Source organism: Papaver somniferum, chromosome 4 (genome assembly GCF_003573695.1).
Source record: "Papaver somniferum cultivar HN1 chromosome 4, ASM357369v1, whole genome shotgun sequence".
NCBI lineage: Eukaryota > Viridiplantae > Streptophyta > Magnoliopsida > Ranunculales > Papaveraceae > Papaver > Papaver somniferum.
The window spans coordinates 53,350,422-53,422,079 of NC_039361.1; the positions used below are offsets into that span (position 1 = coordinate 53,350,422).

The following is a 71,658-nucleotide window of genomic DNA, read 5'->3' on the forward strand; positions in this document are numbered from 1 at the left end:
CTTATACCCAATGGTCTAGCAGAGGCTACCATCAAAGGTTATAGATGGTGTCTAAGGAATAGGTTATGCGTACCAACCTACCTTTTATTTCTTTGGGGATATGCAATATTACACGCATCTAACTTAATTCGTTTTAGAACCCAATATTAGTCAACCTTTTCTGCGTACCAGTTGGTAACTGGATTTAAGCCTGACATTCGTGTTCTTACGCATTTTTGGTTGCACTGTATATGTGCCATTACGACCCCACATCGTACTATGATTGGTCTTCAAAACTGTTAAGTAGTTATGTTGGAAATGAGTTCCCAACAATTATCCGCATTTTTAAAACCTTTGGCAGGAGATCTCTTACCGCTATATTTGCGGGTTGTCATGTTAATGAGACAGTCTTCCCGTCGTTAGGGGAAGATAAGAAAACGTATTTTCTAAGGGAACTATAGGAATTGTCGTGGTGTGTTCCCACCGTGTCTCATATTGATTCTTTTACTCCACAAATGTAAATGTGAAGTGACAAAGAATAATCGATTTTCAGAATGTACACTAATGTCGCTAAAGTGACAAGATCACACATACCAGCTGCAAATATTCCTGTAAGGTTAGAAATCCTCATTATGAGGTACACTATAGACTAAGGTGTTGCAACTACACTTGGTGGAAGTGTAGTTGATGTCGTGGCTCCATAAAGGAAGATGGAGAGACGACCAGGTTCGATCAATGCTCATCTAGAAAGGAATTAGATGAGTAAGGCACGAACTAATTTGTATCATTAATGAAATCATCTCATTTGATTGTCTCTGACTATGTCCATGAATCAAATTGGAGGACGCTCCGAAGTTTTAAATGATTCTAGAGAACAGTGAAATCCTGACGGATTATGAGAATGCACATGAGTCAATGGAAGAATCATGCGTGCACAGTGATGATATAATCCATAAATAGTTGCTCCAAAAGTAAAGAACAATGAGATCTAACCATGTTTTATTTTGATTAATTTCAAATAAATAGCATCTTTGGCCAACGCAACCCAGGTAGAACTTAGTTCTTTGGCAAATATACGGGTATTTGGTGTGGTAGTGCTAACCAACCAAGTGTAAAGCCTATGGGACATACATAATTATTTGTCATAGAGCACAGTGGGAATAATGAAGTCTCAAAGTATCAAGACTCACCTTGTGGCGCAAGGTTTCTCACAAAGCCCTGGAATTGTCCTCTTGTAATGAACGTTATAGCGTTCCGCTACTTAGTTAGGTTGGTAATTTCAAAAGGACTTGAAATGCAACATATGTATGTGGTTATTACGTATCTCTGAAAGAATCAAGAGATAGAAGATATTTGAAAAAGTGCATGATGGCCTTTTGATTCCCAAGTCGAATGACTCTAAACCACGGAGTGTGTTTGCAGTTACACTTGAACACTCACTTATTGATTTAAACAATCAGACAGATGTGGTATACCCGTCTAAGTGACTATTTGATTGGGAAGGGATAAACAAGTACGGTTTTGTGTCATGCATATTAAATAAGTTCTTGATTCATAATTATAACTATCAATGTCAACGATATGGACATGATAAGTACTCTTAATGGAATAAGAGACCTTAAGAGCTATTTAAAATCCGAATTTGAAATGAAAAATCTAGGGAAAACTCGATCGAAGACCGAGCTTGTGGTATATTTTCCACCAGTTTGTATATGTCCATTGTCAGGCAATTTAAAAAGGACATGCATCCTTCTAGCACTCTCATGATTAGTCGAGTTTCAAATGTACATAAATGACCAATTCGTCTAAAGGAAGATGACGAAGTTGTGTCGGGAGATGAACTTTCCTTATCAAAGTATAATAGACGCATTATTGTACTTAGTGTAATGTACTCGGCCAAATGTTACATCTTCACTGAACTTGTTAGCTAGATATAGCTCAGCGCCAACGCAACGTCATTGGAATGGTATAGTGAATGTAATCATGTACTTAAAAGTAACCATTGACATAAATTTGTTTTACCCCTACAAAGACATAAAAAATGAATGCTAATGAAAGTGCAATCCAAAAGTTGTGGATTATGAAGGAACAATAATCTCTTCCCTAATGAAAGTAATTAGGGGGAGATATGGTAGATTATTTTTAAAATCATTACCAATATTCAGTTTCGAAAAAACATGACTAAAGGAACTGTCTGGAACAACTCTGAAAGTAATCAGGGGGAGATGCCGACATCAGGGGGGATCCAAGGATATGATGTCGACATATTTTACTTCGAAATTGAAGCTGTGTTGTACTCTTTTTCCCTTCGATCGAGAATAGTTTTTCCCAAAGGGTTTTGTTACTCGAAAAGGTTTTTAGCGAGACAACACTAAAGGCATCAAGTATGTTGAACATTCAAGACATAAAGATCGCATTGATATTACTAAAAAATATCTGAATCAAAGAAATGAAACGCGGTAGTCTGTTAAGCAACGTAACTTCCAGAATCAACAACGCGGTCTTATAAACATTCAAGTCACCAAAGTAAAGTGTGATAAACTCCTTCTAACTGCATTAGACTAACGAAAATTGTCTGACATCAGGGGGAGCATCTAATGATGTGTTGAACTCTTTTCCTTCATCGAGGTTACTTTTTTCCACAGGGTTTTGTTACTCCGCAAGGTTTTTAATGAGACAACAACAAACACGGGAAGTAATTTCCCAGCTAAGGATATTGTATTTCCCACGAGGATTTTCTGCCTTAGAAGTTGTGAAGCAACTAGTCAACTTCAACGGAGCAAAGTGATCATCTGCAACAGATCCCCTTTACTTGTATCGGTCACGTTGTACTCTGTTCCCTTCGTCAAGGTTTTATCTCACTGGGTTTTTCTTGCCAAGGTTTTAATGAGGAAACGTATACAAATCTAACTATGCTCTAAGTTCAATTGATATTGTACTATTTTTCTTTACTTCAGGTTTTGTTCCTATGGTGTTTTTCCTGACGAAGTTTTAACGAGGAAATTAACTTAAACTCGTCGGTCTTTAAAGACCTTATTACATGTAATAAATTATATGTAAAATACGAGACAACATGTGAAGAGTTGTACCAAGGTTTTTTCCCACTGGGATTTTCCTTGTAAAAGTTTTAATGAGGCAATTGATTTCGGCACAAGTAATCAAGGAGAGGACGACATTTGGAGAACTATATTCGAAGCACTACATATGAAGCTCAACTGGACCGCACAAGGGGGAGTGTTGTAGCGCTTGTAGCCCATGGATGTGCAGCCCAATATAGTGTCTAAGGTTTACTTCCTAGAAGTATATATAGGACATTGTTTCATAAAACAACTGATGTTGATCAATAGAAACATCTCTTTGCCTCTTTAATTCCTCTATGTTTTCCGCTACAAACAGTTGTCATTTTTCTTCTTATTTTTTTTTTGTTAATTGTGGTATTTCATTAAAAGAGTTACTCAGAATGAGTCTGAATTACATCAATAATAGATCCATATAATATGGAGGCTTAGGGAAGGACATTCCGGCTATTAGATTTATTTACTGAGAGTTTGTGTTGAATACATTGAGGGGGAATATCATCTCAATCCCTGAATGAATTTAAAGTCTTTGCATAATTAGTTAAGGAGTCTGCTATAACATTTCATAATCTAGAAACAAAATGAAGACCTAAAAAGTTTGAACAATTCCTTGCTACTTTGTCAGCTTATTCCAGAAGAGCTTTACTTCGCAAGTAATATCTGAAACCTTTCCATTGAGATAGTTGAATAAGCTTTCGCATTCTCCCTCGACACTGAAATCTCTGAGGTTTTTTTCTTGATCCCATGTTGGTGCTTAAAGAATTCCTACCACCTCTACTTGTTGAGGATCTTGCCTTGTTGAAGGTCCCGCTCTTCCTCCCTCGAAGGTTCCTGCACCATCTCTTAAAATTAGAGCAAAACTGTAGCGCCCCCTAAGCTAGAAGCTGAATCCAAGAGATTAGCTAAACAAAGAGGCACTAAGAATCTAAATCATTTACTTAAACAATCAATTAAGAAATCTGCTATAAAACTCAACCCAAAACTAACCCCACTCAGAAATATATATACAAGAATTTCTCTCAAATGATACATATACAATAGTCATTTGGTTTATAAATAGAATATACAACATAATATAGCAGAAGTTAACTAATTAACGGAGTCAACTCGTAGAAGCTTTCGATGCGCAACTCTGATCTGTCTATGAAACTGAAAGTAGGAAAGGGTGAGCACATCATCCCTAAAAGGGGTGCCCAGCAGGAATAACATATAACTTTCACGTAATCATAAACAAGAGTTGGAAAACAATACATTTTCTTCCGAAACATTAAACAGTGACCAAGTCACTGAAACAAACAAATATGTATATGGACAAACTCCTTCTTCAAACAATGTATATTATGGTTGTGCAATTATGAACTCGCAAATCCACACCTAATCGTATGTATGGATGTCGACGGTTCCGAACTCGCAAACTTCCGACCAATATATCATAAAAGATCTAGGTATAAATGTGAAGGAGTGTATCCTATATAACACAGGTGGAAATTCTTATTTCCCATAAAAATTCTTATTGACAACAAAACATTACAGGTCCTTTCCAGACCATGGAAAGATTAACATAATTAACAGAATTATCGTAATACAAGTTAAACAATGCATAGAACGCACAAACAGAAAAACATGAGTTTGTTAAACATAAACTTTTGTAAAGGAAAACAATAATGGTTACCAAAGAGTCAAATGTATTCCCACCTCTTTTAATGACAAGCCACGCCTACCTCGAGATCCACGATCCACTGGTTCATCCTTTGAATCGATCGTTGTTAATAGACTAACTGTTAATCATACAAGAACTCTAAGAATATAGCCAAAAGGCTCACACAAGACTCATAACATAATTCATACAAGTTCCAGTTATAAGCTAAGTGAACTATCTACTGGTTCTAAGCCCATTATGGTATCTCATTCTCTATCTTTAACATAACTAAGAGTTTACTAATCCAATTAGGTTGTAAATTATAGTCCATTAGCTAAGTCTTAAAAGGGTCTACAACTATGTAGAAGGAATCATAAGCTAAGTCAGACCATAATGGTCCAAACATCAATCTAGGATAACTAGCCCTAAGCCCAAGTCCACTTAAACAAACCCATTACACATGTCCTGACCCAACTGGGTCAATCTACCGGTCACTGAAGGCCAAAGGGTCCAACTAACAGTCTACGTCCAGTCAAGGTCAAGTCCAGGGTAATCAATCGGTCAAGCAGAGTCAACTCAGTCACCTAGACTGAATCATAAGAGTCGACTCAGTCAGACAAACCGAGCCGTACGAGTAAGGCAACTAACTGGTTACATCTTAGCTAAAACATAATCACTCAGCTAAACTGAATGCAATCTTGCCAAGGCCATTGCACAGGCCAAAAACTGAGACACACCATAATGGTGTATCACCAGCACCTTACACTAAGCACAGTTCTCCTCATCTTTCATTTTAACAATTCAATATCAATATATTTATCTTAAACAAACTTCAGAATTAAATTACAAACATAATTACATCTCAAATACCTGCAGTTGCAGCTTTTAGCAACACATCCACTAAACTGAATCACCACCAGTTTTAGGTTAAATGCAACTTCAATTTAACACCATCACTACTTGTAATTCAGTACAATCATCTACAACTGCAATTACACTGCAACTGTGTTACTTCAATCCTACATTAAAGTTATGTAAGCTTCATAACTAACTCACAACCATAAACTCGGCTTACCTGCAATAGCAGTGGCAAGCCCCAAATGAAACATTAGTAAACCCCATCACCCCATTCATTTCATACTCCATTCACAATTCAGCAGTATCAACATAACTACAATCTTATCATCTGCATTTCATTTACTCAAGATATCACTAACACCCAATTGCTTCATCTCAAGTAACCCTATATAACCCAACTGAGTCTCTACCAGTTAATTTAACTTTAACTGCATCTCAATACAGCCACCTGAAATTCCATTACACAGTTAATTCAGTTCCACAACCTCTCTGCTGATACTACCAACACCAGTCACTCTTATACTTCTTAAGTTAACAATCATGTAACTCAAGTTCACCCATATCAAGCTTGTTCCATCTGTAATAACAATTCAGCCCTAACTTTAAACATATTCTCTTCATAGTCACCACCATCATCATCTCTGTAACATCCTAACATTCATCAAATCTAATCACACATAAACCCAATAACTTGTAAACTCAACAATGAAATTTAATCTCTTTACTATGTTTACTGAGAAAAGCAGTTACCTCAATTCATTAGCATGTTTAGCTTCTACCAGTCAAATTCTTCTTCAATCCACGCCTTACAGTCTTCATCAGCTTCAATTTCTTCGTCTAACATATCTCTGAACATTTACACAAAAACCTAATTTGCAGAACCTTCAACAGAACTACCTCACCTCACCAATTCAACAATAACCCATTTATCCTTCATCTATGAACAACTCAATCAACTGAATAATTTCATTCAAACTTCGATTCAATAAAAAACCCTAATTTTCGATTTCGTCTCAGAATCCCTAACTCAAAACTCAATCTTCAAATCAATTGAAAACCCATCTCTAATTTGTCACTTAAACCTTCAATTTCATCTTCCTTGATTCAATTCAACAGATAACTCAATTAAATCCATGAACCCTAATTCTTATTTCTATTGTTTCTTTAATCAACATCATCATGCAAAATTCATTCTCTTGTTCACCGTTATCAACATCAACTCCTTTTTTGTTCCACACAAGCACTCAATCAACTCAAGACCCTAACTTCTCAACTGATTTCTTATTTTTCTATCTCTGAAACTTCTTAATAAAACTCTTGATTCGACTATCTCTCTACAAAACTACGAGTTACCCATAAACTAAGCTCAATCCTTTGAACTGAGTTCGACAGAAAGAAGAAGAAGAAGAAGAAGAACAGAGGAGCGGTAGAAGAAGAAAAAAAAGAAAGAAGAATGAGAGAAAATGATTCTCTCAGCTCGATTTGGTGAAGATAAGGCCAAAGGAATATCTAGGACACCCACTTGCTTGATAAGGGAAGACACAACGTGTCTGCGTTGCATCAACAAGGTTTTCCCGAGTAATGACGATTTTACCCTTCATAGTAATATGTTGATATTTGCTTCGTCCGGTATCCGAATGACACGTTCGAGTAGTCCATTCCGTATAACTTTTAGAGACCTATTCAATCGTACTAGTTTCGTATCCAGATCGTTCTTAGATTAATTCCTATTAATTAACGTTCATCTTAAACTAATCAAGTTATTATCGGTTAATTCAATACTTGACTGGTCTAATAGCGTTGACAAACTTGTGGGTCTTTACAAAAACTTGCTGGAAAGTTATAGGATATCCATCCTGCATTTACATTAATTTTGTATTTATATCTATTCGGAGGTTTCCAAGAAGGTTTAGGCTTCTTTACTGAATTTTGTTTGGCTTTCTTGTTGTTTTTTTACGAGTCCAATAGAGAATATGTCTTTGCACCTCTTGAGCTAGTTGAGGTGGTGATTTAAATTTATCCCGGAAAACTTTGTTACATCTTTCTTCCAAATAAACTACATCTTTGTTAAGATAAGCTCAACTAGTATGTTTTGATTTGGATTTTGAATCGAGTCCTTGTATAACACTAAACTTGAGACAAAAGGATCTAATTCAATACTAATAGGGTTAGAGTATGCTCTCCAGACTTATTTAGCATAAAGACAATGTAATAAAATGTGTTCAGTTTTATCTATTTTTTCACCACAGATAATAAAATGAGGATTTATATCCTTGACTTTCCCGAAAAGTTTGGCTTAGTAGAAAGTGCATTCTGTAAATACTTTCATATAAACACTTTTATTCCCATATCAACACTTTTATTCCCATATCAACACTTTTATTTTTTATGATACAAGATTATCATTCGAAAATAGCCTTGAACAATGATATGTGTCATTAATGTTATTTGAGAATGTTTCTAATTATCTAGAGAGAAATATAGAATTACTGTAAATCTGGATATAGGACAATATGCATACCAGTATCACAAACTAGGAAAACTGTTATAGGTCCAGATTCGTAGTACATGTACACAGTACACGTACCGGCGTAGCTAAAGTTCAGCAGTGACTTAGTTATATGCATACCCAGTATCCATACAACAAAAAGTATGTGAACTTGTGAACCTGTTATAGTACGCATACCTAGTATGCATACCGAAAAAGAACCGTTGGTTCTGAAACCGGTGTGGTATTCATACCCGGTACGCAAACCAAAAAAGTTCTGCATGTTCCGAAACTTATTTTTGTCTTAAGGTTACACATACCCTATACATGAACCATGAAAAATATAGTCACGAACAAGGTTGAAGTACACGCATTTACCCTGTCGAATATTTTCATATGCACATAAAATTATTTATATGAAATAATTAACATATACTAAATATCTAAAAACACTATATAAATATGATTGATCACATTATAACTTATGGTTGTAATTAAAACTTAAAGTCTTAAATGTTCATGAATATGATTAAGCTTATAGTTCAATCGGCTAGTTTGGGCTAACTGTTTATGAACAAAGTCTTTATACACGGTTGGATTACGGTTCATCCTAACCATGGTGCATATCTTGATATCTCAATCACACTTCAAAGATTCATCTAACGGTGGATATTGATTGCTTGGTTCCAAAGCTATCTTAGCTTAAACCTAAAGCAACCTATGCTTCGAAAGCCTATAAAAAGGGAACCTCAAGCAACTAGGAACTTTGAATCCCGACTCTACTTTTTTATGTGTCCTAGTTGTACACTAGATTTGTCCTCTTCCTAAAACCCTTTTAGGATTTAGAGACTACAAAGACTTCATAGGGATTCATGAATCCAGGTCCAACTGTCGTTATGTTGATAGTTAGAGTATCCTGATCTTGATCGATTGTTGTTCTTGCTCCATCAATCAAGATAGATAGAAATCACAAAGTTATCTTCGTCTGAAACTTTGTTGATTCCACAAGTGTAATACTTGTGAGGTGAATAATAATCTAAGATGCTCTTCGGGAAGCATTAGTCCGGATTTTGAGGTTAGATGGACTTTGTCTATTACTATCTATTTCCAATGTCACCTTAATCTATGATCAAAAAGGAAATCACACATATATGCTTATATGTGGGAGGAATATTGGTTTAAAGTCTTCAATTGAGTTGAAGCAACTCTTAGGCTATAAAGAACGTCAACTAAGGGAATCAATTGTGCGGGGCCTTGTTAGGATTCAAGAGGCGTAAAGAGTGTGGCTGTACTGAATCGATGTGAGGGTTTAATTCGGTCTCAGCTACATTCCAGTCTGAAGCTAATTGGTAGTAGGCTAGTGTCTGTAGCGGATTAATACATTTTGGTTTTCATTCCAGACTATGTCCCGGGGTTTTTCTGCATTTGTGGTTTCCTCGTTAACAAAATTTCTGGTATCTGTGTTATTTCTTTTCCGTGTTATATTGTTTATATTCATAATTGAAATATCACAACTTGTACATTAATCAATCAAGTAGATACACCCATCCTTGTTTGTTGGATACGACTTGATTGATACTTGGATATTGATCTTTGGAATCGTCCAAGTACTCTCACACGCAAATCAGGTTCACGTGCTTGTCTCAGTAAACTTTCTGATTGTGAGAGAAAAAGATATAACTCTAAATATTATTCCTTGACTAAGATTCATTAAGTTGAACTCTCGGAATTGTATTTAAGTTTGTCCATACAGGTTGCCTAAGAAAAACTTTGTGGTGTATTTTGGTACCCCCCACTTTTTAAAAGATAAGATAATAGTATCAATTCCTACTTCATTTAGTTTATCATACATAGATTTAACTGTATAATCCCCTTAATTAGTTAGTGTCCATCTAAGTTGATCTTGTTTTTGTTGTTGAGACTTATCTAGAAAGAGATAAATGTTAACAATTTTCTTTGCTATGTTTTCCGAGAAGACAAAAAAAAATAAAGACGAGTTCCACTTATTAATACTAGGATCAATTAAGTCTTCCCCCAAAGAGAGATAATTGTTAGAAGAATTTTTATGGGAAAAAAAATGTTAGAAGAATTTTTATAGGAAAAAAAATTGAAGTAAGCCATGGTATCCAGTTATCCTCCCAAATATTAGGGTTGACAATATTTCATACTTCCCTAATGTTATATTGCTTTATTAGTTCTAAGCCATGACACATACATTTCCATATCCAAGAACTTTTGTCGGGCGGTTTAATTCTTAGAGGAGATTTAAATCTAAAATATTTGGATCCTATTTTTTGGCACATAAAGAGTATGGTTATTTAATCAGTCTCCAGGATATTTATGCTAACATTACTAAATTGAATTTATGAGCATCTTTAAATCCTAAGCCACCTTTGTGCATTGGTGTGCAAAGGCTTGACTAACCTTTTGGGTAATTACCTTTAGCCCGAGTGTCCCACACACACACCAAAAATCTCTTTGTATGGCATTACTATTATTTGTTGACTTCTTTGGATTGAATGAAACATCACATTTAAAAAGTTAGGATAGTGGCTAATACTGCTTCCCTAAAACCATTTTACTAGTTTGAGGAAGGAATTTTCCTTTCCAACCTTTCTGTTAGAGCATTGTTCTGTCGAACTCGCAACCGTTGCTTTCTCAAGCTTGTTTGTCAAGTTTAGTTGTCAAAACTACAATTCTTGATTTCTAATCTACTTATAGTTGAGTTTCGGATTAGGGTAGTAAGTGTAGTTGTGCATTAGACTTCACGGCGTTCATCGATTGAAGACGAAGAACTACTAAGGGAATCTTGTGGAACTTCATCAACAAAAGGTATGTGGAGACTTGAACTCATCTATCACTCAAAAGTCTGTCTACTCTATCTCCTTTTTGAGACAAAACTCGTAGTACTCATAGTTTTTTGGATCCTAAGGCTGCTCAAACCTAAATAAACGTGCATTTCATTTGTGTATGACAAGCTAAGATTCGATCTAACGGTTAAAAGATATTAGCTTGAATCTAATCAGGTTTTCATCTAACGGTGAATATTGAATGCTTTGTTATTAAGCTAACATTGATTGCAAACCTTGATTTGAAAACTATATAAAGGAGAACTCTATCAACTGGGAAACCTAAACCCCACACCTCCTGTGTGATATTAGTTGTGTTTAGTTAGAGTTGATTCTCCTTTAACCTTAGGTTTCTTCTCGAGACCTTGTAGGTTAACGACTTACAGACTTCATTGGGATTGTGAAGCCAGACCCAACTATTTTCTCTGTAGTTGCGTGATCTGATCTTGTTGTTTCTATCGTACGAATACAATGGTAAGATTGGATTTATATTGATATCTCCGATAGGAAAGATAGAAAAGAAGTCACAAACATCTTCGTCTCATCGTTTGTGATTCTACAAAATCTTGTTTCGCTAGTCGATTAAGATTATTCTGAGGTGATTGATAATTCTAGGCTTTTCTTCGGGAATATAAGTCCGGGTTATCTATTGGTTCCTGTTCACCTTGATTTTATCAAAAGACGGAACAAAAATTGTAGGTATTTCTGTGGGAGACAAATTTATCTATTATCGTAGACTTTCCTATGTGAGACAAATTTGTTTATTAAAGTCTTTGACCTTGGGTCGTAACAACTCTTGGTTGTGGGTGAGATCATCTAAGGGAATCAAGTGCGCAGTATCCTGCTGGGATCATAGGTGTAAAGAGCGCAACTGTATCTTGAATCAATGTGAGATTGATTGGGGTTCAACTACAGTCCATACCGAAGTTAGTTTGTAGTAGGCTAGTGTTTGTAGCGGCTTACTGCAGTGTGGTGTTCAAAACTGGACTAGGTCCCGGGGTTTTTCTGCATTTGCAATTTCCTCGTTAACAAAAATTCTGGTGTCTGTGTTATTTCTTTTCGCATATATTTTGTTATATAAAGAAATATCACAGGTTGTGCGTTGTATTGATCAACTGTGAAATCCAACCTTTGGTTGTTGATTGAAATTGATTGATTCTTGAACATTGGTCTTTGGTACCGTTCAAGTTTTCATCTCTTATATTCAATCTGGCTCGTAGATCTCTATTTGCTGATTGAAGATTGAATTGAGAGATAAAGATATTTAATTCCTTGATATATCATTCTCAAGATTGAGTCTAACTGTGTAGTTGATTCTCTTAAAAGTATATCGGAGTTAGTCCATACAGATTGTTAATCGAAATACTGGGTGAGGTTGTTAGACCCTCGCATTTTCAGCCGCTATTGGGGAAATAAAGGTCACCTAGAAAGGAGATGTCCTCTCCGTATAAGGAATGAGAAACTTCATGATGTTCTTGTTTTGGCATCACAAGAAGTTGTAAAACCAATATCATATGTTAAGACTAATCCCCTTAATCTTACAGGTTGTAATTGTCCAACCTTTAGGCAAAGGAATCAGTGCTGTGATAAACCTAGATTTGCCTATAAACGTCATACGAATCCTTTTCACAATCGTAATGGTTATCAAAAGGATAACTTCGTAAAGACGAAGACAAGATCCGATGTTCCCAGTTGGAGAAAGACTAACTTGCAAAAGAATAGTAAATCCAATCCTTTTTAGAGAAATCTTGAAGAGAGTAACGGGAAGAAGGTTCCGGTTGTTTCTAAACGCAGTCATAAGTAGGTTCCAAAGAAATTCAATTACGCTTTGAGTGTGAAAAGGAATGATCTCCCAGAAAAATCCATGACTATGGAGAAGGCAGTACCCGTGATGTTGGAACTTAAAGAGTTATTTAGAAAGATGGATTTGGATGTGAAAGGTTCTAAAAGCGATCTCTTTCATGATAATCCAAAAGTCACTTGTGGTGAGAAATACATTGTTCTCCTCAACACAACTTGAGTGTGTTGTAAGTGCATCCTCACCAAGGAACGCCCTGTTATGTATACGGTGAGGGAAGCACGAGAATTGGGGCGCACAGAGTGTGTTTGGCAAGGCAGTAAAATTCGATTGGATTCATCTAAAAAGGTATGTCTATAAACTTGAGCAATATTTTGCTTTTATTTATTTTCTTAGAGTAAGTATAATGATCCTCGTACCTTTCTTATCGTTCATTTTTACCTAACTTGATCCGTGTTTAAGGTTCTTAAATGTTTAGGTTTGAAAATAGTAGTTCAGGATGTTTGGACTACATGGTACACATACCAGGTATGCATACCATCATTTAAAATCAAAATACAGGGATTTTAGTACGCATACCCATTTACATACTGCTCCAGGACACGAAAATTCGTTTGCAAACCCGTATGCATACTGGCCCGTAGATGTCGTTTTTCGGTAAATTTGTTTTGGACGTAACTTCTTTATCCGAACTCGGAATGACCTCATTATTTTTGCGTCCTCTTCCTATTTGAATAATCTTCAAAATGGTGATGAGAAATACTAAATTTGGATGTGTTGAGGCACACAATAACATATAGAAGTGATTCAGAACCTACTATATTGCTTCTAGTAGGAAAGTATGCGTCGGCCAGAGAACAAAGATACAAGATTAGCGCGTATTTTCAAAACACAACAAAATTTGATATTAGTTTTAGAATTAGGACCTTCAATTTAGTATTGAGAGACAATGTAATTTGGGCAGCAAAAATTCTGTTTTTTGTAACAAATTTTGTAAGTTGGGCTTTAATTTAGCCATGATTTGGTGCGAGACACTATTGCAGACTTTCTAAAGCGTTTGGGTAATTATATGGCTAGCCATGATGCTAATGTTCGGGTCGGAGAATTCCTTTTTCATAGGTTAGGTGTAGTTATTCAAAAAGGTGTTGGAGCAAAGCTTGTTGCTAGGCTTCCGACCAATTTCTTCCGACCAATTTCTTACCGGATGAATAGTCTTTTCGAGTTGTAATTTACTCTTTATTTATTTATTAAAAAAAAAACAAGTGATGGTTTCGTAAAAAAAATAAATTATACAAGGCCCTTCAAGACTCTGGATCGCCTCTAACCTTTATCTCTATTTATCTCACAACCCAACCCAGTTCTAAACTAATCTATTTCACTAACTAGCACTGGATATTCTTATTGTTTCCCATATAAGATTTAATATTGAGCTCTGATACCAACACTGTAGCGCCCCCAAAGCTAACAGCTGTCTAATCCAAGAGATTAGCTAAATAAAGAGGCACTACGAATCTATTTCAAATACTTAAACATTCAATTAAGAAATCTGCTACATAACTTATCCCAAAATTAACCCCGCTCAGAATATATATACATGAACTTCTCTCAAATGATACATATACAATAGTCAATTGGTTTACAGATACCATAAACAACATAATAAACATAGCAGAAATTAACTAATTAACGGAGTCAACACTTGTGGCTTTCGCTGCACAACTCGGATCTGTCTCTGAAAACTGAAAGTGGGAATAATTAACATTTAACTTCTAAGTAGTCATAAACAAGATTAAGAAAAACAATAATGTTTCCCAGACTTAAATAGTGACCAAGTCACTGAGATACACAAACACGAATATGGACAAGCTCTTTCTTCAAATAATGTATAATATGGTTGTGCAATTCCGAACTCGCAAATCCACACGTAATCGTAAATATGGATGTCGACAATTCCGAACTCGCAAACTGTCGACCGATATAAGCATAAAAGCTGAATTCATGTAGATATAAATGTGAAAGAGCATATCCTCATAGAAGTAAACAACCATGTACATGGACAAACTCCTTCTTCAAACAATGTATATCATGGTTGTGCAATTCCGAACTCGTAAATCCACACCTAATCGTAAATATGGATGTCGACAATTCCAAACTCGCAAACTGTCGACCGATATAAGCATAAAAGCTGAATTCATGTAGATATAAATGTGAAGGAGCGTATCCTATATACCACAAGTGGAAATTCGTATTTCCCATAACAATTCATATGACAACAAACATTACAAGTGCTTTCCAAACCATGGAAAGATTAACAAAATCAACAGAAGCATAGTAATGCAATTTAAACAAAACATGGAATGCACACTAGACAATGCATGAGTTTGTTAAGCATAAACTTCTGTAAAAGAAACAACAATGGTTACAAAAGAGTCAAATGTATTCCCACCTCTTTTGATGACAAGCTTCGTCTACCTCGAGATCCACGATCCACTGGTTCATCCTTGAATCGATCGTTGTTAATATAGACTAACTGTTAATCACACAAGAAGTCCAAGAAACTAGCCAAAATGGCTTACACAAGAAGTACACAAATCTATCTAATGGTTATATGTCCATTTATGATTTTACACATTCTTATTCTCTACCTTTAGCGTATCTAAGGATTCACTAATCCAATAAGTTGAGTTTATAGTCCATCGGATAGGTCTAATGAATATTTACAGCTTTGCAGAAGAAACCAAATGCTAATTCAGACCAGAAGAGGTCCAAAATGTCTAATTAGGAGAACTGGCTCTAGCCCAAGTCCAATAAACAAGCCCACTAACCAAAGGCCTGATCCAACTGGTCAAGTAACGGTTTCTAACGGTCAGCTGAGTCAACTAACAGTCAACGTAGGTCAAAGGTCAACTCCTGGTTACAAAAGAATCGGTCAGTGTCAAGGTAGGGAACTCGGTGAGTTAACTCAGTCCACAGGACTGATTCAGGTGAGTCAGTTTCACATGTGACTTGGTCAGATTAACTGAGTCACCTAAGCAAAACTAGTTAGACATCTAACATGAAAAGGAACTCAGGGAGATCAATGAAATCATCCTTTGATACAAAAAGAACTCTAACACTAGTTCAATAAAGAGAATCCCTAGTGTTCAGTTTCACTAACTTAATTCTATCCAATTTGATCATTATATAGATAATTCATTCAAACAGAATTGTACAATTCAATATACAATCATAATCTAAGCTTTACCTGCAATCGCAACTCTAAGCTTCTACAAGAGAGATTCCACTTTGTACACTCGTTTAACCTTCCTTCTAATACTCAGACAACACCACCACTACAGCACCCTTTTGTTCAACTCATCATCACTACCAATTCAACCATGATCAATTGCCACCACCTACTATCCACACTTCAGAGCCTATACAATAAACATCACCTATAATTGTAATCCCAAACAACCTCCATTACCTACTACAGTTTATTACAACCTCTATTGTTGTAACCTCAACAACCTCAGAGTCTTGCACACTCCACCTGCCACACTATAATCGCTATCAACAAGTCATACATCCACATCACTCATATCCCCTGCAACTTCAACTCTATCTATAAACTGCTCTACTAAATAACTCCACAACATCCAAATCTCAACACCCATTTTCATCACACATCATTTCTAACAATAATTCCCACCTAACTATTCCTTCATTATCAATAACAGTTCTAACTGCAGTCACGGCTTCTTTGATTAATCACCTCACCCTCAGTTTCATACACAAGCATACAAACTCAACAATCATTAACAATTCAACTTCAAACATCAAAACTAAGCAGTAGAGAGACTTACCCAAACATTGGCCTCCTCTGAATTGTTAATACACAAAACCAATTCTTAATTTCAAGACTTCTCTAGTCCCAACCAAGAACAGCAACCCACTTCTTCATATCAACCAAACCCCCTTCTAAACAATCCTCTGAATCCTCAGTTACATCTTCTTTATCTTCTTTAATCAACAACTAATCGAACTCCAATTGATTTCACAAAAACCCTAGTTCACTATTTACTCAAAACCTCAATCATCTTTTCAAATTCTTCCTTAAACAGCTTCAATCTAACAAACCCATCCATCGATTCCATCTAATCCTTCCTACACCACCATTCAAGTCAAATCTTAATTCAATTTCCGGAAAACCTAACTTCAGAAACTCTACCTTCATTAATTCATCGATACACCGGCTTCAAAACATTGACTAAACATCAACACTTCCTTTCTGTTCACCCCAGCTAAAACTCAGCTTCAATCATCATCTTCTCCGCCTTGAATCAAAACCAGCAATATCTCCACCACCTTCTTATAACACAATCGAGCCATATCCTTTATCTCACAATCTTCATCTCAATTACTCATTCTCATAAGAACCCCGAAATAATTCCCAAACCAGAACTTCTCTAATTCGAACACAAACAACATCCTAAATCTTTACATCAACAAAACCCATGTATAATCGTCCTCCCAGCTCATCAATTTCATCTTTCAATTGTTCTCTGAACTTTGAACAAAACCCTAACTCACTGATGTAATTCTCAAACAACCCACAGCTTCTATCAAACATCAATAAAGAAAAAACCCATCTCAATTCATGTTCCTAAAACACCAATTTCATTTCTTAATTCTTCGTTGAGCTTTTATATAAACCATAACTTCTGATTCAATTCCTCCTTCGAGTATGAATCAACAACATACAACAGCACCTCCACTATCAGTAACTCCATGATCTTCTAAACCTCTTACTGATGACAAAGCTCTCGATTAATCTCTGAAACTTGCAGAAGAAGAAGAAGAACAGGAGAAGAATGAAAGAGAAGAAGAAAGAAGAATGAAAGAGAAGAAGAAAATAGAACGAGAGTTATCCTCTCGATTTGGGTTGATAGGGAAGGCAAAAGATAAATACTACCCACCCAAAAGATATGGGGAGCCAGGCCGATTATGGAAAGACTATTTTTCCCTTCAAACTCATATGCTTACATCTTCTTCGTCCGGTGTCCGACTGACACGTTCGAGTAGTCCATTTTGCGTAACTTTTCAATATCTAACCAACGGTACTAATTTATTATCTAGATAGGTGTTAGATTAATTTCTATTAATTAACATTCATGTTAAATCGAGTTATTATCAGCTAATACGTCTCTTGACTAGTCTAATTAGAGCTGGCAATCCGAGCCAAAACCCGCGGGTTGGACCGTCCCGTCCCGTGAAAACCCGCACCCGTCCCGGATCGTAACTAAACAAGACGGGCGCGGGTTGTATAATTAGTGGCTTGTGAAGAAACGGGTTGGCCCGTCCCGTCCCGTGAAACCCGCGGGTAACCCGGCTCAGTTCAGTAGGCCGCGTGTCACACAAACACAATGACACGAAAACCACTAAAAACGAAAACCCTCTTCACCAAAAAAAGAAAAGAAAAACTCTCTAACCCTGCAACTCAGAAGCAATCTCTCGATCTCTAAATCTCTCAAAAGATAACCCATAATCAGAAAACCCTAACTCAGAAGCAATATCTCGATCTCTAAATCTCTCAAAAGATAACCCATAATCAGAAAACCCTAACTCAGAAGCAATCTCTCAATCTATTCAGCAGAAACTCAAAGGATTAATCTCTCGAACTCAATCAGATCTCACCAAGGGGTAAGAATCTCTCATACTCTCAAATCTTAAGAATAATTTCTGTTCCAGTTTTCTGTTTTAGGGATTGTATAATTTTGGGTTTTTTTTTCCTCTCAGAAATGTTTAGAACTTTAGATCTTAACATGCAACTTAAGTTTTGTTGTTTATATGATGAAATTTAAATTGGGTCCTGTTTAATTTTGGGGATTTTTGATTTTAGATCTTTAATTTTGGTCTTTAATTTTGGTCTTTGATTTTCATGATGATTTTCATCATAATTTTGGTCTTTTTGATGATTTTGTCTCTGTAGCTCATTTATGCAAATCAACTCATTTGTTAACATGCTTTGATTGATGATAAGTACGCACAGATCAACTGAATTTTATTTCTTTGGTTGATGATAAGTATTTGAAATGATTTCTATTCATCTCATTTGTCTATATCCGGAATCCATGTTTAAATTGCATATGCATACACACAAAGAGATGTCAGTATTTCTTATGTGGATTTGAATTTTTAAAAATCTTGCAGATAATTTGAAATGCACATGAACTGTTTGATACTATTTCTGGTGGAAATAATGTTCCTGGACTAGTTTAGAGGAGTCCCGTCTCATTTCTAATTCCGTCCAGTTTTCTGTTTTGTGGCATAAATTAAGCCTTGTATGGTTTTACCCTCTCATAGTGTATGCATGACATATCTCCTATTTACATGATTGTTGTTATGTAGATTTATGATTGATTTTGACTTTCATAGTCAGAATTAGATAAACTACTTCTGCATATTGTGTATAAGTTGGATACTGTAAACCAGTAAGAGTGTCAATCGACGTACAGAGAACTGAAACCATGAAATATGTCTTGTCATTAATTATAATGTCTGCAAAAGAGAGCTAGACCCAAAGAGTAGTGACTGAGATGCTATATGGGTTTGAAGATTTCCTTTTTATTATTCACATGCTTTATTTAGTATTTGAAATAATAATAATATGCACAAGAGTTCATGTTCTGGATATGAAATGATGGTTTTGTGTTAGATTTTGAGCCACATTGATAATTGAATTCTGTTTTTGCAAGGCATAACTGCAATAATGAAGACTAGCAAGGAAGCAGTAAAGAAGAAGCCGGTCAAGCAGTTGGAAATAAAGGTTAAGACTTGTCATCTCAATTGCAGTGTAAACAAATTTCCGTATAGCTTCTCATTTTAACTAAGCTATGGTTGTTGCAGATGAAAAACAAAGAGAAGACTGATGAAGCATCCCTGATAAATAACAAGTCCAAAACTGATAATGCTGAACCATCTTCTAATATAATTGCAAAGTAGTTTAGTTTTGCAATTTTGAGTTTTTGAATCGAAATCAAATGAATTAGATGAAATGATGAATGTTAAATTAAGTACTTAGGTTGGGAATGAGCTTTAGATGGCCTGAATGTGGCCGGAAATAGCCCAGAAATCGATTTCTGGCGAGTTGACTCAACAAAAACCAGCTAACCCGTGAGCTCCCGTGAACCCGCAAGCTTTACCCGGGACGGGCACGGGTTGGAGAAATGACCACCCGTGAAGAATTTTAACCCGAAAGCTTAGGCTTGTATTAACCCGTAACCCGCGGGTTGGTCACAAGCCAGCCCCGGCCCGCCCGTTTGCCAGCTCTAAGTCTAATAGCGTTGACGGACTTGAGTCCTTCCAGTTCTGCCTCATACAGTTCTTCTAATTATGAGTTCGAGTGTTGGTAGCGGGTATATTGGTAGCGGGGTTCTTTTAAGTAGTCCATAGGGAATTTTGATAAAGTACCCCCGTTTTTTTATACCCATAAATTAATGCCCCCGTTTTTTTCAAACTTTCTAAAGTGCCATTCTGTTTGGTTTTCCGTCTTGGACCCACATTGATTGGTCAAGACCAGTTCACCCAGTCAAAATTGTATGCAGAAATTACACTAAAGCCCATACCCAAACATAAATGTCCCAAATCCTTTCATTCCCCAAAATCTTCATCGACCCCCTGGTTTTCTTCTCCTTCTTCCCTGGAAGCGTAATGAAAAAGTGAAAATCAAGTTTCATCTTTTACTTTAACTTCTTCAAATCATTCAATTAATTTCAAGTTCATCTTTTCATGTAATTTCTTCTATTAAGGCTTGTTTAGTTTGAGAAAAAATGGAAAATTAAGGCTTGATGGATCTGATTTTTTGCAGAAAGAATTTATGATGTTGCGAATATTATATCGGGAGAACATGATTTGGGTTCGCTAACAAAAGAAGATTCCCATATTGCACAGATAACTTTAAGCTTTCGGATTTGGGGATTTTTAAGAAACAAAAATAATTTTAGGGATTCTATTGAATCTGACGGTGAAGAGAAGAAAACTAGGGTTTGAGATTCACAGAGAAGAACATAGTAAGCTTGAATCAGTGTTAATTTGGTTTGGATTTGAGTTATGTTGCTCGAGTCTAAGGGAAAAGGTTTTGCTGGTGGAAAATGAAGTATGGGTTCGATTGAGATGGAATTGGTATTGGTTACAGTCTTGATTTGGTGGTGAATATAATGGGTATTTGTTTGATTTCTTTTTGAGAAGAATTTGGATCCGTAGTGGTGTTGGTGGTAAAGCAGTGGTGGTATTTAACTCTAGCCGGAGTTGAGATGGAGCTGATGTTAGAAAGATTCAGAAGCTGGTTATGAATTAAAGAGTGGGTTTGGGTTGAATTAGTTGCTGGTTGTGGCCATGAATGTTATGTTGCTGCAAATGGAGGTTGAGTTGTTGGTCCTGTAGTTGAATTGTTGATGGTTGCAGGGAACTGAAACTGGGGATGATTCAAGCTACATAATGATCTTAGATGTATGTTAGGACCATAGTCAGATAAGAAATGAGTTGTGCTGAATCTGTGTACTACTGGAAGAGAACGGGAAGGGATTGTGTTATAGGCTTAGAAGATGATGGTTGCAATGGAACTATGGGATTTGTATTTGGTGGAACAAGGTTGCATCTGCTGTACAGATGAAGGCTAGGACAACAGTCATGAAAGACGCAATGATGATGAGATGGTGGTGTTTGAACTATGAACTGGATTTGGTTTATGCGGTTTGCAGCTGGTGTTGTATGGCAGGTGTATGCATTGCATGGATGTATCTGAAGTCGAAGTACAGAGATCTCAAGAACTGGAGCTGCATTAGGAGACAAGAAATGGCAGGAGTATATAAACTGCAATGAACTGAGACAGTGGTGAGTGTTTCAGGGTTTATTATGAAGTTGGTTGTGTATAGAATTGCTGCAAGTAGATGAAGCTGCTAATGGTGCTATGCGCATTGGTGGTTACAGAATGGATGCAGTTGTGCTGGTGGTGGTGGTGGTGGTATGTTAGAGTTCCAGATTGCAACTACAGAGAACAAGGTTTATATGCCTTGGCATGTGTAGCTGAACTGACGCAAAGGACGAACGAAGAATGAATGGGTTTGAATAGATGAATGTTAGGTTGTGCAGGGAAGCTAGCAATGAAATGACATGAAATTATGGCCGGGAAACAACCATAAACAGGGGAGACAGGAATTGCAGACAATAAGAAGTAGAGTTGATTTGGAGTTGACTCGACTCGGCGTTTCAAGTCGGCGATTCAAGAAAATCCAACTCTACTCAAGAGAAAGGGATTTTTGGACATTTTGAACCTGCCACCTAAGCGTTAACAGTTTCTAACTGTCGTTTACCGTTTTTTGAATAAAACGGTCAAGGTAAGGGTACTTTAACAAATTTTTACAAAATGGGAGCATTTTTTTAGTGTAATGTTAAAAGTAGGGGTACTTTATCAAAAAGCCCTAGTCCATAAGCCCCCCTCCCCCTCCCCCTCTTTTTTTTTTTTTTAATTTTTAATTATTTTTTTTTGTGATTTTGATTTTGTTAATTGTTTTCCGTAGATGGGGAAGTATTTGTTGAACCAATAGAGCTCAAGTGTCAAAGTAAGCCTCTTCTTTTTTCTCTTTTTTGTGTTTCGTGTTTCTTTTTCGCTTTGTGATTTTGATTTTGTTAATCGTTTGCCCTAGATGTCTTAAGTGTTAAACCAAAAAAGTATAGATTTCCAGGTAAGCCTCCTTTTCTTTCTTTTTTTCTCTTTGTGTTGTTTTCTTTGTGATTTTGATTTTGTTAATTGATTTCCCTAGATTACTACTCATTTTGGTTTGATCTAATGAATTTCTGATAGTCGAATTGGAAAAGCGGATTTCATTTGTTCTGCAAGTAACTAACAAAACCGATGAATATGTTGCTTTCAAGGTGAGTTTCTCTAACAAGGCTGAATTGAGGGCCCTGGAAAAATAATTGGGGACCCTAGCTACAGGACAAAAAAGGTCATGAAATAATAATTGGGAGTTATCCCTTATCGCACTTTTTTTAAAATGGCTAAACTACCCCCAAATCATTAGTGTTAATTGAGTGTTAATTAATTTTTAATTAGATTAAAATCAGATTTAGGGATAAAATTTTGATAAAAGAAAAATTGTGTTTTTGTGTTGTGGAGAGGAAGAAATTGAGTTTTGGGGTGAAAATTTAAGGTTATTTGAAATGAGTGATTCCAATGGAGGAATCCTATTGCTCAAAATGAAGGAACCAATCCTCAAAATAAAGAACCCGAAGCTCAAAACAATCAGGTAAACTTCCTATACTCTTCAAATTGTATGAATGATACTCCAAGTGGTCGATTCATGTACACTATGCAACTACTTAGAGTGAGGGTCGTTAAGTTGAGAGGGTAATAAACGAACGACTCTAAGAAGTCGTCAATTACTTGACACAACCTTTGACGACTCAAACCTGCAAATTTTGCAGGTTATGAAAAATCGTCAACCAAGTGTGATATAATTGACGATTCCAGCTAGTTAGGTCACACAGAGTCGTTAACTTAATATGCTTAGAACCCAACGACCCTATCACTATTTGGGACAGAGAGGTGGTTCTGCATAAGACTGAGTCGTTCTTATTTAAAAAGGGTCGTCGAGAAGAATCGTTAACGATTTAGAAATTCCTGGACGATACTATTCTAGGGCAGAAAACCAGGTTTAGGGTCGTTATCGACTACACCCTAGTGGTTAACGATTTTTCATCAATTCAATATGCATATCAAAAATCGTTAAGCAATAAAAAACCGTGGTTAACGACCCTGGAACTGTAACTGCAATTTGGCAGTTGAAAACCTAATTTTTCAATCAACAAATCAAATTAAACACAAACCCAACTTATATTAGGGGGTTTTAGTTCACTTACGACGATGAATCGGTGAGATTTTTTTTTTCTCAGAAGTCGTTAATGGAATGGGAGATAGTGGGAGGGAGGGAGCGGAGGAGGAGAATAAGAATGGGAGGAGAAGAAGTTCCAAGGTTAGTGGTTAATGAGATTTTTAGGGTAGTTATTAGAGAAGGATAAATTGGTATTTTCACCAACATTTTGAAAGCCCTCTATCTTTTATGGGGTGGGTATAAATTGGATGAGGCCCCTAATTATTTTCCATGGCCCCCAATTCAACCTTGTTCTCTAATTTCTCTTTTTTTATTATTTCTCTTTTCATTTCGATAATAAAAAGTTTGATCTGTTTTACCGAGAAGGTATACGGTTCGAGTCCGTATATCCCTAAAAATTAACCACAAGCAAGATACACAACACATGGATTTTCTTTGTATTATCAAGGAAATCTTTTTTAATGGAAGATGTAGGAATAGTAAGGCCTATTGTTTAGTTTCTTTTGTTTCCCTTCATAAGCAAAAAGCATAAAATATACAATCCAGCACTACCTACCCCATATCTCTCCAAAATATGGTTTTTACTTTTGATTTCCTCTAGAATCTATTGCTTCTGCTGAGCAAAAAAAAGTTTTTTTTCATCTAATTTTACTGTTTGTTTTTGGAATGGTTTGAAGGTTAGAGTGACGAAAGTAATTACCGTGCTAAACCATTCAGAGGAATTGTATTACCTGGAACAACATGCGACATTACAGGTGATTATTGATTCTTTCTTTGAGTTTACAGACCTATTGTTGGCTAAGCTTTATCTGTTTTTAGGTATAGGCCCACCAAATTACCCTCCAAGTGATTCGAAAAGTAGCCTTCTGTACGTACAATGAGGAGTTTCCATTATTTAGAATCTCTACTAGTATAGAAGTAGTTCTAAGGTATAAGAGAGTTCCCCCTAGAGTGCACCTTGGGCAGATAATACCAAAAAGGGAAACATTGAAAAGTTATGTCTCTTAAACAACAAAGTTTAAGAGACAATTGCATAATTGTTAGCTCTATTTTGTTCATCTATCATATGAGGTCTGATTTGATCATAGATGTTGAGTTTTATTATTTATTTTTGTTTGTTTGTTTAGTAAGTAAACTAGTAGAGGGAAAATCACAGGACCCACTTTTGGAAGACATGATTATCTTACAGAGCTTTATAGCACCAAAAGGTGCAACAGGGAAAGACATTACACCTGAAATGGTAAATATTTTGTGTTTGGTTTTCTAAGAGGAATCCTGAGTGATTTGATTCTTATTCTGACGTTTATTCTTTTTGTAGTTTGAGTATGAAAGTGGCAAGGTTGTTGAAGAATTCCAGTTGAGGATGATTTATGTCCCAGCGGATCCACTGGTACCTGAAGGATCTTGGGAAGGATATTCTGCTTGGGTTTCTTGTGTAGAGAATTGGATTCAAAACCTTTATGTAGCTGATGCTGTAAGTGATTCACTACTTACACAATATTATCATTTTGGTATTTAGAGAATGTTAATGGCCAAAATCACTTGTTGTACATATCTATGTCATCTGCTAGCTGCATGTTCCTCTGCTGCCTAAAAATTATGGGGTATGATCTTCTGCGAGGGCATCTGGTGTGGAGAATGGGAATGATGTAAGTGATTCACTACTTACGTTATATTATCGTTTTGGGATTTAGAGAATGTTAATGACCAAAATCACTAGTTATAACTTGTTGTACCTATCTATGTCATCTGCTAGCTGCATGTTCCTCTGCTGCCTAAAAGTTCTGGGGTAGGATCTTCTACAAGGGCATCTGGTGTGGAGAATGGGAATCAAAAAAATTATATGCTTGATGATGTAAGTGATTCACTACTTATGTGTTATATTATCGTTTTGGGATTTAGAGAATGTTAATGACCAAAATCACTAGTTATAACTTGTTGTACCTATTTATGTCATCTGGTAGCTGCATGTTTCTCTTCTCATTTTCAGTGGGATTATGATTTTAGAACGTTTGAATAGGATATTATAGTCTATATTAATTAATCTTAAGGTTTGTAACCCATTTGACTTTGGTCAGTTATTATTCACCAAAATTCTAAATACCTAACTAAACTACATAAATTTGCTAAACTTAAGAATATGTTTTTCTAGTTTAGAGAACGAGAATCTGCTAACTTTGGTCAGTTATTACTCGCAATTTCGTCATCTCTCTCTCTCCTTGAACAAGAGAAAAGTTTTTCTAGCCGGCAGACCCTCACCGCTCAGATCTGGTCTGTTTTGGGCCGGGTATGACCTTCTTCGCCCTTTCCTACTTTCCTAGTTTAGTTGTTTTAGTTTGGTTTATTAATGTTTTCTTCTTACCTTTTTCTTCTTACATTTTGGTGAGATATCTACACCAATTTGGTGGTTTTATCTCCTCTTTTAAAGATGTTTATCTCGGATTTAATGGTCGTTCATTCTTTTTATCTGGGGGTTTTAGGTCACTGGCACTAGTGTGCGGCATCGGAATCTTCAGAAGCATCCAATAATATTGGTTTAAAGAGATTTGAACAAATCAACTCCTATTTTGGGAGCACATGTTTTGGAAGAAGAAGAGGGCCCCGATGAAGGAAGTTAATTAAACCAATACAAACAAGTAAAACAGACTTGTGACTTATATACACACTAATGTTATGCAAGTATTTATTTTAATGGGCTTAGGATATTAATGTTATGCAAGTATTTATTTTAACTTATAATCATATAGACTAATGGTACCAGTGGGATACTAGCACAATAGAGTAGAAGATTGTAAAATTTTGTGTGAAAGAATTAGGTGATGAGAAAATGATAGATGTGGTATGATAGAATAGAGCCCTTAGTGGAAGTTCAGGGTATGATAGATGTGGTATGTAGGCACTGCATAAGATAGAAATATTGTTACAAGTAAAAACGTAACACACCCAAAGGAAAGCATTGAGAATTGGAACTAGTTGACCACCTTCACCACCTTTGTGTTTGTTGTTTTGCGTATTTGGTACAGTTGAAGCTTTGTTGCTAGCTGTTGCAAGCACTTACAAGAATTTTACTTCTTGCAAAGCCAAAGCCACTTTTATTTGCTCATGAATAGGGAACGGACAGTATCAGCCTGTTTATAAGAAACGTTATCATGACGAGCTCGACGCCGTCCGAGCCACTTTTATGAATACAGAACGATACTGCCATCGTACTTGGAAAAAACAGGACTACGTCCATAAAAGGTCACGAAACATGGACCGACCAGGTACATTGCAAGCACGGATAGAAACGTTTTTTCAGCGACAGCTTAAATTCAGGTTCAATGTTTAGCGACACGATAGCATGTCTCAAGTAAACATTTCTTAAAAACGATAGAAAACCTCCGAAACAGCACTATCGCTTAAGAAGAAATTCTTCAGTACATTTTGTCCTCTATTTTTTCCGCAAGTCAACTCCACTTCGTGGTCATTCCTTCACCAGACTGCTTCTTCACCTGACTGCATTCTAGTAGGAAATTCAACATTTTTTCAACGGGATCCAAAAAGAAACTACTGAGCAATAATAAACAGTCCTAGTTTTTGACAGAAAATATGTTTGGTTTAGCAGAAGTCCCAGTTAAAAGACCTCACTCAGCATTCTTCCTCTCAACAATTTAATCCTAGTTACGAAACATATAGCATGAAGTTATCAACACCTAAAACCTAAAACTTGACGAACACGGTGAACTTCTCGGCAAATATAGTACCATACAGAATCAGTAAACTACTACAATGTACAGATTACAGCCAAGGACAGGCGGAAGCTTAAAATGAATATTCTTTCAAATCTGACTTTGCATCACCCATATCTATACTTGCCAAGCATTCATCAGCGGTGAGTGGAGGGAGTTGCCTAGTCTTCGCCTCAGATTTGCTTGTGCCATTTGCTCTTGAAGTGTTCACGGCGTTGCTTGACATCCCCAACTAACGCATTGCGCGTACTACATTTGCTCTGCTTCACCTCTACTACTTCAACTTCAGCACTTCTCTTTTCAGCACCATCATTAACTGTGGAAACTATCTTATCAGTACCATCATGAACTGTGCAATCCCTCACTTAATTTGATCTCATCTAACTCCGTAGTGTTCAGCGACACTGTAGGGTGATGACTTGGTTCATTGAAGTCCTCATGATCATCAAAGTGGTCAACATTGGTATCCTCTCGAAGTGCACTGATACAGCAAGTATTTCTGACCTGCCATGTAGATTCCTAACCAAAGCATCACAGTCCCGGAAAATACTAGGGTCAATCTCACAGACCTGTTTCAGATATATAAGGAGCATAAACACCAAAAAGAGCTCAGGAAAAGACACATCGTAAAGAAAGAAAAGACCATGTTCTACACCCAGAGGCATTCTATGTTTCGGTAAATAATTATTACACTGACCAAAGTCTAGAAACTTTAGACTTACCAATGACTCTTTCGAAACAATTTCTACATTCCAGCATTGAGCTTTTACATCAAAGAAGGAGAACTCTCTTCAGGTACGATGAGCCTTAATCTCATTGAAGCTCTTTTGATGGGATAGTGCTGCTGAAGCTCACGGATAACTTCTAAGGCCAATGCAGGTCATAGCAACAAATATTAAATGATAATCAGTCTTTCAGTGAGAGCAAAAAAAAGAAAGAAATAATAACCAAACACCAGTGGAACAGAAAGATTTTACATTTCGGTAAAGAGAAATAAATCAACCAAGATTCACGTTAGAAAAGAGGACATTGTTGTTTCTAGTAACTTTACAGCAAAGAAAATTATCCAGATAGCATAAGGTGGATGCAAACTGTAACTTATAAAATGCAGAGATAACTTCGAGCAGAATGAAATCGACATACTAGCACACTCTTACATGCGAGGAAGCAGAAAACCCATATCAGCAATTCAGACCAAAATTTCCAAACAAATTAGATGCTGACTACCATAAGAAAACTCAGAATAAACCCACAATAGCTCTCAGAATCCGAAGAGGTGCTTAACTTTAGGCTGAATTGCTGAATGAGAAATTGGAAGGTTGATACAGTAGAGAAACTCAGAACACGCCACTTTAGCAGGTAAAAACAGTTCAATTGATTATTCAAACAGGAAAATATTTCTTGTATAATTGTACAAGAAGACCAAGTGGAGCAATTGGCAACCCGACCAAATCATGTGATACTGACAGGGTCCTTCAAAGTGATATGTGAGGTTAGGAAACTAGAGGTACTGATAAGATGAGAGACACCAGTTGATTCAGTTAAAAAAAAATCACATAGTTGTAGAGGAAGCCCCTAAGTGGTAACAGATGATGATACCACTGGTCCCCTGCAAATCAAGTGTTACCAGCATGAACCTGACCTGCCTAGCTGTTTACATACACAATAGCTAATATCAAAATAATTTGTTCGTAGATAGTACATATGCGTGTAATCACAACATGGTCAGGCGCGTCTAATTGTCAATGGGTAAACTTACTTTAGCATCCGCCTACATAATTAAATCCCAATCATGTTATACTGAAATAGCTTATATTCAAACAATGTCGAGCGTTTGTGCACAGAGGGGTTGGGGTGGGGGGAACAAATACCTGTTTCTTTGAGCTGTTATGGGGATCAACAGCAAAGTGAATTTCCGCCATAAGACTCTCAATCATACTGCCAGAATACGGACGTTGAGTCTCTGGATTAATCGTTTTTTGTATGACTATGGTTGCAATATCCCTTTTCTGAGTTGAAACTGAGAGTCTCTTTCCTTCCCAGCAACTTGAAGCTCATTATTTACTGGACACTGTAAAAGAATGTGGTTGTAGATCATTCAACTAACCTCCGTGCAAATCGCTGATAAGTCATTTGTTCCAAAGGCCGCAATCATATCTTTAGACTTAGCTAGTACTCCTTTTGAAAAATTAGAGTACACAGTATGTGACTGCAATACTTCATCAACATCTTTCTCTCTGCAATACGTTTGATAAAAAAATTAGCATCCATTCCACATTCGACATAAACACCAGATCTTGCACATAATCATAAAGCAATACTATTTCTCCAACAAAATCAAAGTAGAAACAGAAATTAAAAATTACATGCACAAAAACCAATAAACATAAGACCCAACCTCAAAGCATCAAATAAAATTCAGAGAAGATAAAACAGTCAGACTACTACAGAACCTAAACACATTTTTCATTTCATCTTTCACCATCGTTTAGTTTATTTTGCAATTCATGCATAACACTTCTAAAACAAAATCCCAAATTCCACTTTCGCAAAAACAAATTTCAATAACCACGACAGGAAATCCAGGACATGATTTTGTAAGTTATTAATGTTAAGTCCTTCTGAATTAATCCCATAAACCCTAATTATCCTATTTCTTCCTATCTCCTAACTGACGGCCAAACTTAATCATAAACATATGAAAACAAACTTAATCAAAACGATATACAGAAAGAAAGAGATAAAAGATAAAGAAGAATTACACTCCAGAACGCCATGAAAGGACTTTGTTCTGATAACAAGCAACCTCGAATCTCATCCCATGTTTCTTAAGACGAACAACAGCAACGTTTGTCAATTTCTTCTGTCCAATTGAATGTTTCACTGTACTCCAATTGATTGTTTCACTGTACTCGATCCCCTTGTTCCTCCTCGGTGAGACATCTTTCTCCTTCTTTTCTCAAGTCTGAAGGTTCTAGAGGAGGGAGGGGGTTTTAGACCTAAAATTGAAGGTCTGGAAGGGTATGTTCCGATATTTGATGTCGGTTCGCGAAATAAAAGGATGTCGACCGGCCCTCGGATAAGGGTATTATTTGATGTCGGTTCCCGAAAGAAAAGGATGTCGACCGGCCCTCGGATAAAAGGGTATATTAAGGGTCTGTTTGGCAGCTTGGATATGAAATACGTTATCCAGGTGTTTGAGGGTGAAAACGGTTTATGCTGATTTCGGTAATTTCGGGCGTGTGGGTGAGAAACGAGTCTAAATCCTAAACAATGTATTGCAAGGGAATACTTTAGATTCGAGAGATCGATCTGTACAAATCAGGCCTAAACCAAGAAATGGTCGTTCCAGACTTGTTTCGGTCACAAAGAGGAGGAGAAGGGTTGATTTTGGGGAGGGAAGCGAAGAGAGTGTTGAGACCAGAATAGTTGATTCTGGAAGAGTAGTTGTTTTGTGACTTGTATCAGAAAGTGGGAAGCTAACAGATGGAAAAGCTAGCCAACGTTTTCTGAGTGTTGTATGCTCCTGATCAGAACTTGTTGTTCTGTGGAAATAGGTAATGCCTATTTATACAAGTCGAAGTGAAACATACTCTGGTCTCATTAAGAAATGGAAAACGGGTGAGTAAATGGGAGGAGGTGGTAACCGGTAACGCTTGGAATTGATGTTCCATAAAAGAAAGTGTTTCACCATTACTCCCTGTATTTACTAAGCGCCTCATCCTTATGACACTTTCTTATAACGAGCGTAGTGTACGCCGCACGCTGTAAACCGCCAAACCAATACCCAATGAGCATCCCCAAGTTTGTGACATGTGTTGATGTCTCGAGTGTTTTCGTGGAAAACATGTAGCATGTTGTTGTTTTCTGGCAAGTTGAGCTTGGGAGACTTGCCGGCTCGGTGGTGACCTTCAACGATCGAGATTTTGCATCTTAAGAGGAAGGTAGCCGTTGATTATTGCAACCTTTCGTTTGGTAGCCAGTGGCATGAAAGTATGATCAGTATGGCTTTAATGTGGCCTAGTTTAGGCGCGACCAAAAGTTAGGGTTTTGGCTTTGTTTAGGCGCGACCAAACTAGGCCAAAGGTTGCCATGCGTTAGCTGGTAACCTTGGACGGCTAAGATCTGCATCTTAGATGAAAAAGTGGTCGTTGATCGTTGCAGGCCTTTGTTTTGGTAACCACATAGGAAAGGCCGGCAAGGTATGGTGCGGCAAGGTGATTGGCATGCCATTGGCACATGTGGCATGGCATGCCTTGGCGCGGTTTGGCGTGGCCAAAACTAGGGTTTTGGGTCAAAGGTTACCATGCGTTGTTTGGCGACCTTGGACGACTAGGATTTGCATCTAGGATGGAAGGGTGGTCGTTTATCGTCGCACGCCTTCATTTTGGTAGCCGCATGGGGAAGACCGACATGGTACGACGCGACAAGGTGGTTGGCATGCCATTGGCAGGTTACCATGCGTTGTTTGGCGACCTTGGACGGCTAGGATTTGCATCCAGGATGTAAGGGTGGTCGTTGATCGTCGCACACCTTCGTTTTGGTAGCCGCATAGGGAAGGACGACATGGTATGGTGCGGCAAGGTGGTTGGCATGCCATTGGCACGGTTTGGCGTGGCCAAAACTAGGATTTTGGGCCAAAGGTTACCATGCGTTATTTAGCGACCTTGGACGGCTAGGATTTCCATTCAGGATGGAAGGGTGGTCGTTGATCGTCGCACGCCTTCGTTTTGGTAGCCGCATAGGCAAGACCGGCATGGTATGGTGCGGCAAGGTGGTTGGCATGCCATTGGCACATGTGGCATGGCATGCCTTGGCGCGGTTTGGCGTGGCCAAAACTAGGATTTTGGGCCAAAGGTTACCATGCGTTATTTGGAGACCTTGGACGGCTAGGATTTGCATCCAGAATGGAAGGGTGGTCGTTGATCGTCGTACGCCTTCGTTTTGATAGTCGCATGGGGAATGTCGGCATGGTGGGGCAAGGCCAATGGCGCGGATGGCTTGGCATAGTGGGGCCAAGGGTTGGTACGGACGGCTTGGCATGGTGGGGCCAAGGTAAGGTGCGGTTGACTTGGCATGGCGGGGCCAAGGGTTTGGTATGCCAATGGCGCATGGTGCGGCTATCATGGTTGGGGCCAAGGCAAGGCGCGGTTGGCCATTGGCACAGTGGTGCGGCTGGCATGGTTTGCCATTGGCACAGTGGTGCGGCTGGCATGGTTGGCATGCCTTGGCGCGGAGATGTGGCTGGCATGGTTTGCCATTGACACAGTGGTGCGACTAGCATGGTTGGCATGCCTTGGCACGATATCATGAGAATTAGGATTTGACATAGATGATGTCGGTCAATGTTAAGGTTTCTGCCGTGGAACATGACACATAAAAAAAAGAAGATACCCTGGTAATTCTTACGTAGGCATGCTGATCGATTCAATAAATGTGCTAATGGTCATAGTGACGTCATGTCAGTTGTACGGTTTTACGATTTTAACCTTAAGCTAAAAACCACCATCAACACCAGGTTAGAATATTCCTTGGTTTATCCGAGATTATCATGACAATGATTATTTTAAGAGTGCTTCTAAACAGGCCGTCCAAAAAGATGATCCCAAAACCGCATACACACAAAGGGTGTGAGTGGGCCTTGTCTCTGAGGAATTATAGGGGGTGCAGGTTTTGTTGTCCGAACTTATGTGTCTGCACGGTTTTTAGATCGTCTAAAAGGACGGTTTGTTTAGAATTTTCGTTATTTTAAATGGTGTTTGTTACTCATTATGGGCTAACATAGCATGTTGTTTGTCAAAAGTCTTGTACACAAGCCAAATCATGAGTACAAAACAAAACTAGGCTAAGTTTATCTGTGTTAGTGGTGATTAGGATTTGTCCAGACAAAGATAAATCAAGGGTTGTGGTTCCTCTGACCACCCCTTACAACTCGCACATGTGGGCGTGTTCGTTGGATTTGTATTATGTTAAAAAAGAAAACGAAAAACAGTCGAATCATTTTATAGTTTTCATTTTCTCTTCGATCTCTCTCCGAAGAGCATCCACAGTGGGCGACTAAACCCAAATATTTGGTTTATTAACGAGACGTAGTGGGACGGACTATCGATTAAATCCTGACCATCGATTAAATCCCAGACTATATTTGGTCTGGGACCAAGACTAAACCCAAATTTGATCGTGCGGGACCTGAAGGCTACGCCCCACACCAGGCGTACATTTAGTTTACGCCCCACACCAGGCGTGTTTTTAATCTCCGCGCGATTCATTTTTTTTTCAATTTTGTATGGGGCGGGGCTTTACACCTCCGCCCCATAAGATGACTTTGAAATATTAGTGGGACGGGCGGAGATTTAATCCTCCGCCCCAATTTTTTTTTTTTTTTTTTTTTTATAAAACAACGGGCGGACGTATAGTCACACGCCCCACATCAGGCGAATGCACAGTGTTACGCTCGATCAAATTTAGTCTTCCACCCGTAGCGTCACACACCAGACTAAACTCAAATTTGGTCGTTTTGTTTGGTCTTTGATCTTTGGTTATACTCAGCACCACTGCAGTTGCTCGAAGGGGCCTCAAACCGTCAAACCCTAGCGGTCTAGCAACGAAAATAATTTCCTAAATTGAAAGATCAAACCCCCGGTAATTATCCCCCCTTTGTGTTGTCTTGGATTTGAAGTTAAAGATTGGTTAGAATGATTGGTTTTTGAATTCTCAACGCTGCAAATATGATAAGTTTCTTTTCAGTATCAAGTTTGATATAAGTTTAATGTTTTTTGTTTGTTGCCTTTCATTTCTCTGGTAAATGTTGAACTTAATGAAGATTTGAGAAAAATAACAAAGCGTAATGATGTTATTCTGGATTTTTTTTGTTCAGTGGTCTATAAAGAGTTGTTACGATTTGTTCTCACAAATATAAATTGACGGCTGTGGTCCAATCATTGTCGTTCCCATAAAACTTAATGAAATCATGGCACTAATTTTCCCGTTCGTATTTACTGCATATACGGAAGACTTGGAATACGATGGGTTTTCTTCTTTCACTCTTCAATTCTAATTTACTAATGAATAAATCCGGCTTTTCTTCTTTCACTCTTCAAGTGAATAAATCTCCAGTTAGGTTCCACATACTTTATAGAACAATAGAAGAACTTGACGAACATGTAATAGTAGTAGGCGAAGACAACCCATTAAGTTCCAGGATCTATCCAAATGCAGGTAGTAGTAGGTGAAGATCAAAAGAAGATTGGCAGAAATGAACTATTCTTTGATCTCTCCCTGGGTCTGAAATGGATAGGTAAATCTCTCTTTGTTTCATTGTTTTGATTTTGTTTTAGTTTTTATTGGTCTCTTTGGATTTAGTTTATCAAAGTGGGAGAACTGTTTGTTATGCCAAATCTGTTCATCTTCAATTGGTTATATTAAGATTCCTTCTTAAATTTCAGTTATTTTTGTTAATATTGCTTTTACTTTTAACTTTTGTTAAACCACATATATATAGTACATTAAAAAGTCAATTTGATTTAGGGGTTAGCTGCAAGGGATTTGTTTCTCTAACAGGGTGAACAATTAACCATTTTGATTTGTTATTATGCTCAATCGATGTCTTTTAGTTTCTAATTGTTATGCATGTCGCAGGTTCTTGGAGAGATTGTCATTGATATTTCTTCGCAGGTTAATGCTTGGTATGATGTTTCTTCATTTTTAAGAAAATGAATATGAAAATTTTCATTAGCTAACCTTCATTACCATTTCTTAAAAGTTATTTCAACTCCTACAGGTAGGATCGCATTCCAAAAATTTAATGTTGGAGCAGATTTGGGAAGGGAGCGTATGCTAGCTTCAAATACTGATTCCCATTAGAATATTTTCTTAAATACTGTTTGGGAGAAAGGTGAAGTACTTCAACTGAATGACAAGGCCGCTTAAAAGGAAACTGATTAGCTGTAGCGTGGCTGAGATAGTGACTCCACCCATATTTGATTATGGCGTTCACAAAACTTCGACGAAGGACAATTGACATTACAAGATGGAAGTGTAGTTGGCAATGGGGTAACTTGGACTCGGTGGTCAGATTCTCCGAGGAGGGTACCTCTCCTCCTTCAACAGTAAGTACTAAGTAGATATTATTTAAACTAAAAGTTACTTAGACAATTACAGTTCTTTGGTTTATTTTCCTAAGTTTAAATCTGGATTGGCAGTTTATATTCTTGATCAACCTAATTTGTGAAAGTGATTTATACGTCGAGTATTCACATAAATTTAAATCAATCTGGTGTACTGAAAACTGCTCTTCTAGAAGTAAATATGAGTTGAAATTGTGCTATCATGAAGTACATGTATCAACAAACTGTGATTCTGCCTCTCGAAACAAAATTTGACAGATAAAAAAATACACAGAAAAGTCTATTAACTCCATTAAAAAGTTATTATGTGGGGGTGGCCGGTCGGTCTTGGCTCCTACTTTTGAGGTTCATTCTATGAACATACATCAAAAATAGGATTTAACTGTCCGCACAAAAAACATACAAAAAGAGTATAAAGGAATGAACTTGGCTCCTACTTTTGAGGTTCATTCTATGAACATACATCCTAGAATTGGTATATCTTTAAATCTTGAACTTTTGTTCTTATTGTTTGCATTTTGTTGAATTTCTATCCTTAATTAATGCTTATGCTATTACTGGCCTTTGATAAATCTTTAATCTATGTTCATTTAACATTTTTTTTTTTTTTTGCATTTGGTGTATATGATATTTCGTATCTGTTGTGTTGATTGCTTTTCCAGTTCCCATCGACTCTAAGTGTTATAGTTATGACAATACTAAATATAGAGAACATGTACATTTGGGTAGCACACTATGAGTGCGGGGATCAGACACAATGGTGATACATGGTGTTAGACTCGGGCATGCTAGAAAATTCAAATACTGGGAAATAGTCTACTTTCCCAAGTAAGCTATATCGCATATTTGCTACGATAAATTTTATTTTGTTGACCACCTTTCATTGCTCCAGGTTTTGAAAGTTGAGAAACTTTTGTGCGTGTTTAATATAAGTCTTATCCGGATAATATATGATTTCAACAATGATAGTATATTTTTTTGCTAAGGTAAAAAACTTTTATCTGTACGTATCGTGCTCTTAATAAGCCAGTGGATATCACACACTGGCTTTAAGTATAGTATAAATTATACACTTGCTGAGAAAGCTGAAAAAATTTGCACAAGTTGTACAATTTAAACTTACAGTAAGAGTTTCAAACTTTTATTTTGATTTTAGTAAGATTCAACCATTTAAATACCATTAAGCTCTTTATTTTTTACTACTTTTTTCTTGATTTTACTTTTAACTTGACACTGATTTTTATTTTATTTTTCCATCTTCTGAAGAGGAGGTCAGAGCAGACCATAAAGGTATCTCTGGATGAGTTGATTATGCTGCCACATTTGAGATGACACTAGATGACAACATAGATGGAGATTACCAGCTCCGCAATGGATATGGACCTCAAAGGCAAAAGAAGTTTTCCCTGTAAAAAGACCCTTTATTCTCTGAATTATGAGGGTTAAGGTTTATTAATTTTTCTGCTTCTTCTACATATCATTTTGGTCTAGATCCTTCTTAGATATGACATACGTTAACAGTGTAAGCAAGCTTATAATATTCAGTACCATCCCTTCATTTTTTTTATTTTATTTTCTCTTTGTTTACTTGGTTTTCACACAATCTGTTATTGTTACTTTCTTCAGAAGAAGATCCGCGGTCGTCGTGGTAGGAAAGAAGTTGGTTGATGCTGTTGATGAGGATTCTCTTCTTTTGCCTCTTTCCAGGGTATGTTAGTTTACTAATACACTGTTGGTTTACTGGTTTGGTTTCTGATTTTTTCTGGTTGTTTCTTTTTTCAGATCCCTAATACAAACCCTCAGGTCCTACCTGTTACCAACCCTCAGGCTGTCTCTGTTCTGACTAGGAGGCAGGTAATAAATTTTTTGCAAAACCCTTTTTTTGCAAGTTTCTAAACTCTAAACTAAAACTAGTTTTTGCTGTTTTCATTTCAGTCTAAACATGTGGTTTTTGAGTACCTGTTGTTGATGCATGTTAGTGTTATGGGAACTTAACTCATTATACTTTTTGTGTATGCAAATTATCTTATGTTTAGTCTTTGAACGTGTTCTTGGCCATGTTGACATGTTACATGGCTTTCTATCATGTTATTTGAGTTAAAACAGCAGTACAGTACAATCTCAATTTCCAACTTGGTGGTCCAGAGTTTTCCATTACTGTTGTAAATAACATCAATTAAGGAAGTGTAGTTCCAGTTCTTAGTCACATTGTAAGGTCATATATATATATATATATATATCAGTGTTGTGGGTACTAGGCTCATTTTACTTTTTGTCTATGTATAATATCTCATGTCTAGTCTTTTGAATGGCTTTCTATCATGTTATTTGGCTTTCTTGGTCTTACATATAGTCTTTTGAACTAGGAGCTTGTTAAGAGGTTTGTAGCAGTGTTAGGAGGAAATCAGGGATCAATTTAACAACTGCTTGTAGTGTTTGTTTAGATTGAAATTGGTATTGTTATTGGTGATATTCATAGTATCAGCGAAGTGGAATAACTTGTGATTCAAAAGACTAAACACATGCCTTCTGCATATATTTTACTGAAAGCCTTTTGAGTTGTTAAAGCCATTCTGAACTGGACCTGATTCATCCTTGAACCGGGCATTTGGCCTTCAAAGACAAACAGTAGATGGCTCACAATACTAGTTGGTCTTGTCTAGTGGTTTGAAATTTAGTAGGTTGACCTGTTGTCTGTTGTTGATGCATGTTAGTGTTATGGGTACTTGACTCATTTTACTTTTTGTGTATGCTATCTCATGTTTAGTCTCTGAACTTGTTCTTGGCCATGTGAACATGTTACATGGCTTTCTATCATGTTATGTCCTCTCACATGCATAGAAGTTAATAAGTTTGTACCCTGACAAGTTAAAACAGCAGCACAATCTCAATTTCAAGCCAGGCACAATCTCAATTTCAAGCCAGTAGTACCTTGGTGGACCAGAGTTTTCCATTACCTTTCTATCATGTTATGTCCTCTCCAGAATGTAGTTCCAGTTCTTAGTCACATTGTAAGGTCCTATATATATATATATATATATGGTGGTCAACTACTGAAAACATCAGTGTTGTGGGTACTTGGCTCATTTTACTTTTTGTCTATGCATAACATCTCGTGTTTAGTCTTTTGAATTTGTTCTTGGTAGTGTTCACATTTTACATGGCTTTCTATCATCTTATTTGGCTTTCTTAGTCTTACACATATAGTGGTTATTTGCTGTTTGGGATTCACAATATATGGCTGTTTTGTTTGTGAAAGGTGCTTTGTGCTCAATTGACTGGTGGCTGGGATGGTGTGAAAGGTGGCTGGGCTACAGCTCGTAACTGGATTCGCCCTCGTTTAGTCAAGGTTAGTATCTCAACTTGTTTTGCTGATGCTTCATCTGTAGTATATATATCTTAGTAGTCACTTGCTCCAAATATCATGGGTTCTGTACAGGCTTGGACTGCGCTTAAGGAGTTTGTACGTGAAGTGGTTTGGCATACATCAGTAGTCACTTGCTCCAAATACCTGGTTAAACTGTGTAGCAGTCTTCGAAATGATCAGGCGTTCTTTCTGGTACTGAAGAGACATATCCTAATCGTACAAAATATGGTCCTTAATGTTTATCCATCAGTATTTTAGCTGTTTCTTATCCATACTGTTGTTTTTATATTTCCTTCAAACAAACAGTTGTTCGTTCTTGGTTCAACTGTTTGAGTTTTTGTAGAGAGAGACCTATGGGTTCTGACTGGTGACTTTGTTTAAATATAATATGGATGGTTTACGGTATCTGAATTTTTATTGTTTGTCAATATTTAGGTTCATTTTTTGTATGGTGTCATATTATTGCAGTCGTTGTCCCATGATAAATTTGCAACCCTGATACCATATCAATCTCCTGATAACGAAGAACTAGCAGTACCCGTTTTGTAGTAGTGAAAGCAGTGTTAGGAGGAGATTGTGTATAACTTGTGATTTTATAAATTCAAACTACTGGAAGTGGATGCACCAAACCCATAACTAACTTCATATTGTGAAACTTGGGTTTGGGCTGACGAGAACTTTATAATAACTTCATAAAGTTCATAAAGAACTGAACTCGGGACCTGAGAACCATACCACAGGACCAAATGCCTGAAAGTAGAAAAATAACAATTTTTAATGTAGATAGGATTAAGTGTTAGGTATCTAAATAACACCTGTATTCTGGATTGGCAGCAGAAGTTCTACGAAAATGTAGAAGCATGAGTGAATTAAAACTTACAAGTTTCTCTACTAAAGTCAATTCATTCGTTATTCAGTTCCAAGTCATTTCACCTAATAGTTCCACATTTACATTTCTTTTTAAGTCGTGTCTGGTTTGGGGCTGATGGTTTTGTTCAGAATACTGTTTTGGATTTCTACTCAATGTGTGGTGAGAATGTGGGTAGTGTGCATTGAAAGTGTTTGAAGAAATGAGTGACAGAGATGTTGTTTCTTGGAATTACGTGGTTTGTGCTTATACGAATCATGGTGAGGCGAAGTTGACCGTTGAGTTGTTTAAGTCTATGGAAGAGAGAAATGGAGTCGGCAAGGTGGTTGTTTGAAGAGTTGATAAATTGGATTGCTGTGATGAAGAATGCTTGATAATGAAGTAGCTTGGAATGCTATGATTTCTGATTATATAAGGAATGGTGATGTGAAGAATGCAAGGTTGATTTTTATCAAATGCCGTGAAATCTGTAGTTTCCTGTACTGCTATGATTTCAGGATACACTAAAGTTGCTGATATCGGAGATGAACAGCCTTTTCTATTCAATGTCAGTTAAGAATGCAATGGTTGGGGTTCTGTTCAGAATCATAAATTTGATCAAGCATTGGAAGTTTTCCATAGAATTTTGATGGGTGGTGAATGTAAGCCGGATGAGACTACTCTTTTGAGTGTTCTCTCCGCATGTACTCACCTAGGTGCTCACGAACAAGGAAAATGGATCAAGTCTTATATTCAAAAGCTGGATATTGAAATTTCTAATTCATTAGGGGATGCCTTGATAGACATGTTTGCAAAATGTGGTGATCTTGAAAGCGCAATGTCAATGTTCATTCAGATGAGAAATAAGTGAATTGTCACATGACATGGACATCAATGGTTGCAGGCTTAGCCTTTAATGGGCAGTTGATAGAAGCTTTAACTCTCTTCGATGAGATGTGCGTGGAAAGAATACAACCAGATGATGTCATCTTCATTGATGTACTCTCCGCTTGCACTCATGGGGACTGGTTGAAGAAGGAAAACGAGTTTTTAGTCAAATGGTGCAACAGTTCAATATTGTTCCTTGAATTGAGCATTATGGATGCATGATTGATCTTCTTAGTCGAGCAGGGAAATTAGAGGAAGCATACCCGTTAATTACGAGTATTGTCAATGAAGCCAAATGCCGCTCTTTGGGCTACTTTACTTGGTTTTTGTAAATTGTATGGACAAAGAGAGATGTTAGAGGTTGTGGCAAAGAATATCCTCGAACTGGAGCCGTCAAATCCTGCTTATTTAATAATGCTGATTTCAAATTTGAATGCATCATGTCGGCCGGTGGGAGCTTAAGGGTTAGAGAAGCAATGAAGAAGGGTATAGCAGCTCAATGCAAGTGGAGCATAGACATCAAACATGAAAATAGGATGGAGATCTTTGAAACTTTACATTCTCTCTATGATCATTTGAAAACAGTAGGAATTATGGAAAAGAGAGAAAATGTGCTTCTTGGTATGGCTTAATACACAGGGTTCATATGAGGATTACTTGAGCAGATAGATGGTGGCATGGTGCTAAAAGATATTGTTCAACTGGAAAGAAGTATTTCTGCTTGATCTCGAAACAGCTACTTCAGACTTCAGAGATGAAGAAATTTTTCACGAATGGGATATTAGTGGTTAAAGAAATTTTCTTTGAAATTTCCCCAGAAATATAATTTACAACTGCTAACCAAGAGTGCTCCATGGTTTAGTAGACAAGTTTACTGAAGAGATAGAAACTTCAAGGTAGACCTAAAAGAAGAAAAAGACTGCCAGACAGCTGAGCGAGGTTGTTGACATGTTGACCCGTACCCTACATACTTCTGAAGAACGCCTTCAGCTCTTTCTTTCGGTCATAATCAGCAGGGGTTCTTTACGTCACAATGTCAATTTTTGGTGATTCTTGAACGGTAAGTAAGAAGTTACAAAAAAACAAACTTGAGACTGATTCAGTTTCTGACTTGAAATATCTGATTTTGTCCAGGTCCATCTCAGACGTTGACTCATCATCTTCAACGTCTTCCGTAAGATGCTTTGCTAAGGAGTGAAATTTGGTAATCCCGACTATTAAATGTGTCAAAATGATACTCAACTGTGATGGTTTGTTTGCTACATGGTCCCACTTTGAAGGTATGTGAACTAAATGAGACTCGCTGCTAGGATATGGTTTCATTTTGCATTTACAGTTCTTCATTTCCTCACTGTCTATGTATCATGATTTGTGTCCCAACTGTTTACTGGTCATCCAATTGAGTCTATCCTGATTTATATCCTTGTTTGAAGGTTAGCTGCAATTATTAAATTTTTAAGGTTATAGACTACTGTGTCGGTGGCTTTGCTATTCTATTTCATGGTACAGTTACTATAGTACGTTAGATTCTGGGAAGGAAAAAACTACTTTATAACTGCATAACACGAAACCAAACGTTCACTTGAACAAACATAGGCACTTACAACAAACCCCAAGAAAGAAAACCATAGACACCCATAGGCTGTATCAACTAATTACTAGGCAACTTAAAGTGATCAAGGGCGGAAACACCGCCAAGTCCTTTCTTAACATAATGGTCGGTGTATTCTTTCATCGTAATATATTTGTAAATAGTGGGATTCTCCTCTGATAGTATCTCTTTCAAAGGACCATAAATCTTTGAGTTGTCACTGAATTTTGTATTCAGGAAACATGCCACTGATACTCTAGGTCCATTGCGGTTGGCTAGTACCCTGTGTTGAGCGCTTTTGAACTTGTCATTGCTAATAAGCTGTTTGAAATTGAAAGGGTAAGTCTACTTAGGAAATTATGCATCAGCAGATAGTGAGGGTTGCAGAACATATATTAACTCATAACATTTATTTACCTGAAGAAGATCTCCGATGTTTACTATTAGAGTTGCAGGGATGGGTTCTACAGTGACCCACTGGTTCTGATGAAGAATTTGTAGTCCGCCAATATGATCTTGGAGAAGAAGTGTAAAGAAACTCGGGTCTGAATGCTTACTTGTCCCTAAGGTTAGTTCAGGTTCAGGGCATGCTGGATAGTAATAACCACTAAGTAGCATGAAATCAGTGAAAATCCTTTTAAGGTGGTCTTGTTCTAATCCTAGAGCCTCCGATAACAACCCAGTAATTGTATTTGCCAACTTCATAATATGCTTCCAATACTCAACTATTATATCTCTGAAATTTGAATGGGTGATAGATCAGCTAGCGAATAACAAAAATAGCAGTAAAGAACAACATTGGATTTGATGACAGTGGATAAGAATCATAAGATTCTAATCCCATATATGGGTCAACATATATTACTAGAAGTAAACTGTTACTAGAGTGTAGATTATTTATTACCTGCAAGTATCTGGCAATTCTTGAGGATCAAGAGGATCAGGAGATAATAGATTACATCTTAGAGTGTCTCTCCAGTTAGCATATTTTGATACATAGAGATCGAAATTCGTATTAAAGATGCATCCTGTTTTGGGATCATTTGAGTAAAATTGTTTCTTAATCTCCGTGTCTTGCTCATGAAATCTTTTAATACCTTTAATAATCTCATCCGTTACAGTTGACGGAATTCCATGGTTCACCAATCTAAAGAAACCCCAAGTCCCGGATGCACGTCGAACTTCATCAATATTTTCCTTGTGTCGGTGACGGTCATCTTGGTCCACGCTTTCCATATCATCACAGGAATCTCGAAATTGCTGTTTTCATCTTCAATATGATCCAACTCTTCAGTGAGCTCATCCAGTGGTTGAACGAACATTCGAGGGATCTTTACAATTCCAGCATCAACTACTCCTTTCACACCAGCTTCTGACTCTTCGAAGGCCTTCAGTTCTTTGAGACGATCATAGGTAGGCTGCTGTTCTCCAGCTCCAGTAATCTCCATAATTTGATGGCTGATCTTTATCCTAGGTATCTAGCTGTATCGGCAAACAAGATCAGTTCTCTTGGGATGACAAGGGAGAGGCGCTTCTGATGACTTTAAATATATGATTGCACACAGGTACATATAAGATGCAAACTGAACTCACCACCGGCTTGACTGATCTACCTCAATGTCTCCATAGTTAACTATTGTAATTGGTTATTGGTTAATTTTTAATTGGCTAGATTTTACTTGGAAATGAATTTCTTGTACCATTAATGCGGATATACTTACACCATGTCCCGGTTGCAGAAGCTACGGGTGTTTCCCCTCACAATCCTGCCAACTGCAGCGCTACAGGTTGCCTTTACATGTTCGTTGATTGGGTTGAAAAGAAATTTATAAGGAAAAAGGAAATAAAAGAGAGGTGTTGTTACTCTACATAACTGAAACCCACCTCTTCCACGCATATTGCCACCCTCCATGTCTGTCTGTCCAACGCCTGCTCTGGTAAAAGATTTCGGGCTCAAGTCGTTCTTTACACACTCGTCCCAAGTTAGCTTCGGTCGGCGTCTGCGTTGCATCCTTCCTTCAGCGCGTTTGATGCGACCTACTCGCACTGGGGCATCAGGCGGTCTTCGCTGGAGATGCCCAAACCAGCGCAGCCGATGTTGTGCGAGCATCTCCTTGATTGGCGCTACTATAAGTTTCTTACGTACGTATTCATTCCTGATACGGTCATGCCTCGTATGTCCGCATGCCCACCTCAGCATCCGCATCTCGGTACTCTTCAGTCTCAAAGTGTCCCAGCTGTTTATCGCCCAACATTCCGCAACGTATAGCATTACAGGCCTGATCGCGGATTTGTAAAACTTACCTTTAAGCTTTAGCGGCACTTTGAGGTCACAAAGGACGCCAGACGCCATTTTCCCCGCCCAGATTGAGTTCTATGTCGAACATCCTCCTCATGCCCCCATTACTTTGTTCATGTCATCGTCGGAAAATATTTCTGTGGTATCCATAGTGGGTATGGGTGTCCTTGGCAAAACTACCCAGGCTCAAATGGTTTTTAAGGATGACCGGATAACAAAAGACTTCGATGTACCGTGTCAAAAAAAAAAAAAAAAAAAAAAGGGACTTCGATGCAAAAATTTGGGTCTGTGTTTCAAAAGAGTTTGATGTCCGTAAGATTTTAACATATGTAATCGAGTCCATCACTAATGAAAAGTATGATATGTCAAGTTTTGATGTCATTGTACCAGATTTTAAAAAGTGTTTGCTTACTAGTACTAGACGACTTGTGGAATGAAGATTCCGAGGTCTGGTACAACCTTAGGGCTGTTCTATCCGCGTATGCTAATTACGGGAGTAGAATCTTGATCGCTTGAAACGATGTTTTTCCTAGAGATTGGGAGATTAATAGAGATACATTGGTTCGGCTATGGGTGGCTGAAGGATACCTTCATCAATCTGTTGAAGAATATCAAATGTCACCCGAAGATGTCGGAGATAGTTGTTTCCGGAGTTTGTTGTCTTAGTCATTCTTTCAGGATGTAAAAACAAATAACTTAGGTGACATCCAAACATGCAAGATGCATCATTTTGTACATGATCTTGCAAAGAGTGTTTCTGGAAATCATGAAATTGCGGTCTTGGGAGCTCGTGAAATAGAAGATGTTTCTGAAGCTTGGCGTTTACAATTAGTTGTACCTGACAAAGAAACTGCGGATGCATTATCAAAGGTGCTGAAAAAGGCGGCCAAGTTGCGAACGGTGTTTTCCGTAGAGAACAAGAATCTGAGAGTTGAGAATCTACTCAGTAACAAGTGTCTACGGATAGATAGATAGTCTGCTGCTTGGTGAACATAGTTTGAAAATCCCATCATTTGTTTTCAAGTTTAAGCATCTCGACTTCTCTTATTCTCATATTGAAGAAGTGCACCTCGCATCCATCCACAAGCTTTACAATCTCCAGACGCTGGTGCTTCATCGATGCATTGGCGTTAGTAAAATTCTTGAAAGCATTGGGTCGTTGAAAAATCTAAGGCATTTGGATCTCTCGTTTTCGGATATCAAAATGCTACCTGACTCTATTGTTGGGCTCATTAATCTGCAAACACTCGATCTCAATGGTTGTTCTCAATTTGAAGCTTTGCATGCAAATTTGGGGTCTTTACAAAATTTGAAGTTCCTTAATATTTCATCCACAAGAACTGCAGGGGTTGCCTGATTCGATCACTTGCGTCGAAAATTTAAGCATGTTGGAATGCAACAATTGCACGATGCTGGAAGCATTACCTACAGGCTTGGGGGCATTAACAAGGTTAAGGTGCCTTGATCTGAAAGGTACGGAAGTCACAGCATTGCCTGAATCTTGCATATACCCATGTGATTTAGAGATGGTTGATTTTGGAAACAAGTGTGAACTTCCAAGGGAAATTAGAAAATAGCCGAAACTGAGACACTTAAGACAGTGACAGAAAAATTATGTAAAATGCAAAACAGTGACAGAAAAATTATGTACAGCAATCAGAACTGGAAACTAACAACATCTACTTTGCTTAATGGTAGCTGACACTTCATCCATATTCACAATAGGCTTTGCAGCACCGATTTTGGTTAATTCACGGTCCGTATCGATTTTTTCCTGCACACTTTTATGACTAGTGATTTCAAAAATCTTAGTAACCATCTCAAGGTAAGCTTCTTCGACATTCACATTCTCTAGAGCAGATGTTTCCATGAAACAAAGTCCTTCCTTTTCTGCAAGATTTCTTCCTTCTTCTTCTTCAACTTCTCTTTTATCAACCAAATCGGATTTGTTACCCACAAGTACAATCACCATATCCGTGTTGGCGAATCGTCGTAGCTCGTCTAACCATTTTCGCAGGTTATCAAACGTCGCTCTACGTGTTAAGTCGTAAACTAACATGGCACCAAGTGCTCCTCTATAGTAAGAGCTCGTGATTGCCCGGAATCTATAAAACAAACCAACATTAGACATAGGAATCTTAGAATTGCCAAAAAGTATGAAAAGTAAAAGGTCCCGTGGGTACATTACTTAGAAATTAAACAATTTTCTTTGGATTTAGACTTTTCAATGATGGATCCAAATAATTTCCTACCTAAAGCATGATGTTTCACCTGGTATTGATTAGCCTGTTTTACCGTTATTGATTGACCTACACTTTATATCTGTCTTTTAACTGTTTTACTACTTTTTGTTCTTTTCTTGCTTGACCTTCTGTTGTGATTCATGAGTACAGTACACCTAGTTTTAGGTACTTGATTTTGAAATGCCACGCTCTAAAAGGTGAGTAACCGAACTAGTTTGGTCGCAATCGTCTAAACATGTTCAGTTCAGCAGCTAGTTTAATTCAGAAAGACTTAATGGTTCTTCTGTCATCGGCAATAGGCAAAAGCATTTGCAACTCGTAAGCTTGACAAATTCCGTAACAAATAAGCCTATCAAGCCGCATATAGCATATTCCATCTTTTTTTCCCTTTCCACAATGTACTTCAGAGAATCAATACTAAAAACTGGATCATGAATTTATTTTCTTCGCGCATTAACGTATCCACATATTTTAAATCTCATTCGTTCATATTACTTTTTTCCTACCTTACAGATCAAAAGTAAATATACAAGTCAAGACGGAGTCAAACAGATTGACAAAATGGTTGTTGCTTTCTAGTTTTACTATATAAGGCCATATTTACTAAGTGATCCATTTTCAAACTATAACATGAAAATCTAAATCAGCATGATCATAAAAGCAAACATATCATATCAATCAGAAGATAAGTATTTAAAACCAGATGTTTGGTAAAACTTAAAATTGAAGAGAATAGATACGGGTTATGAAGAAAGAAAGATTATATGAGCTTACCGTTCTTGTCCAGCGGTATCCCATATTTGAGCTTTGATGAGCTTATCTCCAACTCTTATATTTCTATACGCAAATTCAACACCGATGGTTGGTTTAGAATCGAGACGAAACTCATTACGAGAAAATCTTGAGAGAAGGTTCGATTTTCCAACCCCCGAATCACCTATAAGAACAGCTTTGAAGAGATAATCGCACTCGTCGTCGTTAAAAGCATCACCCATTTTTTTTTACTTGATGAAACTTCTTAGGTTAGAGTTTTATAAACAAAAACAAGAAGAAGAAGAAGTCGTTACGGAAGTATCGATTAAAAAGCGATGATGAGGGCATATATATGTGTAAAGATATACATACTATTATGTCATTATCGCATAATATGATTCAATATAAAAGCTTAATAATAAATGTTGGGGTTCGAAAATATCATTTTTGGATGAGGATGTGATGAGTAAAAACAACAACAAAGACAAGTAAGAGATGCTGAATTTATCAAAGTTTAAATTTGAAACTATGAAAATTCAAAATATTTTATAGGCGTTTGTCAAATAAATATAGAATGAATAATTAGAAAAATTTGGAATTTGAGTTTTGACCTAACTAGATATCCCTTAGTTCACACTCTAACCTGCCAAAGCGCTGTAACCACATTTTTTTTCTTTTGAAAAGGACTTTGACAAGATTATATATCCATGCAAGTATTGAGGTCGACCAAATTTTTGATGCATGGACGGGGTTGCACAGTGAAATTATCTTTTTACTGCTTCAATTTTTTTTTTTTACTTGTTGAGAGAGATTTGAGATCACAGATTCACAATTTCTCCACAAACGAGCATCATGCAGGGCATGCAGTGTTCAGTAGTGCTAGATGTGAATTACTGGTCGAGGTAAAAAATGTTGCTCGGGGGTGATTTCTCGAGTGGTTTGAAGATACACTTGAGTAACTTGGTAAAAAAACAATAAAGAGTTAAGTCTGTAAATGATTATGTTTGATTGATACGTTTCTTCAATAATTTTGTCTAATGAGAGGAGGGCGCATGGGATTAGAAAGTTGATAAAAATATTAGGTTTATAAATCTTCAGTATACTTTTCCTCCACATGAACTACTTTTCAGAGTGGTTGGCGTTGGCAAAAAAGCATTCCACTACGCATTATTTGTAAGACTTCATTTCCAAGCAAGAAATTTGTTTTTGTTGTATTTTTGCCAAACTAAAAAAAGGAACGATTTTTTGGGAGTATGGTTTTTTTTTTTGAGGACCATGATTTTATTTTGGGTAAAGACATTAAAAGTAAATTTAGATCACTCCTTATCTAGATATTTATATTAATACTTAAATTATCCTCCTGATAAATTTTGGGTAATGATTAGTTAGTATTAATAATAGTTAGTGTAATGATTAGTGAGATAATTAAGTTAAAGATAATTAGTGAGATTAAAAAATCAGATGTTTTTTTTAAAAGAAGTAGAATTATTGAGAGAGTAAAGTTAGAGAAGATGAAAAGGAAAACATGAAAAACGATGGATTTTACCAACCACAACCGGAGGAAGGGTATTTGGGTACCCAGGTATGCTTCAAACTTAGATAATGTTGGTTGAATTGCTCCAAATTTTCAAAAAAACTGTAAATTTTTAGAGTAGATTTGGGCTTGTTCGGTTACCTTATGTGAAGAACAGGTTACCGAACTCATCTGAAAGTATGGTTCGGTTACTTCTTCCAAACACACAGGTTACCGAACTCGCTCTTTAATGGAGGTTTTAGTCGTTCGGTAAACAGACATGTTACCGAACTTTGTTTATAGGATTTACAGAGTAATGTTCGGTTGGTTCGCAAACTTTAACCCAACAACATATCTAACCGAACTCCACATGTATGCAATTAGTGAAGAGTTCGGTTTGTCAAGATTTTTTGCAAACAAACCGAACAAAGTAGGCAAAGTTCGGTTACTAACTAGTTTTAGAATTTTTTGCGAACCAACCGAACACAATATATTGGTTTTAAATGAAAAGTTCGGTTAAAACTATTTTTTGTGAACCAACCGAACACAATATATTGGTTTTCAATGAGGAGTTCGGTTAAAACTATTTTTTGCGAACCAACCGAATTCGGAGTTCAGTTACGAAAAAATAAATTCGTGATAACCGAAGTGTTCTTCGTGTTCTTGGTTTCCGAATGTTCGGTTACAAAACTAGTTTTTTTTAAACTATTCCTAACCGAACATGCCACTTTAACTTCCATTTAAACCATATTTTGATGATTTCTTCTCAATTTACCCAATCATTTGATGATTTCTACTCAATTTACCCTATCAAAAAACGAATTAAAAACGATTGATGGGTTTTTCAATCGAACGAGGAACGTCAAGGAAAAAGAGAAGAAGAAGAGAATTTTTTTTCTTCAAAACTAAAAAATTTCTATTCCCCTCCAATTTTTGTTTTTGATTTTGATTTTGGTTAATAGATTCATTTATATTAGATGTATATGATTAGATTTATATAGTTATAAGGTTAGTTTTAATTTAAAGTAAAGTAAAGGATAAGTGTGTATTTACCTAATTCTAGGACACCCCTTATAAGTATAGGGAGGTTGGCGTAATAAGACCATGGTCCCAAAAAAAACCATGGTCCCCAAAAAATCGTTCAAAAAAAAGTTATATTCGTAATAGAAAAAGGAGTACAAAGCCAACAATTTCACACTAATTACATATGAAAATCTATTTCTCAATTTATACAGTAGTTCCAAGCTGGTTGTTTTCTCAAGACTGGCAATGGGATAGTTCGCGGTGGTTTTGATCCATTTACTGTTAGGGAATTCGTTGGCCTTTGCGTATCAAACCATGAAAAAGCCTTTTCCTCTGTATCCTCGATGCACCGACTTAGAAGTGAGCATTTGGTCCGTAAGCCGTGGATTTAATCGGGACCAACCGTTCATTTGCGGATGTATACCTGGATCGTTCGTTAGATGAGGATGGAATTTTTGAAATCCAACAGATAACGGATCGGGCCCGGGTGTGATCTTGAAAATTCGTTGGACATCCATATCCGTTAAATTAAGGGCATTTATATAGTTCTACAAAATACTATGGATCATTTAGGAATTTTTAAGATGTCTGCTTAGGGTGTTGTACATGACATTTTTATGTTTGTATACATATATAGTATACATAGGTTTTATAAGGAGTCATTTGTGTTAGCTTTATTTTCTTTCCTATAAATTTTAACTAAAACAAATTCATCGGATTATTCGCATCCAATCCGTCCCTCCGTGTATCCATTGGATGCAAATCTGTTTGATATGGATTGGATGCGGATGCCAAATTTGAAATTCGTAATGCAATGGATTGGATGCGGATGAGGCGAAAATCGGTCCATACCGGCCCATGCTCACCCCTACGCACCGTGCATGTCCCAGTGGAGTGCAAAATGCATATGCCTCCGGTGTATATTAGCCTCTCTTTATATCCTGCAGCGAGGCTTGTGACACACTACAAAGCACAAACGTTAATGGGTGTTTCTTTTCTTCAGGAATCTGACTACTTTCGATTGAGCTCCAAGTCTCCGACCATTGTTGTGATGACTGATGACCAGTATAGACCACGGTCTGATAGCTAAATTTTCATCATGGCCCATTAGAAGAGTTAATTAATAATCAAGTGCCAGATCCAAATTGGGCTTTGGTGTCACTTTGAAGTTTCAATAAATTGCGATGGAAAGTTGGAGTCTTGGAGACGATCAATAAAGGGGAAATTAGGGGGAGACCCAAAAAAAAAATTATTCTCATTCTCAGGCCCACAATTAATTTTGGGTACTGTGACATCCATAATTATTTCCGCGACACCCATAATTACATGAAATTATTAAAAACTTCTGCATGACGGATTATGCATCTGCATGACTGAGTTATGCATCAGGGGTATAATTGGCAACTCAACTTGGACATAACATATCTAAAAATCCGCACCTTAGAAATTTACAAATTTTATATGGTTGGAAATCTTTTAAAGAGAGCTGCGCAACGAGTACAAACAACAATATCAAATTTTTGTTTTCATGAAAAAATCGGAGGTGATCATCGTTTTAGGCAAAATTTTCGAAAACTTGATACATAACCATTATGCAACCACCAAAAAGGATGCATAACGCATTAAATGGTTGCATAACGAATTATGCAACCATTTTCTCGACTGCATAACAAAGTTATGCATCTATAACAAGTCATGTACCCATTGTTTTCGCACCCTTCTTGAGTATAAAAAATTTATGCATAATGCAGTATATATCCATATTTACGGATGCATATCATGTTATGCATCTATTTTCTCGATGCTTAAAAGATTGTGCGACAATTTTCTCGATGCATAATGCACTATGCAGTCATATTTTCGGATGCATAACAGGTTATGCATCCATTTTCACGATTGCATAATATGTTATGTAGATATTATTGTAGGTGCATGACAAGTTATGCAACCTTATTTTTTGTTGGTTTCAATACTAACAAAAATGTTGTTGTATAACGTGTTATCCAATCATTTTTCGGACTGCATAACACGTTATGCAACAAATTTTGTAGATGCATAACAAGTTATGCAACTGTTTTTAGAGTTGCATAACAGATTATTCAACCATTATGGACAACAACAACACCAATATATCTGTAGCTTTCCAACCAACAACACATATCCCTTTATTTCATCATCTTTACTTATACTATCATCAATACTTCGTTTTCTTCTGGTAATGTTGTGAATTGTATACGTTAAGTTGAAGATCATCGTAATGGAGGAATATTTACTAAGAGCGGCAATTAATTGGTTTGATGGGTCAACAGAAGATGATGCCGAGTTAGTAAGAGAGATTTACTGCCATATACAAACCCATGATATTTGAGCCATAAACCTCCTTATCCTTGTTCATCTCAGGCTTCTAAACCACGCCATGAGTCCTCAAACACAACCGCAAATCATCCCAGCAGTACACGGCTTAGAATGCCATCATATCTGCCTCCTATTGTTATATCTCCTTCACTGACTCTCTGTAAATATTCATCAGCATCCCTGGAAAACAGCTGCAAAGAACCATAACAACAATACATATCTTAAGACTGAACTTCAACTCAACATACAACCAAAATAAGTCCCGGACTTGGTCATTCCAGCCTCATTCCTTGCTTGCCTGAACTGCCCTTTATTCAACAGCTCTACTTCCGACGTAGCAGCAACACCAGCTCCTTCGCCTGAGAAAAACTTGACCAAACCCTTACAAACTTGAGCCACACCATTGTCAACACTAATCCAATTCGAATCCCTGTAAACAGTTCATCATTCAGTTGTATAGAAGCAACATTTTACTGCTGAAATATCAGCTCAAATCGAACCCAGTTCAGCTCCAAACTCGGCTGCAAAACCACCAAAGCACAGGCACATCTCCTTTTTCTTGTTGCAATCGAAGTGCTCTCAAAAACCCATTGCTTCTGCTCATGAACAAATCTCAATTCCACTGACATCTTCACCAAACAGCAGCTACCATTTCGATACCCAAATTGACCTGCAAATTGAACTACAACCACCAGAACACAGCTTCTACTCAGGTCCAACTATTGGAGATATTGAGACAGCACTATCGGTTACAAGTCATCACCAGCAGCAACACAATGATGAATCCAGTGACATGAGCATCTCAGTTTATTCTCTTCCTCAACTGCTCAAACACTAAACCCAGTTTCATATTTCTTCACTTAAAACCCCCAATTCACAACAGCAGCAGATTATCTTCTAACCCTTGAAATTCATCTGAACCACCATTTTTCTATTAATCATCTGTTTCTCAAAGGCTTTGAACTAAAATTCACCACCATTTCCATCTGAATCTCAGAAGCAGATTCAGAATCCGAGCTTCAATTTCTGAGCAACTCTTCTCTTTTTCTCGATCTGTAGCAGCATCAATTTCAAACCCTAGATGCAGCAACAGAGAAGAGATTAATCACAAACATTAACAGCATCACCATCTTCCAGTTATAACTTGATTTCTTCATCGAAGGAAACGACAACCCCGGCTGTATAATCTGCTGGTAATTTGATCGAAACACTAAAGAACCCATGAAGATAAAGGTCTTGTGAGACAAATCCTGAACCTGCACCAGAGATTTTAACGATTACTTCACAGTTGGAGGAACAGGAAAAAGAAGTGAAGAAGAAGTATAATTCGACCATTAAAACAAACGAAAACATAATTTTTGAAATTGTGGGTTTGAAAATAATTTTCTTCTAGAAAATGGGTGCGCGCCTGTGTTTTTCTAAGCGTGGGTTTCATAGTAGAAAAGTCTGGGAGAATGGGTCTCCCTGTAGTTTTCACATCAATAAATTGCGGTGAAGTTGTTCCCTTACAATTTATAAATGTAGGAAGGATCGCAACGAGGATGATGCTATATCAGCTAGTTTGACTAAAACAGACACATTTAAATATATACCAAAGGAACAACTGAGGTAAGTTCAACAACACCCGTCGATAAACAACCAAAATTACCAAGCAAAACTACAAACCAAAACCCAAATAAATACTTTAAGTGCTTTGTTATACCCAAATAAATAACAAAAAAAAAATGGATACTCTAACCAGAACTTTCTGGTGGGGTCACCCACTGAGACTAATAGGGGATGGTGCCCAAAATCCTGGGCATCCATTTGCATTCCTATAAAACATGGAGTCCTAGAATTTTAATCAACAATCCTGTTAAAGGGGCGGCGGATTCCATTAGAGGGGCGGCAGTGAATAGGACAAAAAGGGTCATTACATGGTAATTCGAAGTGCCCCTTATAAAAAAACTGAAAATGACTAATTAATCCTTACATAGTTTAGTGTTGATAATCAAATTTCACTTATATTAACTCTAAACCAAATCAAAATCAGATTTTTAGAGTTTAAAAAAAAAAGTTTAGAGGAGAAGAAAATAAAAACTTTTGTGATATTTGTGAAACCCTAGATTTTGATTCACTCAACCAAAATGAGTGATTCCAGTGACAAATTTGAGATGGGTGAATCTCTAAATTAGTTTCCATTAGCTTTTTGTCGCTCAAAATTATCTAAAGTACGTAAAAAAATCGAAACTTTTAAAAGAAGAACTTACGGTTGGAATTTAGCTCGTTACCAACCGTAACTCTCAGTTACGGTTCCAAAAGTATCGAATACCAACCGTAACTGGTTCAATTTGGGGAAAACCCAATCGTAATACCAGTTACGGTTGGTAGAATGACAACATATAGCAACCGTAACAAATTACGGTTGGTAACTAATGAATCGAGATCAACCGTAACTCAAATACGGTTGATAACAGTGATGCAATTACAAGCCGTAAAAAAAAATGAAACATCCAGGACAACTTACGGTTCGTAACTTAAGTAACGAGACCAACCGTAAGTAATTTACGGTTGCAAAAAAAATTCGTAACTGAACATTTTATCTCAAAATCAAGAACTTACAGTTGGTATTTGAGTTAAATGAACCGTAACATCAACCAAATCTATAGTTACGGTTCCAATTGGAGTTATTACCAACCGTAACTCACATGCAACACAGAAATTTCAATTTCAGTTTTGATCCAAAACCCTAATTTTTGATACAAAACTAACTTAAATCAAACACAATAAACTAAACCCTAGTTGGGTCTTTTCGAAATATAGTTTTTCTTTGCTTGAAAGACTTGATGAGGACATGATAGAAGAGATAAATGAAATTAATCAACGATTATCAATTTTTCAAATCGTTGATTAATCGAGGACGATGAAATTTCAATTTTAATGAAGGAGGAGAAGAGAAGAGAAGATGAAAAAATCAAAAAAGTTTTTTGATTTTTCTGATTCCATTAGATTAAAAATTGGAGAGGGTAATCTAATCAATTTACACCCCCTACAGAACACCCCCTAACCAATAAGAGGGACATTACTATCACACTTGCCACCCCTATAACAGGGTTGTTAATCAATTCGAACAATTTGACCTAGCTATGATAACCAAAACTGCCCGGAGAATGATACAGAATCCCACCTCTCTTGCCTCGAAAGTCCTAAAATCTAAATATTTCAAAAACAGCTCCCCTCTTAGTATAACAAAACCAAAACAAAATAGTTCGTGGTTCTGGAAGAGCCTTTGGAAAGGGATAAAAATAATTCAAGATGAAGCAGTCTGGAAGATAGGCAATGGCACTGACATTGAGTTATGGAATCACAACTAGATACCCCTAGATAGTCCAAAGTCAATCACCAGAAGCGACATAAAACCAACCATCACTAATACTTTGAGCAAAGTCTGTAATGCCTAACCAGTGATATGAAGGAATGGAATGAAAACTTTCTAAACCAAGTCCTCCCACAAAGAATAGTTCAGAACATTCTTGGAATTAACCTCAACCAGAATACCTCCTCCAAAGACATCCTTACCTGACCTCATACTAAGAAAGGAGACCTAACAGTCAAATCTGTTTACGAGTTTCTTATAAAGAACAGGCCGGTGAACAATACCCTTCCACCAATTCCGCCACAACACCCAATCTGGAGAAAAATCTGGTCGTCAAAATGTCATCCCTCACGTCAAAGTGTTTGTATGGAAGTGTTACAGTGGTGCCTTATCTGTGATCTGCAAGCTAGGAAGATGGATACTTACAGTAAATACAACTTGTTCCATGTGTGAAACCTCCCCAGAAACTGAAGGACATACCCTTCTCAAATGCCCCTTTAGTAGAGCCGTCTGGTTTGGAGTTCAATGCCGAATTACCACCAACATTGGTAATGTCCAACTCTGGATTGAATCTTGGATCCATAACACAAAACTTAGTCCATTGCCTGGAACTACCTGGAACCAGTTATATGCTCTTACAGCTTGGTCTATTTGGAAAGCTAGATGCTTGAAATGCTTCCAGAAGCAACAAAAAACCCTACGATAACAGTCTACATGATTACAAACCATATATACACCAGCAAAAGCATCCCATTAGAGATGCACTACAACAGAAACCCAAACCCAGGTCAACTAGACCAGTTACAAACAAGGAAACATCAAACAAAATTAACAATGATCTACTACAGCTGGTGGGTAATTCATTCTCATACTGCTATTATAATCAATGTGTTAACAGATAAACAAGGAGACGCCAAAGGACGATAGGCCTGCCACTGCGCAGTGAGCTCACTGGAAGACAGCAATGTACAGAGCATAAATGCAGCAATGAAATGGCATCAATACAACAGGCATCGAATCTGGAACATAGCAATGGAGGATGGAAAGATGATGAAGACACTAAAGATGAAGTGGCAATCCCCACAAAAAAACGTTTGAAGATAATATAGAAATTTTCAGTTACTTTAGACAAATGAAATGTATTTCCCTAAGGCTTGAATGGAAGCCAACTCTGATGGCTTTTGCCAAAGACTATATCCCATCCTCTGGTGATGGTGATCGCTCTTTCCCTTTCTTTAACTATCCTATGGCTGTAACAAACGATCCTCTTCAGAATCTTAATCTGAGGAGCTAGTTCTTCTAAAATATGTTTGTTTCAAGAGAAAAAAAATACTTAAGTAATTAAAAAAAAAAAAAAAGAACACACCTGTAAACCGACCAAGACCTTTCTTTCTTAACCCTTACCCACCTGCTTTCACTGTACACCTTTAACAAGTTTTCAGTCCTCCAACTTTAAGAATTTTTCAATCCTCCAAGAGATTCCTTGGAATGAAAACCGCTCTACTACTTCAGAGTTCATATGACATTATTAGCTTAGCTAGTAATGAGGGGTCTTGAAAGACAAATAACGAGACTGATAAGTTCATCACTAGATTCCCTAGAGTAATGAGAAGGACGTGCGGTAACATGCCATTACCTAGCTTTTCAACATAGACCACAGTTTGGATTTGACACTCTTTTGGCTACTGGTGCCCATTTTTATTCATTGATTTGGAAAATTGAAACTGACATCTTAGGCTAGAGTCAGTGGCGGAGCCAAAAGAATTTGGTTGGGACTTGGGAGACGTTTTTGTTACTATATTACTCCCTCCGTATCTATTATATAGGGGGAGTTTAAAAATTTTGTAGTATCATTAGATAGACGGAGCTCCAATTCCAAAGTTGTTTTTTTCACATACACCCCTATTAATGATGCACGTGTATCATACAATCTAGTTTTACATGTGAGATACAGATATATAAAATAATATTTGTATTGGAACAAGGTAAGGATAAATTTGGAAAGTAGAAGAAAATTTATGAAAACTAAACATTTTCTTATTCTAAGAAAATACTATTTTTCTGCCTATATAATAGGTACGGAGGGAGTATAATATTTTTGATATATCACCACAAAATTTGATATCTAAAAGCAAATTTTAGTACTAATCACACCTATTACAAATATTTTTGTGTTAAGCCAAAAAAATTAAACACACCAGAAAACTTGGTAAGATCTTTCAAATTTCCCATCCTCGACATCCATCATCCCTCTATTGTCTTCTCCATCTTACTTTGTGTCGGAGCTTAGTGATGGAGAAATAATGATGCACACCAACAACTCGAATAATAATAAAAAAAATATTTTAACGAAAAATTGAGCACACTAGAAAATAAATCTCAATCGATTTGTAAAAATATTTTAAAATAAAAAGATACAGGATTATTTGACACATAAAATATAGGGATGTTATCAACAATTATCAGAGTGCACATGGGTATTACACTATTATTACCAAATAAAAATAACTTTTAATCATATAGAATTTGGCAAATCCAGGTAATCTCGCGTCGGAGCTATAAAATAGCCAAAATAGTAGACCTTAGAAATTTACTTTGCTACTCATTTCGTTCCAATTTAAATAAGGTTTTGAATATTTTTCATGTTCCACAATAGATGTTTCATATTTTTCAACAAATCCACCAACAACATTCTTACACTTTGTCTTGGAAGTATAAATTTGGATTTTTGTTATAGGGAAAGCTGATTTATTTAGAGGGAAAGCATGTTACGGGGAAAGCCACTATTATTAGATGTGTATAGAGGAAAATAATAAGTGAATTTGACTTTCATATATCATTTTGTGTTTCCGACTAACCCTCAAACCTAACCAAACCCACACCATGATCACTGTAACAGTCGACAAAAGAATTTTTCACCGAAAAAAAGAGGTATTTTTATGATTCTTCTTCTTTAAATTCTTCTCATGTTCTTTGATGACTTCAATTTTATTTGATGTTACCAACGAATCTCCTGATGCTCTAGCTCTTTTCCAGTGCATTCTAATTTTTTAATCAACCTAAAATCTACAAACCAGTAAAATTTCAACTATAATCTTTATCTTCTCTGTTTGTTTGTTTTGTCAATGTCCTATATACGATTCGTCATGACGTCTCAAGGGTAACTGGCCCGATTGGTGTTGTTCAAGGTACTTCCTGGAAATGAGACTCAAGTAATGAAAATGATATGACGAACCCAATCTCAGAGCTGTGTTCGCCTGTATTTCACAAATCCAGAATACTTTGTGTAAGGCTTGGCCCATCCTTTATCCAACTTTTGAATCAATTTAGTTGTTTGCATGTGTGATAATAAAAAGAATCAGTGATATGCAAAATGACAGGGTTTAATTATAAAAATGATGCTTAGGATTATGTTAAGATCGATCAATAACAAAATTAGGTTAAGTTGACGACTAAACGGTAAATTTTGGTGTTTTGTTGAGGAGAAAGACATTTTTTACTCCTCCCCTTTAATGGGCCACAGTCAAAACAAATACACCTTAGTCAAGTGTTTTTAGCTTTCCCTCTTAAAAAACCAGCTTTCCCTATAACAAAAATCTATATTTGTTTTTAAAAACACTAACATTAATGAATGATTGATGACTTTTTTCAAGGGCATATATGGAAAATATCCATACATGTCTCCATTTCGTAATTTGGGTTAAAACTCCAAACTCTCATCTAAAACGGAATGAGAGGCGTATTTTAATAAATCGAGCATGCAAGATAGCTATCCATCAACTCATTTCTATGTTTCATTTTGTGTATCATAACTTGTACCGTCCAAAAGCTTATGAAAAATGATACGAAGATCTTCAAAATGATTTTCAATTGCCATATCATGCTAAACCAACTTTACATAAGGTATATAAATTTTCATAAGGAAAGTTGATATTGTTTATGTGATATATACCACACGTATCACATTTATTGTTATATAAATTTTCAACTATTCAGTCAATACATCTTTCAAACAAAAAATTAAATTACTTACGCCGTTAAAAACACATTGTTATATTTTTATAGCTTAAACATTCAATTTTTGTTGAAGTTAAAAATCTCTAAATTTTTATAGCATATCCTTCTGTAAATCTAGTTTTCCTAAAATCATATGTTACAAACTAAAATGTGCATGTGTTTAATAGGATATGTAGTGCATTTTGAAGTTATTGTCATTGTGAACAACGAAGAGCCTACCAAGGTTGTAGCCCTCTTCCAGAGTTGCCATATTCGAAGCCAGGACGATCTAAGCAAAACAACTGAATTTTAACGAGTGAAAACCGAGTTAATACAAGATTAGGAAACGCTAATTTGAAACGCGTTTCCATATTTTGTGCTCTTCTAACGTCTATATTCAGGACCCCTTCGTCTTCAACTTCTATATAAATCATAGGGCCGGGTTAGTCTAGAAGACATATTCTTCTTTGTTGAGATAGCTAGGTGCTCATCAGAAACAAAACTAGTGTGCGTCTGAGTTGATCAAGAAAAAAATTAAAAGTATGTGAGTGATATTATTTTTGTAGTTGAGAGCCATGAATGAGTATAACTTTCTCCATAATATATTATTTTTATCGTTTCTACATTTATATCTATATATACAACTTTTTCTATAATATATTATTTTTATCGTTTTAGATTTTTTTTTCTGCTTTTATGCTTATTCCATAGTATCATATCATTTTCATTTTTCGAAATTCAATTTTATTCTTCGATCCACTTCCGCTCACCTCTGAGAGATCTAAAACACATCAACAATTGCCTGATTTTCTTTTGAGTCAAACAAATAAATCAAACCAATCACTTATTTCCAATCAATCAAATTCAAGTTCAAATTTTACATCTCAAATCAATTTAAATTTACCGTATCTCATAAATTTTGTTTTTGTTAAGCTTGATGTCGATGGATCTATGATAGACACATTTTTGTATCTGAATTGTCCTCAGTGTCTCTATTGCTAGTGCTTGATTTTGTACTTATTATGGTGTTTTTATGTTTGTGTAGGTGTTTTTGGAGAAATACACTTGTGTGAAAAAAGTTGCTCAAAAAGTGCTATTTGGACCCCCCTGAGGAAATTTGCTATATGGACCCCAGATTTTTCTAAGAGGCACCCAAGATTATGCGTAACCCAAATTCATCCTCAGCACCCAATTTTTTCCACGACAACCATCTTCATCCTTTGAATTCTGAAAAAGGAGGGAAAACATGGTTTTCACCTGAAGAATTTTCGTTCGAAATTGGAAGGCATTGTAGAGAGACTCAATGGCTCAGATTGATTGGGGGGGGGGGGGGGGGGAGGACTTAATATCTATTAAGGTTAACATGCAGGGTATGGTTGATTTCATCAGTTGAAATTGACAAGATAACACGCAAGAAGAAGACAGAGCAATACGTACACCGTAAGAGATATTCACGTGATTACAACAAGTTTTACATGTGCTGCTCGTGTTTGGATATCACTTGGTCTCTGAAGAAGCGTGGAGAAGTCAAATAAGGAAATTTCAGAGGCAGCAGACGTGTAGGAGAAGAATTTTTGGAAAGAGAATATTCCGAGAATATTACCCTTCACTGCCGAATAAAGAGAGATTACTGTGAGTTATTACGGAGATTTTTCTTCACCTGTTGAGTATAAATATCATCCTGGGATAGCAGAGAAGGGGACGAAGAGATTGGGAAGGATTTGGGACATCACAGAGGCGAAATACGATCACCAGAGAAACCTGCTTCTGCTTCTGCTCATCTGAAGAACACGAAGAACAAACCATCCAAGACAGTCGTTTTTCAACAGTGGAAACGACACACAGGCGTGGGACGAGAGCTACAGAATCAGCAACAGTATTGTTCTATCGTTCTTTGGTTTGCAACAATTATAAGCGTTACAAACCCGTTTTTGAATTATTTCTTCCTTTTCATCATTTGTAAACACTATTTGAGCAATAAAAATGATTTTTGAGTGTGTTTCCAACATGATAATGAGATAAATCTCCCATAACCAAGGCAATGAGGAAGCTATTTACGCATGAATAATTGGTAACTATTTTATTTTCTCTAATTTATAATTTATAATTCTCTCAATCACTTATTTTGCAGAGTTTTAAATTGTTTGCATAATTTTCTTAATTAGTTGTGATTCAATCTGATAGGTTATACTTTGTTTAGTCAATTGATAATCTATGCTTAGGGAATACAATTGATATTTGAGAATTTTCCTGATTATTTGTTAATTAAGAAATAAGGGACTTAAAAGATAATTAGAGTTTTGGATTATTTGCCATAATTTATTCATGTTTGATAGTGGAATCGATGTCTTGGTTATTCCTAATAATCTTGAATTAAGTTTTGTTTGTTTTTAAATTTCATTAAAACTAAATCTTTTTCACAAGTCTTAACGAACCTATTACTAATACAACAACTTGAAATCACATCAATTTTTGGCGCCGCCGAAGCGGACTTGTCTTTAGACTACAGTTTTTAGATTTTTTTTTTTAGGTTTTTATTTGTTTTTCCATTTTTATTTTATTTGTTCTTCTTTCCATTTTTGGGTTTTTGTCTTTTCCTTACAGATTTTGGAGTTTGGAGCAAAAGAAAAATTTGCCAAAGTTTTTGGTGAATACTTAAAGATTTGGAGTAAAAACAACGCGAAAGGAGCGAAAGAAAAGAAGAATAAAAACAAAAAAAAAACAGATAGAGAGAGACAATTTTTTAGAATTTTTTTTTTTAGATTATCTTTTTCTTTTGCATTTTATTTTTGGACTTTGGGACTTTATTTTTTTTAAAACCCTACGGAAGGGTAGTTTAAATATCAATTGTTTGCAGAGAAGGACGGCGATTACGATATCGCCTCGACCCCTCGGATTCGTACATGACATAGGAGTCGTGGCCCGAGTCGACTTCAGCGATTCATCCCCCGTCTGGTATGGGAGGTAAGTTTTTCGAAACACTCGTGATTCCCCTGTCAACGAGTTACTGTATTCCTTCGTCTGCATATATGCTGAGGATTTGAAAACGACTGCTTTAATCTTCTAGTAAAGGGCAAGGACTGGCCATACAAGATAAGGGTTCGGATTTCATCAACGTTCCCTTCTTGCCCGCCTTAGGAAAACGAAACCAAACGCGAACCTAAGCCTAAAATTTGACTAGAACGAGACCTATAGGGTAACGAGCTTAATAGGAAAGTCATTCGAAAAATATTGGTTACTCTTTTAAGCATGCTTCAAAGTTCATGATGGTTTCTGTGAGTTGAATACGACGCCTTGTAACACCGGTGAGGCCTTGGGTATCTAAGCTCCACCGAGCTTCCCTCGTCTCGATTTAACTTACTTAAACTCGGATTTGTTCCAGAGGGGTTTTATTAAATTGTAACGAATTCTCTTTCGAAGGATTAGAAGCTGGTCTAGAAAAATCTAAGTGGAGCCATCATGCTTTTTGTTTGCTAAAAATCAGTAGGTTTGCTGTGGTGGAGTCAGTCTTGTTTGTGTTTGCATAGAACTTCCGTTCCTTTTAGGATTTCTTTCTTTTTCTTTTGTTTTTGTAGTGTATACCCAAGGTTATTAAAGAGAGGGCTTGGAAAAGGAACACTCTAGGTCGTTTTATTAGTGATAAACCTAGTAGTTCTTCATGTGAAGGCGGGGAGCTCGAAGACTCTTCTTTTGAGAGCCCTGTCTTTGGAAATTTCATCTTTGAAAACTTGACAATTAGTGAAGAAAGTACTCCTAGTCCTTTTGTAGTGCCAGAAACGGCAACTTTAAAAGATTTATTAAACCCAACTAGGACCTCTCGTCCGTCTTGTATCAAGTTAGCTGAAACCGAGGCAAATTATGAACTCAAACCTGGGACTTTACAGATGCTCCCAATATTTTAGGAAAAGAGAATGAGAACCCCTATTTTCATGTTAGGGAATTTGAGGAAGTTTATATTACTCTGAAGATTAAAAACCTTAGTGATGATGCGCTAAAACTTAGGTTATTCCCCTTTTCCTTAAAAGATAAAGCCAAATCTTGGCTGTATAGTTTGGCTTCTGAGTTAATTGAAACCTATGACCAACTTACATCTGCCTTTATACAGAAGTTTTTCCCAAGGCACAAAACATCGTCTATTAGGACACAAATTTGTACTTTTGCTCAACAAGAGGGAGAATCTTTATATAGGTACTTAGAAAGGTTCAATGACTTAATATCTCAATATTCACATCATGGTTTAGAGATGGTTAGGTTAGTTTAGATCCTCTACGAGGGTTTAGATTATTCAACAACAACCATGGTTGAGTCCTTATGCACAGGTGGGTTTGAGAATAAAACTGTTGATGAGGCGATGACATTTTTGAATGAAATCGCCGATAAGACCCAACAATGGGAAAATAGTAGGGAACCCAAAAAAATAATTCTTCTAAATAGAGGAAATGTCAATAGGGTAGAAGGATCTTATGAGTCAGATGCTAAAATAGCATCCATAGCCAAAAGGTTAGAAGCCTTAGAATTAGGTCATTCCAGTGGTAATAATGGTAGAATAGTGCCTTCTTGGGAAGGCCATACTATTGAGGAGAAAGCCAATGCTCTTTATAACAACACTAGATTCGATAACCGTCAGAAGTTTGACACATATTCAGAAACCTATAATCCTGGCTGGAGAAACCATCCCAACCTTTCTTGGTCTAAGGGCCAGAATCAAGGTCAGTCTAGTAACTCTCAGGTTCCCCCAGGTTTTGTCTATACTAAGAATCCTTCAGCTCCAGCACAGTTTCAGAACCCTTCGGATAAGAAGATTATGAGTTTAGAAGAGTCTCTTGCTTTGTTAACTCGTAACACTGTGCAATTTCAGCAATCTGTCGCTCAAGGTTTAGAAGAAAATAAGAGAATAGGTCAGGCTAACTCTCAGGCTATTTCCGAGTTGAAAACCCAGGTTAGTCAAATAAATGAGTCTTTAAGAGAAAGAGGTAAATTTCCAAGTCAAACTCAACCCAACCCTAGAGGAATTAATGAAATAGGTGAAAGACCATCCGAACATGTAAATGCTATTAAAACCCTTAGGAGTGGTAGAGTGATAGACAACAAGGTTTCCATGCTTGTTAGTGAACATGCTGTAGTTCACCCTTTTGAACCAGAAACTGAGGAGACTGATAGAGTCTCTAAAGAGACCAATGAGGGTCATATTGATCCCGACTTTGTTCCTAGAGCCCCATTCCCACAGCTGCTTGTTCCAACTAAGAGGGAGTCCAACTTTAATGATATATTGGAGGTTTTTAAGCAGGTAACCATCAACCTTCCATTATTAGATGCGATTAAGCAGATTCCCGCTTATGCCAAGTTTCTTAAGAATTTGTGTACGCGAAAGCGAAAACTTAGTGTCCAGAAGAAAGCCTTCCTAGCTAGTCATGTGAGTTCTATTATTCAGAATACCACTACTCCTAAGTATAAAGACCCAGGGTCCCCTACTATTTCTTGCACAATAGGTAAATACTGTGTCGAGAAATCTTTGCTTGACTTAGGAGCCAGTGTGAACTTACTTCCATACCATGTGTACCTTAAGCTAGGACTTGGTGAGATGAAACCTACCCAGATGACACTTCAGTTAGCTGATAGGTCCGTTAAAATTCATCGTGGTGTGATCGAGGACGTTCTTATTGAGGTCGAAAAGTTTATTTATCCAATGGATTTTTTTATCCTAGATACCCAACCTGTTCCCGACCCAGAGAACCAAATACCAGTGATTTTTAGCTACATCCAATGCGATCATTAACTGTCGAAATGGTATTATGAATTTGTATTTTGGTAATATGACTATTGAGCTGAAAATTTTTAATATTAGTAAGCTACCCTTTGAACTAGATGACTCGAACATAGAAGAGGTGAACATGATAGGAACATTAGTCGAGGAGTCATTACCAAACACTTCGTTAGAAGATCCATTAGAGAAATTCCTAGCTCACTTTGGGATTTACTTTGATGATGATAATATGATTAATGAGGTGAATGCTTTGTTAGACTCAACCCCTTTGTTAGACACTAATGATGGATGGAAACCTAAATTCGAACCACTACCAGTTTCTAAGTTTGCCCTAGTTCCTTCGTTAGAAGAGCATCCTCAGTTGGACCTAAAATCATTGCCAGATACCCTAAAATATGTGTTTTCAGACCGGTATAAGACTTTACCTGTGATTGTAGCATCTGGTATAAGACAAAGCAGCCTCACAATGTAGTCTTAGTTACTGGATTACGACTCTCTCTCAGTAAAAACTTATCATCATCAACAAGCGGAGCAACATAAAAATCTATGAAGAAAGTTGAAGACGTTTAAGGTTTAGAAGCAACAATAAAAAAGAATAATTCAAAAAAATCAAAATTGAAGATTGAGTTACAAGAGAAAAGAAAATCAAACGATATACGTTGTTGAAGTTCATGATACCAAGACATTACAAGTTGTAAAGATCCAAGTTCTAAAGTCCTTCTCCAATGGCCATGTAAATTGTTGTCTTGTTATTTTTGTTTCCAAGAAAAAAAAAGTACATTTAAATTTTGTTTATTAAGGTCATAGGGAAGTAGAAATCTATAAGGAAGTTTCAAGCAAGAAATCGAAGATAAAAATTAATTTTCAAGGTTCTACGAAGTTCGAGAGTTTATCATCAACAGTTGAAGACCGAAGGAGACGTTGTTTCTACTGAGCACTATGAGAGAGTCGAGGAGAGATGCATATTGGTTGCTTTGTTAGTCCGCTTTCCATCTGGCACAAGATCTTTCTAACACTGGTTCAACTCATCACACGTAATTAGTCCAGCTGTGTAGCAGATGTCCCTCTCATTTTTATCTCTCTCCTAATCTTATCCAGCTGTAAAGCGGACGCATCTTACAATGTTTATCTAGCTGTGTAGCGGATATTATCTAGTAGTGTTGCGGATGTGTCTCCCCTATTCTTTGTTCAGATTTAGAGCTGGCACCTTTAATTTCTCTGGCATTCTAGTTACTTGGAGATAGGTTGAGAATTTGTATGTCCTCATAGTTCTTTGGATACTTGTGACCAATTAGAAGTCATGGTATTGTAGGTACACCTCTGGTAAACCCTCCCGAGACTATATCTCGATCACTAGGGCCACCTAGTGAGTTAGGCTTTTATTTTTATTAGATTTGCTCGAGGACTAGCAAATAATAAGTTTGGGGGTATTTGATAGACACATTTTTGTGTCTGAATTGTCCTCAGTGTCTCTATTGCTAGTGCTTGATTTTGTACTTATTATGGTGTTTTTATGTTTGTGGAGGTGTTTTTGGAGAAGTACACTTGTGTGGAAAAAGTTGCTTAAAAAGTGCTATTTGGACCCCCGGAGGACATTTGCTATACAGACCCCAGATTTGGCTAAGGGGCACCCAAGGTTATGCGTAGACCAAATTCATCCTTAGCACCCAATTTTGTCCATGGCACCCATCTTCATCCTTTGAATTCTAAAAAAGGCGGGAAAACATGGTTTTCACCTGAAGAATTTTCGTTCGAAATTGGAAGGCATTGTAGAGAGACTCAATAGCTCAGATTGATAGGGGGGCATCTATTAAGGTTAACAGGCAGGGTATGGCTGATTTCGTCAGTTGAAATTGAAAATATAACTCGCAAGAAGAAGACAAAGCAATACGTACACCGTAAGAGATATTCACGTGATTACAACAAGTTTTACGTGTGTTGCTCGTGTTTGGATATCACTTGGTCTCTGAAGAAGTGTGGAGAAGTCAAATAAGGAAATTTCAGAGGCAGCAGACGTGTAGGAGAAGGATTTTTGGAAAGAGAATATTCCGAGAATATTACCCTTCACTGCCGAATAAAGAGAGATTACTGTGAGTTATTACGGAGATTCTTCTTCGCCTGTTGAGTTTAAATATCATCCCGGGATAGCAGAGAAGGGGACGGATAGATTGGGAAGGATTTGGAACATCACAGAGGCGAAATACGATCACCAGAGAAACCTGCTTCTGCTGTTGCTCATCTGAAGAACACGAAGAACAGACCATCCAAGACAGTCGTTTTTCAACAGTGGAAACGACACACAGGCGTGGGTCGAGAGTTACATAATCATCGACAGTACTGTTCTATCGTTCTTTGGTTTGCAACAATTATAAGCGTTACAAACCCGGTTTTAAATTATTTCTTCCTTTTCATCATTTGTAAACACCATTTAAGCAATAAAAATGAATTTTGAGTGTGTTTCCAACATGATAATGAGCTAAATCTCTCACAACCAAGGAAATGAGGAATCTATTTATGCATGAATAATTGGTAACTATTTTATTTTCTTTAGTTTATAATTTATAATTCACTCAATCACTGCTTTTGCAGAGTTTAAAATTGTTTGCATAATTTTCTTAATTAGTTGTGATTCAATCTGATAGGTTATATTTTGTTTAGTCAATTGATAATCTATGCTTAGGGAATACAATTGATATTTGATAATTTTCCTGATTATTTGTGAATTAAGAAATAAGGGACTTAAAAGATAATTAGAGTTTTGGATTATTTGCCATAATTTATTCATGTGTGATAGTGGAATCAGTGCCTTGGTTATTCCTAATAATCTTGAATTAAGTTTTGTTTGTTTTTAAATTTCACTAAAACTAAAATCTTTTTCTTTCACAAGTCTCAACGAACCTATTATTACTACAATAACTTGAAATCACATCGATCTAACTATCTGATATGGAAGAATCGGTTTGAATCAATCTTAATTCCAACTGATCTCTTTGATTATGTTGATGGATCTATTCAGAAACCTGCTCAATATATCAAAACTGATGGTGAAAAAGCTTTAATTTCGGAGCCCGATGCTTGGCGCAAATACAATGGATTTGTCATGTCCTTTCTCAACGCAACACTTTCCGATCTTTTTTTCATAACATTATTAGTTGTAAAACTTCTCGGGAGACCTGATTATATCTTGAGAAATTGATTCTTCAATAATTTTCTGCGTGAATCTCTTCTTCGTAGTCAGATTCACTCGGTTAGAAGAGGTAATTCTTTCATTTCTGATTATCTTGATGAAATCAATTCAATTTCTGATTTATGGGCTGCTACTGATCATCCGGTGGACGAGTCTGATCTTGTTATGTATGCACTTCAATTATTCTGACGAGAGTATTGGTCAAATTTGTCATAAGGAGACTACATATACTTTTAGTGATTTGCATTCTGAACTTCTTCATCATTAGAAACATCTGAAAGCTTGGGAACTTGAGTCCAAATCTGTTTTCAATTCCCAGAATTTTGCGTTTTACACAAATAAATCTAACAAATATAAATAGAAATCTAGTGGATCTCATGAGAAAGTACATTCTATATCCGATTCTAGCTTAAATATCTGTCAAATCTGTAAGATTCCTGGTCATACTGCTTATCATTGTCGATAGCGTTATACTCGTACTTATAAATTTGATTGATACTACCAAGCCTGGTGTATTATAGACTCTCCTTCTAACTCTGCATCTTCTTCAGATACAGTTGTTTTATATTATCAGACTTAACTCAGCTTTTGTGTGTAATGATCCAAATGTAGCTTCATGTTGGATTACTGACTTTGATACAACAAGTCACAAGAAAAACAATATATCATGTCTCTCTAATGTCATGCCTATACAGGTAATGCTCAGGTCACGGTAGGTGGCGATAAATTTCTTTATATGGTGATGCTATTTTATATACAAATTCTGCCCAGTTTCATCTACATGATGTTCTCTATGTTCCTATTATTAAGGAAAATCTTATTTATATTACAAAATTTACTAAAGAGAATTCGGTCTCTTTTGAATTTCTTCCATGGGGATATGTCATCAAGGACTTGGAGACTAAAGAAGTTCTTCTTGAATCCTTTGTAAAAGACAACTTATATCCATTGACAACTTTGCAGGCTTCTCAAGTTGTTGCTTACACTGCTACCGTACATACTTCTGATCTTTGGCATGTCAAATTGGGATATACTTCTTCTAATATACTTCATAAGGCGGATTCTTTAGCTAGTGTCTCCATCAACACTTCTTCTCCTCAGTTTTGTACTTCTTGTCAATTAGGTAAGCATCGTAGGCTTCAATTTTATCATTCAGAGTATGTCACAACTTAATCTCTATACTTAATTCACTATGACTATAGTGACATGCTCATGTTTCTTCCTCATTAGGTTTTAGGTATCACATATTGTTTATTAATGTTTTTGTAGGTTTCGTTGGATTTATCCTTTGAAGACAAGAGATCAGAGTGTTGATTGTTTTAAATATTTTAAAAAATATGATTGAAAACTTGTTAAATAAATCAATAAAATTGTTTCCATGTGAAGTGCATTTGAATTGGTCAAAGGAAAGTTCCAGGGCTTCTTATATGAGTGTGGTATCTCTTACAGAGTTTCTTGTCCTGATATTCATCAACAAAATGGTTTAGCTGGGGAACAACACATACATATCACTAAAATGGATGAAACTCTTGCTTTTCAAGCTTCTCTCTCTAAGCATTTTTGGTATGACTCTTTTTAACAACTACTTATATCATATATAGACTTCCAACTAAAGTTATGTCTTTCAAATCTCAATTTCAGATGTTATTAAATACTTTTCCTAACTATTATTGTCTTAAAACCTTTGGTTGTTGATGCTATCCAAATCTTGAACCGTACCTGCAAAGTGTGTCTTTTTAGGCTATAGTCATGTTCATAAGGGATATAAGTATAATGATCTTACTATTCACAAGGTTTATATTTTTGTTCATGTGGTCTTTGATGACACTGTTTTTCCGTTTGATGCCATCATTCAGTCTTACATCAAGTTGTTCTTCTTCTACATCAATTGAACTTTCAATACCTGCTCCAACTCTTCCTTTCATTTGTTCTCCTACTGAGCCAATTTCATCTTATCCATATGATTTTGTTTTTTCACTGGCATCTGATTTTCCATATGACTCTCTTATTGATTCATATTCTATTGTACCCTTGGACACTATAATTTAAGCGCCTGATCATGTTACCATTTCCACTATGATGACTAGGTTAGGGTTGACATTACTAAATCAAAACCCTTACCGAAAGATTTTATTTCTCATTTTACTAAGTATCATGTTATTCCTTTGTTTGCTTCCTTAGTTGAACATAAAACCTACAAGACAGCTTGTAAGGATCCCAAATGGATTCTGGTTATGCTTGAAGAATTTACAACTCTGTTTACTAATGGTACTTGGGTATTAGTCCCATATGATCCTTCTTGATGTCTTGGGATGCAAGTAGTTATATAGGATTAAACTCCTCTCTGATGGATCAGTGGGAAGATTCAAGTATAGATTGGTTGTATAGGGTTATGATCAATTGTATGATATAAGTAAAACTTTTAGTCTTGTTGTCAAAATGACTACTGTCAGGTTTGTTTTTCTATTGCTATGACTAGGAACTGGATTATTAGATAACTTGATGTATCAGATGCCTTTAATAATGAAAATTTGAAGGAAGCAGTGTATATGAAGCAGCATGTTAGTTTTGTAGATCCATACAATCCCACATATATTAACAGGTTAATAAAATCTCTTTGTAGCCTCAAACAAGCTCCAATGACTTGGTTTGAGAGATTATGTGCTTCTCTTGTTGAGTTCGGTTTTACTATATCTTCTTGGAATCGATATATGTTCATTTATAGATCAAGGTATACTGATTCTACATTTATATGTACATGATATATTCTTCTTATAGGTTCTTTTACATCTTTATTGGATGTTTTGATCATTTTTCTTCAGCTCTCTTATCTTATGGAAGATTTAGGTACTTTACATTACTTTTAGGTATCAAGGCTTGTTATCATCCTATTAAAGATAAAATTCTTCTCACTCAAAAGAAGTACACTCTGGAATTGTTGGGCAGGTTTGATATGTTGCAGTGTAAGCCATGTAGAACTCCAGTTGCCAAAGGTCCTTGAATTTCTGCATATGAAGGTACTCTATTGCCAGATATTAATGCTTAGATAAGTTAAATTGGG

At 36.6% G+C, this 71,658-nt stretch overlaps 3 protein-coding genes and 5 long non-coding RNA genes across 16 annotated transcripts; 4 read left to right on the top strand and 4 right to left on the bottom strand.

Moving 5' to 3' along the window:
- Window positions 1-3,450: 3,450 nt before the first annotated feature.
- On the bottom strand, window positions 3,451-7,032 carry LOC113275505. Of its 5 annotated transcripts, XR_003323632.1 has the most exons (4): window positions 5,771-7,026; window positions 5,566-5,681; window positions 4,752-4,834; window positions 3,451-3,887 (listed from the first exon to the last, which is right to left on the bottom strand). It is a non-coding gene; the product is annotated as an uncharacterized LOC113275505 (long non-coding RNA). The 5 variants fall into 5 exon arrangements; XR_003323630.1 differs by having other exon boundaries at window positions 4,752-5,681; window positions 5,771-7,032; XR_003323629.1 differs by having other exon boundaries at window positions 5,566-7,027.
- An 11,207-nt stretch (window positions 7,033-18,239) lies between these two features.
- Window positions 18,240-19,830, top strand: LOC113275506. The gene is made up of 3 exons (XR_003323633.1): window positions 18,240-18,370; window positions 19,426-19,496; window positions 19,577-19,830. It is a non-coding gene; the product is annotated as an uncharacterized LOC113275506 (long non-coding RNA).
- Window positions 19,831-24,706: 4,876 nt separating this feature from the next.
- On the top strand, window positions 24,707-26,301 carry LOC113273881. 2 transcript variants are annotated; one of them, XR_003322645.1, is made up of 6 exons: window positions 24,707-24,802; window positions 24,881-25,036; window positions 25,134-25,211; window positions 25,319-25,417; window positions 25,715-25,849; window positions 26,043-26,301. It is a non-coding gene; the product is annotated as an uncharacterized LOC113273881 (long non-coding RNA). The 2 variants fall into 2 exon arrangements; XR_003322646.1 differs by having other exon boundaries at window positions 25,720-25,849; window positions 26,043-26,253.
- Window positions 26,302-27,112: 811 nt separating this feature from the next.
- LOC113275508 lies at window positions 27,113-30,310 on the bottom strand. 2 transcript variants are annotated; one of them, XR_003323635.1, is made up of 4 exons: window positions 30,053-30,310; window positions 29,162-29,527; window positions 28,013-28,151; window positions 27,113-27,859 (listed from the first exon to the last, which is right to left on the bottom strand). It is a non-coding gene; the product is annotated as an uncharacterized LOC113275508 (long non-coding RNA). The 2 variants fall into 2 exon arrangements; XR_003323634.1 differs by having other exon boundaries at window positions 28,013-28,154.
- A 3,619-nt stretch (window positions 30,311-33,929) lies between these two features.
- On the top strand, window positions 33,930-39,188 carry LOC113275509. 3 transcript variants are annotated; one of them, XM_026525040.1, is made up of 9 exons: window positions 33,930-34,587; window positions 34,929-34,975; window positions 35,071-35,398; window positions 36,079-36,244; window positions 36,683-36,824; window positions 37,043-37,124; window positions 37,199-37,270; window positions 38,676-38,765; window positions 38,856-39,188. In XM_026525040.1, the coding sequence occupies exons 5-9, from the start codon at window positions 36,745-36,747 to the stop codon at window positions 39,039-39,041; spliced, it is 510 nt and encodes a 169-aa protein (XP_026380825.1). In that variant the 5' UTR covers window positions 33,930-34,587; window positions 34,929-34,975; window positions 35,071-35,398; window positions 36,079-36,244; window positions 36,683-36,744; the 3' UTR covers window positions 39,042-39,188. The 3 variants fall into 3 exon arrangements, with proteins under 3 accessions (XP_026380825.1, XP_026380824.1, XP_026380823.1); XM_026525039.1 differs by lacking the exon at window positions 36,079-36,244 and having other exon boundaries at window positions 33,931-34,587; XM_026525038.1 differs by lacking the exons at window positions 33,930-34,587; window positions 34,929-34,975; window positions 35,071-35,398; window positions 36,079-36,244 and having other exon boundaries at window positions 36,689-37,124.
- A 405-nt stretch (window positions 39,189-39,593) lies between these two features.
- On the top strand, window positions 39,594-43,363 carry LOC113275511. The gene is made up of 3 exons (XR_003323636.1): window positions 39,594-41,578; window positions 41,653-41,798; window positions 43,231-43,363. It is a non-coding gene; the product is annotated as an uncharacterized LOC113275511 (long non-coding RNA).
- On the bottom strand, window positions 42,050-43,372 carry LOC113275510 (1-aminocyclopropane-1-carboxylate oxidase homolog 1-like). The gene is made up of 3 exons (XM_026525042.1): window positions 43,014-43,372; window positions 42,527-42,845; window positions 42,050-42,430 (listed from the first exon to the last, which is right to left on the bottom strand). The coding sequence occupies exons 1-3, from the start codon at window positions 43,343-43,345 to the stop codon at window positions 42,170-42,172; spliced, it is 912 nt and encodes a 303-aa protein (XP_026380827.1). The 5' UTR covers window positions 43,346-43,372; the 3' UTR covers window positions 42,050-42,169.
- Window positions 43,373-45,974: 2,602 nt separating this feature from the next.
- LOC113275512 (ras-related protein RABA6a-like) lies at window positions 45,975-47,928 on the bottom strand. Its single transcript, XM_026525043.1, has 2 exons — window positions 47,426-47,928; window positions 45,975-46,513 (listed from the first exon to the last, which is right to left on the bottom strand). Exons 1-2 carry the CDS (start codon window positions 47,644-47,646, stop codon window positions 46,078-46,080), a joined length of 657 nt encoding a protein of 218 aa, XP_026380828.1. The 5' UTR covers window positions 47,647-47,928; the 3' UTR covers window positions 45,975-46,077.
- Between the last annotated feature and the right edge of the window lie 23,730 nt (window positions 47,929-71,658).

Excerpts from the sequence above, each read along its gene's own strand:
- LOC113275509 (XM_026525038.1), top strand. The coding sequence starts at position 36,921 with ATGACATACGTTAACAGTGTAAGCAAGCTTATAATATTCAGTACCATC. Across the intron at positions 37,125-37,198 it reads TTCTTTTGCCTCTTTCCAGG|ATCCCTAATACAAACCCTCA; the intron begins GTATGTTAGTTT and ends TTCTTTTTTCAG. Across the intron at positions 38,766-38,855 it reads TTCGCCCTCGTTTAGTCAAG|GCTTGGACTGCGCTTAAGGA; the intron begins GTTAGTATCTCA and ends GGTTCTGTACAG.
- LOC113275510 (XM_026525042.1), bottom strand. The coding sequence starts at position 43,345 with ATGGAAAGCGTGGACCAAGATGACCGTCACCGACACAAGGAAAATATT. Across the intron at positions 42,846-43,013 it reads GAATTGCCAGATACTTGCAG|AGATATAATAGTTGAGTATT; the intron begins GTAATAAATAAT and ends TTCAAATTTCAG. Across the intron at positions 42,431-42,526 it reads ACATCGGAGATCTTCTTCAG|CTTATTAGCAATGACAAGTT; the intron begins GTAAATAAATGT and ends AATTTCAAACAG.
- LOC113275512 (XM_026525043.1), bottom strand. The coding sequence starts at position 47,646 with ATGGGTGATGCTTTTAACGACGACGAGTGCGATTATCTCTTCAAAGCT. Across the intron at positions 46,514-47,425 it reads GATACCGCTGGACAAGAACG|ATTCCGGGCAATCACGAGCT; the intron begins GTAAGCTCATAT and ends TTTGTTTTATAG.